General features: G+C 36.4%; 1 protein-coding gene and 2 pseudogenes across 1 annotated transcript; 2 read left to right on the top strand and 1 right to left on the bottom strand.

Annotated features, from left to right (window-relative positions):
• Positions 1-22,197: 22,197 nt before the first annotated feature.
• LOC143609524 (growth-regulating factor 1-like) lies at positions 22,198-24,526 on the top strand. The gene is made up of 4 exons (XM_077084259.1): positions 22,198-22,474; positions 22,795-22,992; positions 23,212-23,527; positions 23,600-24,526. Exons 1-4 carry the CDS (start codon positions 22,198-22,200, stop codon positions 24,180-24,182), a joined length of 1,374 nt encoding a protein of 457 aa, XP_076940374.1. The 3' UTR covers positions 24,183-24,526.
• A 14,000-nt stretch (positions 24,527-38,526) lies between these two features.
• On the top strand, positions 38,527-39,060 carry LOC143609068 (RING-H2 finger protein ATL80 pseudogene; annotated as a pseudogene).
• Positions 39,061-67,582: 28,522 nt separating this feature from the next.
• On the bottom strand, positions 67,583-68,140 carry LOC143609517 (inositol 3-kinase pseudogene; annotated as a pseudogene).
• Positions 68,141-72,089: the final 3,949 nt, after the last annotated feature.

The raw sequence follows: 72,089 nt of genomic DNA, 5'->3' as shown, positions 1-72,089 counted from the left end.
ATATATTATTTAAAAATGTTTTCCTTAAAGTTTAATTATTTATAACACGATTATGTTTTAGTTTTCCTTAATTTCGAGATGAAATTCCCTAAAGTAAGGGAGGCTGTAACATCTCTGACTTCCGTATTTGTATTCATTTGCATTTAACCCGATTCATGAATGTTATTCTAATCTTTATTATTAATAAAATAAAACATTTATAAGCATTCCTTGAAGTATTTTCATTTCCTACCCTTTATGTTATTCAAATTAGTCATTTCTTGCTTAAAAACTCTTAAATATAAAAAATTAACACTTTAAACAAGTTCAAGGACCAAAACTGCCAAAGCACGTAACTCAACCCCCCAGTCATGCCGCGCCGCGCGGCCAAGGAGGGTGAGTTGGTCGCGTGGCACAGCCACATATCTGTACAGATTCTTATTTTGTTTCATAGTTCGTTTTTTTGGTGCTAAATCGATTATTTTTGGGACCGAATCTCATGATTTAAACCACAAGAAAACTAATCTAGACTAAGTATATGTCCGCATTCAGTAACCCCTTCATCAAGATCAAATTTTGATGATTCTATAGTTGATTTAGTCATTAAAACGATATTCGGTTTCTTAATCGAGCTTATTAGCTAAAATTAACTTATGCTTGCATATCCTATATAATCAAGACATAAATCACCTACCAAATACTTCCCTAAACCCTAATAAAAGTTCCCTCATCCATCACCCTCATTATACCCTCAAGTTCTTCTATGTTTTTGCCATATTACTCGAAGATAAAAGCTTTGGTGTTTGACTTTGCTATAATATCAACCTTTGACTTCACTTTTTGATCGATTCATACACATTCTAGGTAAGTTGTTTGCTGCAAATCATCCATTATTATTCATTTGTCAATAAACCTCAATCAATTTCTGAGATTGAGGGGTATTGACGGGTCAAATTGATTCAAACCCGTTTAAGGGCAAATTGGTCAACAACTTTGACCAATCAGTTTCTCATACTTCTGCTTGGAACCGACTTTCAGTTCAGAAGACTTTTATTTTTGTTTCGAGATTTTAAGGCTACTGACCAAAACCCGAATTCCGACAAGCTGTTCGGATTCTGGTCAGTACCAGCTCGCTTAAATGTTAATTTTCTCATAACCGAAGTTCTAAACATTCGTTACTTTTCAAACCCGAAAACCCGACCCGTTTTGAATTTTTGGTTTTTGTTTATAAATATACACACATATTACTTTATATCTCAAGTTCGATTCATGTATCAATCGATTTACGTTTATTGTCGCTCGTTTATTGTTCATTTTATTCAAATAATGAATCTACGGGATTTAAAGTTTCTATTTAAACGAGTTGCAATATTACGTTAAACATCCAAACTATAACTTCTCATTACGCTTATTAACGTATTTCAAAGTTCGGGATTCAACCCATAAATTACCATTTTATTTCTTAGTCTTAAAACAATAACAATGTTTGAGGTTTCAATTGTAAATATAATTTATTTCAGATTTAAATTAAGGTTGAAACAAGAACTAATTTTGTAAATTGATTAAACTATCAAACTAACCCATCAACCCCCTCCCCCTACAGCCCGTTTTTCCGGTATCCTTTCCGGGGGCCGGAAAACGGCTCCGGCCACGTCGATTCATCCCCCAAACTTAGGGTTTTGACCCATTTTATTGTCGTAACGACTTTAGACCACGAAAATAATCTTTAACTAACATTTTAATTACGTTATAACAACCTTAAAACGAGCAATTAAATTCGTAATCATCCGTAAATTCCGCCGGAATTATACAAATTCCTATAAACAACCATAAATCACTAATCGTAACAATTGAGCCTATAAAAAGGACACTAGACTTAATCTAAACGTATCCCTATCAACGATTTAGTTGAGCAAACCCTCTAAATCACGTAGCTGTTCGTCTGAAGTCCGAACACCGGCCACCTTCGTTCGTCATCAAAACACAACGATAACAAGTAAGTATTATATGGATATTTGATTCGTTTTTAACCGTGTAACAAAACCCCTAACCTAATGAAGAGGTAGGTCCCGGCAGAGCCCAGTTGGACCCGCAAGACTCACCTCAAAGAGGGACGTCTACGCAGTTGAAACCGCAAGACTCACCTTCAACAGGGACGTCTGCGCAAAGGCTAAACTCGCAAGACTCACCTTGAAGAGAGACGTCTGCGCAGAAACCAACTGGATCCGCAGGACCCACCATGCTCAGAGACGTGACGTCCTTACGCGTAGTACGCAAGCTGTTCCCGCAGGAAAAGCCTCCCAATGGTCGACGTACTCCGCCTGTTCCCGCAGTAACGGATACTAGCCATCAGGGAAGGCTACCCGCGCAGCAAGGCTACACGCACAAGGCACTTAACTCTTAAATAATTCAGTAATGTCACCTGAAGAAGGAGTGAGCAAGCCGGGAACACTCCCGCCCAAAGCCGGGAATACTCCCGCCCAAATGAGCCAGTCCGTACGCTACTGGAGGACCTTTTGTACTGTACCTGACGAGGTATGGACAAAAGGTCTGACCAAAGCAGCGACAGCTCACTGTGACAAAGGAATAGTACACAGCCGGCCTGGTCACTATCAGCCGCTGCCTACTCACCAACCCCTGTCACTATTAGCCGCTGCCTACTCACCAACCTGTCGTAGCACGTGCATAGCCTGCAGTTGGTGGAAAAGAATAGTACACAGCCGGCCTGGTCACTATCAGCCGCTGCCTACCCACCAACTACCAGCATGGCATGTGCGTAGCCCACAGTTGGCAGAACAGGAATACTATTCAGCCGGTTGTACCTTCTTGGAAATCTACCTTCGGCTATAAATACTCCAACACCTTGGAATGGTATGAACACATTACATTATCTTACATTATCTGATAGTGAATTATCTTATCTTCTCTAGCAATCTCTTAACATACACTTATATTCAAGAGCAATCTAGTCTGATTCTCACGCCGGAGGGTGGTCACAAGGAGGTACCCCCCCCTTCTCAGTGACGAGCTCACGGTGTCTGTTTTGCAGGTCATCAGAAGAACCATCTTTGCCGGACCTAACCCCTCGTGGGAAACATCTATTTAACCCCCAGATTATCCGTAATCTGCCCGGGGTCAATTAGTGTTTCTTCACCTAATTAAAGCATACACGGAATTGAAAATTGCATATAGAACCTAGGGTTTGTTGGGTGATGAAGATGAACTAAAACTGTAATTTATATAAAATTATTTTTGTTATAAAACTTATTAACATACTAGCTCAGGTGGTAAGTCACATAGGTTTGGTCCAAGGGAACCCGGGTCTGGGTAGTCTTAGTTTGGTTATCTTTTTGTATCATCTTCATTATTATAAACCAAATTAATTATTTTAAAAATCAAATAAATCATGTAAAAATCATAATAAATTAAATAAACTTATTTTAAACCAAATAAATTTTTTATAAAATAAGTATAAGTTATATTACACCTTTTCCCATTCAAAATCAACTTCCAAAATTGTTAGCTCGTTAATTATAAGTCGGTCGTTAATGTTAATTCGCAAATCTTAAATTATTTAACTTTTAATTTGTTAAATATTTAAAAATTAGTTTTAACCCGTAAACGTTAATCCGTGCCTAGCAAATATCGTATTCTCATATTTATGTTAAGATATTAATAAACCGTAAGCCCGATAGTATAAACTTGTTCACTTTTCGCCATTACACTTTAAATCATTTGTTTTAATTAGATGACTTATATTTCGTTAACCATAACCCGGTTGTTAATTTATAATTCATTAACCTCATTTTGTTAACTTAAATTCGTTATCTTTTAATTCGTTAAACTATAGTTCGTTTAGGTTCCGTTAAAGTTTAAATATAATATTACAATATAAAATACCATAAGATGCTAATGAACGTTATAGTAAAATAATACATATTAAAATAGTGAAACATATCTAAAACCAAAGTTAATTTAATCCCGTTAGTTATTCTTTAAATTTTTCTATTTATTCTTATTTATAGTTCGAGAAGTTCCATCGTTTTGGATCCTTTAACGCATTTTCGGTTGCTTCGGTTTCCTTATTGTGCCTTCGGCTTATATTTCAATATTTATCTTCGATTTCGAGGTGAGTTTCTCACACCCCTTTTTAAACGTTTTCATATTTTGGGGGTAGTATATGTATCCTATCAAACCTCAAGAATTACAATTTGTGCTTACAAACTACAATTCATATCATGGACTTGTGTGCTTACTTGCTTATTTGTTTTATACGTGGATTTCAAGTGGTTGCCTCAATAAGTATGATCATACGCCCCACTTTGCGCTCAGGTACATTTGTATCGAGTGGAAAAGGGACCTCTTATCCGAGTACGTTGGTAGCCCCAACTGGAAAGGACATTCGTTTGTTCTTTACACTCAGGTCCATTGCATCGAGTGTAAAGAACTCTTATGTGCTCATTTCACAAGTTTCATGGAATTGTATGCTTTTTACGTATTTATACAAACTGTGGGAATTCTCACCAGCTATGTTCATAGCTGACTTTATTTTATACATATGCTACAGGTGTAAAGATACGAGAATGAAGGTTAGAAGACACATAGCATGCTTATAGGATATTCAAAAAATAACTTATCATTTTGTTTATGTATTTGTTTACAATTTGTGTTATTTGATAAACTTGTGTTACATGAAATGAAATAATGTTATTATGGTCACCTAATAGTGTCACGTGTGTTTGAGCAATCTGTACGTCACACTTAGGCGTTTCCGCTTTAGCCGGGGTGTTACAGATTAGCACTAAACTTTTAGTGTTTTTTGTTTAAGAACTTTTTTGAATTTTAAACTTTACTACTTTAGCAACTTTGTATTAATATGATTCCACGTAACGCGCACCTATTTTTATTTTTTTGTATTCAATATATTTGTGATACTCTAATACGCTCTTACAAGCATAAAATCAGCATCTTCGTATTTAATTATTTTTTATTTTGCAATGTCTACACTTAATTGGAAAAAAAACCCCAACTATAACCTACTGAAACCGAAAATAATCGAAAAACCAAAAACCGAACGTTTTGTATATTCAAAAAACCGAAACTTCGGTTTCGGTTTCGCCTAATAACCAAACCAAACCGTGCTCAGCCCTAGCTTGAGTTCATGTAGTAAAGAAGCATAAATACAGGCTCATACTCGTTTAAGCTTGGCTCCTTTCCAGCTTTAAACCTTACACATCCAATTGTTAGGGTTTTAGTTTTTCCCGCGTATACAAAAACTGGAGGAGTTTTAAGGAGCATGGAGGCTTCAACTCCTTTATTTTTATTTGTGTGTTTACTCCCACACTTGTACACGAGAAAGGGGTGCACATGGGCCCAATTGCCCAAGTCTTAAATCTAAAGACATTATTATGCGTCTTTGCATAATGCCAACAATAATGCAACTCTAAAATGTCATGTCCTTACAAGTCATGCTTTGCTTCAACCCACATTTTTTTTCTTCTAATTCTTATTATTATTATTATTATTATTATTATTATTATTATTATTATTATTATTATTATTATTATTATTATTATTATTATTTATGGCATAGTACATAACACATGTCAAGTTACAATTAACGTATTTAAATCGTAAGAGCTAATTAATCTCATTTCATCACACTACAAAATCAAAGCGGTATTCGAAAATAAGAACACCTACAACTTTTGGTGAAGTTTTAGATAATAATCAACCAAGTTTCATTGTTTCTTCAATCACCTTTTATATTGTTGAACCGATGCCAACTTTTTTACGCCAACTTTTTTACGAGAACTACTGTTGATATCCATTCCAGCTTCTTTTTATTATTTTTATAACATTTGCTAGTTCGTCATCTTGGGTATATTTACGCAATCATATGTCTATTTATTCTTCGATAATATGATTCATAGAATACAAGCATATTTTGTACTACGTTACTAGGCCTACTCTTTGAAATTCCCCTTCTGAAGTTACAAGTTTGCATTATTATGCAACATCTTTATTTTTGCAATGTGCATAGATTATATAGATTAGCATAGTTATTATATATTAAACATTTTAGATTATGTCAATATGGTGAACTAAAAAACATACAGTTGGTATGACATTTAGACTCCAATATATCTTAATAGGACATTTTTTGGCTCCAAACTCCAGAGACCCAAACTGTCGTTGGCGGGTAGTTCATTACTTAAAAAAGATTGAAAGCTACTACTCACAAGCAAAATCAGAAAATTTAGCGTAGGATTACAATTATATATATATATATATATATATATATATATATATATATATATATATATATATATTATTAATTCAAGTACTATATTGAATAATACGATAGTCAAATAAATCAATTACTATATATATATATATATTATTAATTCAAGTACTATATTGAATAATACGATAGTCAAATAAATCAATTACAAATCGAGGAAACTGAACCGAGAATATAACATCTGAACTGATGTATACCCTCATTTTTAAATTTTTTATTTTTCGGTTTGAAATTGAGATCGAATGCGAATGGAATTAGAAGTCGGATTTCCCAACCTTAAACTCATTATGTTTTTGGTTTATGTCGAAATAATATTCAAACCCAGGAAATCGAAACCATAACCGATAAACACACTAAGAGCATCCACACAACACAGGGTATGTGGATGCTCGTTTGTTGATGTGGTAGCGAACAAACGAATTGGGGCAAATGACACGCGCTGTGGGGGTCGTTTGTGGGTGGGGTTTGTCTCTGCAAACATGAGGGTGGACGGGGAAGTGGGGTCACCCTCTCTCTCTCTCATAAATCCATACTATATGCATAATTTTAATAATTTTTAATGGGATTTGCATATATTTGACGTGAAAAAAGTTTATGTTTTTAAGAAAAATTTGAAATCTGATGTGTTAATTTGTATAGGTTTCGCATTGTGAAGGACTGAAGGCTCTAAGTCAAATTACAAAAGACAACCAGTATTAATACTCTTTGGTTGGCAAGAGGGTGAAAGAACACTTATGAGTATTCTTTTTTCACTGTTGTTTGAATTTTCACAAGTTATTATGTTATTTCTTGAGGGTTTGATAATGAAATATTGGTTTGGTTTGTTTTGTTGCTCCTGTACGAATACATTGGGACATGGTCTTTTTTTGTTGTACTTGCCTTGTCACTGTTTCCCTCTCTCAAAGATAAGATATCAATCATCCTAGCTATTCAAAAGTTTTATTTTCTGATTCATGTCATGTATTTGATGTATCAAAAAGAAATTCATCCCACCTCTCTTTCCAATCATTGACCTACAACCATTGTCCGAATCTAAGCAACCACATATAAAGCAAAAGTATTTATTAATAAGAGTGTTTATGATCTTATTTGAACCGTTACGCTATATGGAACGCTAACATTCGATTATTCCCATAAATATATCTAGTCAGGTATCAATGAGATTTTTGCATATGTTTCTCAACAATTCATATCTCCAACGCCATCATACACAATCTTTCCACAACAACCCGCTATATCCAAACACAAAATATTTTTTTTATTAGATGGATCCACCATACCCGCATTTAAGACACACTTAATGACTTTGCGTCTTCAATATGCCAAGGTAGCCCCAATGCAATAATTTTGCGGTTGCCCTACAAATGGTTACCACGGTGGACGTGCAAAAGAAAAACCACGTTGCAAACGGCTTATGACGAAATTGTAGAAAAATACCAAATTAATTGGTCAAAACGGTAATGTATGAACCAGCTTTTTTACATATTTTTTTTTATCAACATCCTTAATGGTAATGTTAAATTTTGAAAATGATTTATATATAAGTATTAGACTGAAAAAGTGGATAAACAAACATAGTATAAACATAAAACATTATTAGTTTATATATATCTTCTACATGGTTACGTAAGTCTCAATGCCTATCACAATTCCCACCGCATAATGTTTCACAACGTGGCCTCTTCGATAAGCCACACGGAAGGTATTCACTAGTATTCACCTCTTTCCCGAGTTCCTGTCACTAGTATTCTCTTTGTAGTTTTGAATCTTGATAAATATAGCATCTTTAAAAATATAAAATAATGAAAACTATAATAATAATAATAATAATAATAATAATAATAATAATAATAATAATGAAGTAGAAGAATTGCAAATCAAAATCTTACTAGTTAATATGAAAAACTCTGCTAAGAAAACAATGGTTTAAATTTTGACCAATCTTTACTGGTTTTGATAATGACCAAATTAACTTAATGTGAAATGAAATATTACTGGTCCATCAATGATGCTATATATTATATTCATGTCCCTTAACAGTTGACTAATCATCATTAGTAACCAAACATTTATGTTAAATCAACAACGTGTTTAATGAGGAATCTATATCAAAGGATGAAGATGATTGAAGAACTACAACATAAATATGCTTTGGATCAAGAGTGTATAAAATAAGTGGTATAAAACTTAAAAATAATTTAAAAATAGGAGAATTTTGTAAATCTTCTTAGTGTTATATAAAAACCATTTTATATAACTAAGTTATTTGAAATTGAAATAACTTTTGAAAGAATAAACTACTAAAGGTAAGTTTTTCATTCAAACCAACCTTAAAAACCTAACTTAGATGGACATGGCTAAGTAAAAACACATTGAAGAAGTATCTAGTGTCACGGTTGAACAAACAATAAAGTGTTTATACTATTTAAGTGAAAAATGTGGGTTAATAGTGCAATATCAAAACTAGTGATAAGGAAACTTAATTGCATGTGAATGCATAAAAGAGGAAAATTACTTCAAGCAACGTTCACATTCACAAGATCAAAGTTTATGTGGACTAGACGTCCACGATCGGATGAATCGACCGTCGCATCAACAAATTTGTTACAACATTCTTTCACATGTTAGGCTATATATAAAAGACTTGTGCAACTTTATTTCTCTCCTTTTTGCCCTGCAGCATATACATATGTACTTTGAAAATATCTCTCTTAACGCGTAGCATCATTCAAGCTTAGAATTAAAAAGAAGATCAAACACTAATCAAGAGTAAAAATGAAGAGCTTAGCTGCCAATCTTATTCATTCTCTTGTATTATTGAGGGGTTACCAATAGAGATTATCCTAGTGATTTGACAAGTGAGTTAATCATCATTAGTTGATGATTTGAGAGGAAAACACACTATCTTCATATAGTTATTTTTATTGGGTTGGGAACTATGTTTTGTGTAACATCCCAAAAATTTCTCTACCAATTTTGTCATTTTAGAAAGTTGAGGGGCTGGTTTGTCATTTAGCTAAAGATATATGAAAGCAACATATGTCCTATGACTCATCACCATGAAATGACACATGTCATATGGTGACAACACAAAAAGACACATGTCAACACATAACGAAACGTATCCTCTCAAACTGACATGCGGCTAGTGACTAATCAATATAAAATGCTACATGTCAACACAAAATATCACGACTCATCACAAGATCAACATGTGGCGAATGGTGGTGATAGATGGTCCGACCGAAGATGGCTATAAATAGTGAACATGTGCTTCTCATTGTGGCATCAAAAACACCAAGCCACTTTCACTTTCTTGAAGTTCGTGCCACCGAGTTATAGTCCTGACGCCACTCCGAAGTTTCGGCATTTCAAACCCTGACACCATGTGTATAGTCGAAGCACCCTCATTTGTCCTTAAGCGTTATACCCATTTAAGGTAAGAGTTATTTTTAAGATATTTCAATTCATAGCTTAAATCCTAGTCAATGGTATAGCTTATACCTTGAAAAGTGTATAGATATATTTTAGAAATTTTATATGTAAAGATTTACAAAAATAAATGTTTCTTTATTATTAGAAAAACATAAAGTTTTACATGCAAATGTTATTATTCTTTGAGTTTTTTTTTCTAAAAGAAGAAACATTAATTTGTTTATATATAAAAGATATTTATGAATAATTAAATAGAAAAGCATGACATGCATGTAGTAAATGGAAATGTGACAACACCGGTAGTTGACTCTCTTGTTTAAGGAAAGTAATTCGTATAAATCCCAATCAATAGCGGGACTTGTTTACTTTCCTGGAGAGCTCGATGAGAGTGCTTGAACCTATTAGGCCAAAGCATGCCACACCAAACGTCATACGAACCACAAAGCTTTAAGTAGTCAAAGTAATCGTTTTGAATAAATAATGTTTCTTTTAAAGAAGGAAACATAGAACTTTATAAACACGATTTCTTCTAGAGGAAGACACGTAGAATTTAGATGACTTCTTCTACAAGAAGAAACATCAATACTAAAAAGTATGATTTTATAGATTAAAGGTCTAAAGTAATATTTTAACAATAAAATATTCAATCAAGGTTTAAAGCTATTTAACCTGATTAAAGGTCTGAAGCTAGATCATTTGATCTAGACAAATTATTAAACTATTATTCTTGAACTATAGGTCTGAGGTAATTGTTCGCCAAATCAGAGAAGTTGTTAATTGAGCAACTCATCAAAAGGTAATACGTCCAACTCTTTTAAACTATTTAATTGAGTCATTTACATAAATACAAAGTCTGCATGGGATTACGGGTCCCTAAAACTTTAGTAGTCACTAGCTCTCAGGAGAGAGATACGTATGAATGGACCCATTCATATGTGGCCAGAGGGTAGGCATACCCTGCCACGCTTAGCATCATGTTCCTGCTCATTGAGTCGGTCTATAGGGAAATTAGGGTTTGACTGTGTGATATATTTTGTACACCGGTCTATATGGCCACTAAGTTATTACGAGTGAAGCTAAAGGTTTTTATAAATGATTTAGTGTCAGTGTTTTCACTAGCAATTGTCGATAACATATTTTATAAAACTTTTTTTACGAGTAATCAGTAGAAAGGTGTAATAAAAGATGTTGGATATAGCCGTTAAACGCATATGATGGCTAAATTTGGTTTTACTTATGTGAAAGATGTAAATTAACATTTTATCACTTTTAATATTTTGTAAGACAATACTGGGTGTTTAATTCTCAAATCTTTTATAAATGAATATTTTAATTTAATAAGACTTCCGCTACTCAGCACATACCTTGATATATTTTCAAAACATGTACCAACTATGGTCACACGCCTAGGCCCAAGGAGCTGGGTGTGACAAGTTGGTATACGAGCTATTGATTTTAGCGAATTAGGTATTTGAACAAAGGATCTAGGCTTAAATCAGTTTAAGTTGTGACTTGTAGGGATAAGATAGGTTGATAATCTCTCCTATTATTTCGAAACTAACTAATGCAGATGTTATCTTTATTCGAGTATATAAATAAAATTTTCATTTGTTTGTTAATAAATCCTACTTTACTTTTATGGTAGAATGTCTGGACAAAACCCATTCAACGCTGAAGCTTCAAGCAAACGAAGCAGCTGCAAACATACATTAAAGAATGGACAGGAGATTCCTGAGCAACATGTAAACAAAATGCAAGAAATGATTACTAATGCAATGACTCCAATTCTAAAGGCGTTGGAGAAAAAATCATCTATAAAGAGTGAATCAATTTGCTCTTGCAAATCTATCAAAACCCATATACATCAAAATCCTTTAACACATGAAGAAGATCATCACAGCTTGAAGGCTGACAACGATGTTAATCGTGATTTCAAAAGGAAGTTAAAAATCCAAGGTTGTAGTTTTAGAGACTTCAAAGTCTACGGACCAAAAGAATTCAATGGTGGCAAAGGTGCTATAGCAACTCTTCGTTGTCTAGAAGAAATGGAATCAGTCGATATTATTAGTCAGTGTACTGAAAAGAAAAAAGATTCAATACGCTTCTCAAAAGTTCAAAGGGGAAGCTCTAGAGTGATGAAACACTCTAATCATGCCCAATGGAAAAGAAACCTAATACTATTTAAAATGGAAAGTATTCAAGAAACTTGTATTACATAAGTTTTGTCTCATGCATGAAACTGAGTTAATTTAGACCAAGTTTCTAAACCACAAGGTTGTCGGCACTAATCTCAAAGAATACAATACAAAGTTTCAAGAGTATTGTAGGTTTGTAAGACCCCGAATCCTGGAAATCCTACAGTTAGTAATCACATCCACAATTTCACAAAAATTTAAAACCAAACAATTCTTTGTATTTAAAACCAGTTCAGAGTGAATAACAACGGAAAATGTTTAAGTATTAAAAGTCCCAAACACGGGTACAAGTGTCCAAAATCGAATGTAAATAAAATATCCGTTTTATTTGAAATCCTTGACCAGAAATGCCTTCAACCTTTCGAGTAGTCTCCAGCACGTCCAAGCGGTAACCTCCAATCCTTAACCTGAAAGTTAAACTAACATACACACAAAGTCAGCTAAAGCTGAGTGAGTTCAGGTTTTCATAAACAATATTTCATACTTTATTTCAAAACTTATAATTCTAAACAATAGAGGGGATAATAATAAAATATATAATATATTTCACCAAATAATACATTCACCGTCGAACACACGTACACGGGCCTCTCCACCACAAGTCAAGACTCGAGTAATATATTTGACCCGGACGCGGTAAGACCTAAGCATGTGACACGAGCCTCTCCACCACGGGTCAAACCGAGTAATATATTTGACTCGGTCACAGCTTACACATCCAAGCATGTGATACGGGCCAACCCGAGTAATATATTTGACCCGATCTCGGCTCACACATCCAAGCACGTGATACGGGCCTCTCCACCACGGGTATAACCCGAGTAATATATTTGACCCGATCACGGCTCAACATACAACGGGCCTCTTCACCACGGGATTTTAAAACCCGAGTAATATATTTGACCCGCCAAAATGATGATCATGCCACACGGGCCTCTCCACCACGGGATTTGAAAACCCGAGTAATATATTTGACCCGGCCGTGATCACCATGCACACACACATCAATAAGCCTACTCACATCATTCTTAGTCACGATGAACTAAATATCATCACATAACCGTAGGCTATAAGGTAACACATACTCATACATACATACATACATACCTCCATACATACATACATATATATATATATATATATATATATATCATCCCAAGACATTCCAAATTACAAGTAAGCCTATGGGCCATAAGGTAATATATAATAATCAGTCCAATACATGAACTAAGTAATAGGTCTACTCGTATTCAATTACTACCAAGCCTATTAACATCATCGAGTCTAGACCATAATCAGGTATATAACCTTAAGGAATATATGACCATAACGAGTCTAAAATATCCTAAGACATAGAATATAGTCCAGTCATAGTTTTATAAATGCACAAATACAAGTAAGGCTATGTAATACCATCCAAATAGTTGTAACGAGTAAAATCGTGTAAAATTGTATTACGGTGTGTATGCTAGCCCAAAACGTAAAAAGATTTAAAAGGGGCATCATGAACTCACCTGAAACGAGCCACACAAACACCAAAGAGTTTGAGAACTTCAAAGCCAATCCACAGTTTACAAGCCTGTCAGATTGCACACAAAGATTACTAACTAAACGTACCGACTCGTTTATCCTACGAGACGTTCTAACATGATTTGATTGACCTAAAGCCTTGACATTACCAGATTCAATTACATCAGCCCCCGAGGCCATGTATTTACCAAAACCACCCTTATTTAATCCCAGGGACAAAGGGTTCTCAATTTACCCCCAAAAGTTGTTGACTTTATCGAATACGCGCGTTAACGGGTTGTTTATGCACTTAGATACCGACTCAGCCCTGTGTGGACCAAATTTAGTAAAATCACAGCCAACAAGTCCACAAGACGCTACACGAGTTGGATGGGTCGGTAATTCGCAAGCACGATGCACAAATTACCAATAAACGCGAATTTGCGCCGTATCAACCCGTTTGAGTAACCAACAACCAATTCAGCCCCAATAACATAAAAATATAGTTTTTCACAGCCAACAAATCATACCGAGGATACAACATCCGAATTGGTTGTTAATTCCCTCAAACAACGCGCTAGACGCAATAATTGACAAACTAGACAACCGAAACCTAGTTTTCACTTCATCAACAGTTGACCAATCTAACAAATGCCAAAACTCATGATACTAAAGTATATTACACTAGACATATCTAAGAAGATGACGGAGCACGAACTTCAATTATAACAGCCCCGAAAGATGCGAGAAAGGGCAGCCACCGGTTAAGCCTAAAAACAACTTATCGATCAATAACGATATAACATGCAGATTTTAGCATGCAAAGATGTATTTTATTACATAGGAAAACCATGGAATTAAATTATTAAATTTTACCAGAGTTGCATAAATATCTTAAGTTTATAAAAATATTTTTATTATATTTTTCTAGTGGATACAAAAATCATAAAACTTCCTCCAACACAAAAAGGTATGTGTAGCTATTTCAGTGCGCAATAAAATGGTTTTATTTTTATAAAATTCATTACCTAGCCAAATTAAACGATTCCAATTGGGTTTGGTTCCTAACTCAAAATATTAACTTCCAGAAGTGTAACCAACCAATTTAGACTTGTTGAAAAAGGGTTATGATGTCGGGAAGACAGACCAGAATTCGTCATCCCACATCAACTTTGACACTCGATCTTATAAAATCATAAAAAGTATTCAAATCTCGTGCAAAAATTACGTATTATACCTTTCTGGAAACTAGAATCAAAGTAGGATATCATAGAAATAAGAATCGATCAAAAACAATATATTTTCATCGAGTTACAGACCGAGCAATAAACGAGTACGAATCTGTCAGAAATTGTTATAATCAAAACTCAACCCTAACATGTTTAACAAAGGTTTTAATGGTGAAAAAGAGTTGTATGATGATAGAACCGACCTTGAATTAGACTCTGGAGGCCGGAGAATGGCTAGAACCTGCACGGAAATTGAGGAGGAGACCCTCCCATGGCTGCCGATCGGAAATTAGGAGGATGGAAGCAAGTTAGGGTTTATGTTATAAAAATATTACATCTAGGCCCTTCCACTAATAAATTATGATGTCTTGGATTAAACGTTAACTAAATAGGCTTAAAAGAAAGACAAAGAGGTCCCCAAGGAAGGCCAGATCGAGTCTCAGTATAAATACAAACTCTACAAAACATATATCCTTTTAACGAAAATTTGCGGGCGTTACAAGGTTGGTTTAATAGCTAGTGACACCAGAATCTAACAAAGTAACTCGCTGTATTTGGGGGTTTCCTCGAGACATTAGGGACATGGCAAGGTCTAACTTACCTCAAACAGCCGACTCAGCGATGGAGTTGGCTGGGTATCTTATGAATGGTCTTATACGCAACAGATATGAGTGTAAGAAAGGTGAGACGAGCGTCAAGAAGGAGAAAAAGGGAAGCAATTACAAAAGGATGGAGAAGAAGAAAGGTGAATTCAATCCCACCTACCAAGTGTGTAAAACATGCAAAAGGAGACATCTAGGGAAATGCCAATTTGAAGCACCAACAGTTTTGACCACTGCAAGAAACCAGTAAATGTTTCTCAAGATTGTTGGAAGAAGAATTGCTACAATTGCAAGGAGGTGGGGCATCTTAGTTTTGATTGCCCTGAGAATATAATGGTAGGAGGAGGTGCGAGTGGAAGTGGCACCAAACCAGAGGCAAAGAAGGGCAATGCCATAGCATTTGTCCTCAACACTAAACAAGCCACAGTGATACCATAAAACTCTAGTTTGCACTTGAATCAAACAATACCCTAGCGTTGACATTATTAACTAGAAACGTATGCGTGATGGCATCCATACGTTTCTAGTTAATAATGTCTACGCTAGGGTATTGTTTGATTCAAGTGCAAACTAGAGTTTTATAGATTATAACTTTTGTAGTCTATTAAACAAACCCTTAACAAAATTAGACAAAACTTTAAACGTAGAAACGACTAATTGTGACCTTGTAGGAATTTCTGAAGTATTAGAAAATGGTAAAATCTTATTAGCGGGATATGTCATACCTGTCTAATTTTTAGTTTTGATATAGTCTTAGGTATGTACTGGTTATCAAATAACCAAGCCGGTATCATATGCGACAAAAAAACCATAGAACTTCGAGCAACATAGTCTTAGGTATGTACTGGTTATCCTAGTGATTTGACAAGTGAATTAATAATCATTAGTTGATGATTTGAGAGGGAAACACACTATCTTGATATAGTTATTTTGTATTAGGTTGTGAACTTTTTTTTGTGAAGTTAAAGGTTTATATAAATGATTTAGTGTCAACGTGTTCACCAAAAATTGTTGCTGACATATTTTATAAAACCGTTTCACTGGTAATCAGTAGAATGGTGTAATAAAAGATGAAGGATATAGCCGTTAGACGCATCTGATGGCTCGGTTTGGATTTATTTATGTAAAAGATGTAAATTAACGTTTTATCACTTTTAATGTTTTGTAAGAAAATATTGGGTGCTTAATTCCCGAGTTTTCTATAAATGAATCTTTTAATCAAATAAGACTTCCGCTGCGCGACACATACTTTGATATATTTTTAAAATAAGTACCAACTATGGTTATTCGCCTAGGCCCAAGGAGCCGCGTGTGACATTTTGATATGAGATATTATTGTTAAAGAGTTAACAGTATCTTGACCTAGTGTTAGGAGAGGTTATACTATCTTGACATAATGTAGTTCACTGGTAACCTATCTTCATTGATACGTTTGCTAATGTTAATGTCTCTCAACATATTATTCCACTTCGAAGTCATTTGGTGGATTGTACGAACACTCGTCTCCAAAACCACTCAATCCTTGCTAGCTTCCAGCGTTCCAGTCTTCAGAAACATGTACCTAAGCCTTTGCTATCGACATTTCTTCTTGTTGGTTCCATATTCGTAGCCTTCTCCTACTACTCAACTCGGGAACTGGATTTGCTTGTTCCATACTCTTGAGTAGAGGTGGACAAATAAACCGGTTAACCGAACTGACCCGAAAGCTAAACTGAAACCGAACTGGTTTGAAACCGATTATGTAGAAACCAGTTTGGAACCGATTGAAACCGTAGTTTCGGAACCAGTTTGTAATTTTCTCCACTATAACAAATTAACCGAACCGAAACCGGCCGAAACCGGTCAAAAACCGGTCAAAACCTGAACTAAAACCGATCAAAACTCGAACCGAAACCGATCGTAACATGTAAGAAACCAATTCAAACTGAACCAAAACCGATCATAAACCGGTTTTGACTTTTGTTGACCAAACTGAACCGGTTTTAACCCAAATCGGTTTTGAGTTTTAAACCAGTTTGTGCACCTCTACTCTTGAGTTTGTAAAAAGAAAATGTGTGAATAAATGTAGGACGTGTGTAAAGAAATGTGTCACACCCCGACCAATGAAGACGGAAACATCGAGGCGCGACATGATTGCTCATTGCACAATGACACTATAAAGTTACAATATTTAAACAACTCATTTAAATCCATATCATCATAAATAACACAACAATTGTTCATACAAAATGCCAAATAGATAGATAAACAAATAACTTGTTCTTTTATTTTCTAATATCCTAAAGCCAAGATAATAAGTTTCTTCAAGTAATCCAATCAAGCTAACATCAAACCTGTAACATTGCATAAAATAGAGTTTGTCAACACGAAGGTTGGTGAGCAATTTTCATAGTTTTGGACAATAAGTATATAGTATGAAATCCACAACTAGTATATGAAAACAATAAATAATAGCAACAATTTAGATAATAAAACCGTCAATAAGAATACATTGACGACAATAATGAAATCGTCAATAAGAATACATTGACGACACCTTTCTATATGGGGATACCATGTATACTCGGAATTAACGTATGATCATACTTTGATGAGGCTACCCGCCTTAGCATTCAAGAATTTGCACATAATCATGTAAAGCATATAACACCAAATCGAGCATTTATTTAAGTAAACATATACAATACGTGTTGTGGTTTAAGACTCAAGTATAAATCATTTGAATTTGAATAAGTATGCAATGCCACCCCCAAAATGAAAGATGGAAAACGGGGGATGAAAAAGGTACTCACATTAACAAGTAACTTGAAAGATAGTGTCGTGAATAATCGGAGAGATCGGTTTAACGAGCAAGACCTATATTAAACGGGTCTTGTGTTAGTAGGTAGTCTTGGAAGGGTTTAAAATAAAATACTTGACAAATAAAGTAAATAAATAAAGTTTAAGATTTAAAATGTAAATATTTGAGAAATTAAAGAAACGAGTTTTGTATAATAGTTTACTCGAAACCGGGTCTCGGTATTCTATTCATTAGTTTTTCGGTATTCTATTCATTAGTTTTTTTCTTTTTTTACTCAACCTATGTTAAGTAATAATGTGGGTTAAAATGCGATATTGCAAAACCCTTGGTTATAAGAATACCCAAAACGAGGTTTAAACGAGTGTTTGGGTTTGTCGGTTCGAGACTTGATAATTGACCAAGCTCACAGTTAACTTCCCAAAATAATAAATGTTATGAGATAACTCAATAAAATCAAAATAGACTTAACCACGTATGTAGTTCTATTGTGAAGAACCTTAACGTTCGTTAAGCGAGTATACGACCTTATCGGTTCGAACTTGTTATAAGATCAAGTTGGTTACCGACATGCCAAGTATGTTTAGAAATTAACTAAAATTGATTTAAAATATAATCTTGAAGAAAAAATATGAGTTTTGGTGGCTAAAAACACACTTGTGTGTCTTAAGCGAGTGAACTCGGTTTAGTTCGGTTTTTGGTTCGGTCCTTGACTCGGAATAAGACCGAGGATGGTTACCACATACCCATTTACCATGGAACTTGTAAAATAACTTATAAATAATAATACTCAAGTTTTACATTCAAAAAGTTAACAATAATGCTTTTAAACAAAAGTTCGGTTTTTGGTTCGGTCCTTGACTCGGAATAAGACCGAGGATGGTTACCACATACCCAATTACCATGGAACTTGTAAAATAACTTATAAATAATAATACTCAAGTTTTACATTCAAAAAGTTAACAATAATGCTTTTAAACAAAAGTTTGGTTTTTGATTCGGTTTTCAACTCGGGATGAAACCGAGGCTAGTCACCACATACCCAATACCATGGAACTTGACAAATATGAAAAATAAACTAAAATATGTAGAATTTAAGCAAGTATAACAAGTTATATGGTTAGATTTGTTAAATATATAAACAAGGACTACAAAGTCCTCCATGTAACCTTGCCTTACTAGTCCGACATGCCGAGACCGGAGAAATGAAAGACCGAAGGTAAACAAGGAGTGTATATTATATATATGTTGTAACATCAAGCTTTAAGTGTTGAGAAGTTAGTTAAAATGAAATATTAGCTTATGAAGAACAACCTTAGAATTCAAGAATTTGAGAGAGAAATGAATAAATGAGCAAGCACAAATGAAGTAGATGGGTGTGTATATATAGAGTAAGTTGAATGGGTCTTTCATAAAGGGTGTTTCATGAAAATGGGTTGGTTATAGACCCAAGAAGCACAAACTACAAATGGGTCCTTCAAGTCTCCATTTCGGTAGTTTTAGTCCCTGGAGTTCGTTTTGAGCGTTTTCGGGGAATTTTAAGAACCGAAAAGGGTGTTTTTTTTATCCAACAAATATTTAACATACAATTCATCATTTTGATAATATCGAAAGGTTCGGGATACAAAACGGGTCGGGTTTACATTAAGAATATAAGTATAAAATAACCCGAAATTAACAAATGTCACAAAATGGTTTAAAAGATTGGTGTTTATAATGATTTAATATTTTATTTAAATATTTTTTTATTTGAAAAAATGCTTTTTTAATAGTGTAATAAGCTTTAAAAAGTCACATATGCCTCATTTTTTACCAAAGCCGCTACGGTGGGGCAGTGCTCCACGCCAGGAAATTCCACCTCACATTCCTTCCCTCTTCTGGATTACCATACTCGTCACCTTAGAGGGGACATTTTAAAGTATTAGAAAAGTAGTAAATTTTAAGATCTTTGAGGCTTTGTCGGTAAAGAGACATTTTGATAATTTTTTTCTTTCTAATTTTGACTATGAGTAGTCAAATGTAAGAAATGACCTATACGGATAACTCATCCAGATTTTAAGAGTTTAGAATTCGCCTAGAAATATTCCTTCAAATCACAACTAATGAACTTTTTAGTCTGAGACGTTAAATTTAGACTCTTAGTCCCATTTTCAACCTTTTGACAATTAAGTCCAACTTTCAATGTATAATTATACTTATGTCAATACATATATAATTACATACAATTGAACATTTAGATACTGTATTACTGGTTATAATATTCGAAAGTTAAAAAAAATGTAAATGAGGATGTTACCTAAGGAACACACAACCAATGTATTAGAACTAGCTCATAAGTATAATTATTAAGTTTTATCTTCGAATCTATATATTGTAAAGGTTAGGCTAACTAGTGATTCATGGCGATTCTAGCATTGCGAGATTAGTAAAGGCTTTGTATGAATGAGCATATGGTACTATCGGTATCGAACGGGTATCAAACGTTACCGTATCACGTACTTTCGGTATGTATCTTACTCTTGAGGTTTCGGGATCTATACACTTAAATACGTTCATAGTATCATAAATATTAATAAAATGTATTGTTTTCAAGATATTCGTTTGATAAAAGATATAATGATAAAAATAAATAACAAAATGTTATAATATTACTACAAGATTAGCAATTATTCCTTAAACTTGAAGAGTTGAAGATGACAAAACAAACAAGAACATAAGATATATACATATATATTTCGTAACTCCTTTTGATTGTCTGTATCACTTTTTGTTACAAATATAAGATATATATACACACTTTACATTCACTATTTGGGGGACATAAGCTAATAATTTGATTGAAGACTTTCACTATCCACATTTTTACCCACACGTTAGTTGAAGACTTTCACATGCAAATGTTTCCATCCATTCACATGGATGTTTTACCCACACGTTATAACACAAAAAGTTATTTTAGATAAAATACATAAAAAGGAGGTTGAATTTAATAAATAAGATACAAAGGGGAATAGTAGAATACAAAGTCAAGTTTCCTTGAAATACTTCCCCCAAAAATATGCTTTCAAGACAGATAAGATATATTTAAGGTGGGAGACAAGCAAAGAAACCAATTTTTATTAAAGTTAGTGACAGAAATATTTTTATTCAACCAAAAATGACATAGCCTCCATTTTACATTGAAATGACTTGAAAGCCCTCCTAAAATCAAGAATGTCCCATCGCATCCTAAACAATTCAATCTCTCTTTATGTTTGTGCATTTTAGTAATTTCTTTTTTTTGGGCAATGCTTTATATAATGTCTATATGTAATGTATTAAGGGGGTGTTTGGGTGAGCTTTTAAAACTTGGTTATTTACTATTTTTTTGTTGAAAAACAAAAAATGTTTGGAAAAGCTTCTTCAAAAGCTTTAAATTGAAGTTTTTCAAAAGTGTATTTTGCTTTTCAAAAAGCAAATCAACAATAAAACAACTCTAAAAGCTCACCCAAACACCCTTTAAGTAGAAATTACATTGCTCAGTTTGAAATCGTTTATATCAAAACCGAATCGAATCAAGACTTATCAAAGCGCACCATATTACAAATTTAGTCCTTTTGTTCATTTCTAAACTGAAACCGATATGGTAAGTTGCTTTACAGTTTGGTTTTCGTTATTACAAAAATTGGAGTCGGTCCTAGGGATGAGCCAGGTGCCAAAAATAGCGATACAAAAAATTGTCAAAGATGGGTTCCAATACCAGTACCCAAAAATGCTTGGTACAGTACCGGTACCGAGAACAATAATTTGGTAAAATACTGGTACCGTACACAATTTCGAAACCTCAAAAGGTTGGGACCGGCGGTACCTGATTTGGTAACATGCATATAAACAAAATGTTATTAATACACATAACTTATAACATCCTTAAAACTAGAAGGACTACCTTAATATATCACAAAATGGACTCCAATAAAATCTTTATTAACTTTAATCTCCCTTTCTAGTATTTTCAATTCCATTCCAAACTTCGTCTTCTCCGCATCTTCACCTTTCAAATCTCTGCAACTCTCTCTCTCTCTCTCTCTCTCCACCATAACTATCTTTCTCTCTCTTCCTAATAAACTTATCTTCCATGAAACCCCTCTAGATTTACCACATTCACACCATGGACTTTATGTCTGCCACTTTTGACAATATTAAACTCACCACCAAGCAACAAAGATCTGATTCCGACCAAGATGATCAAACCTTAAAACCTTCAAGAACCCATTACTTTGACCAGCCTAGTAAGTCAATGTCCATGAGATCTGATCCTCTGCTTTCACTTTCAGCTTCAGATGCCAACAATATGCTTTGCTTTTCTTCTTCAGTTAAAGATGCAAACCACACTTCACTCTTTTCTCTCTACCAGCCACCCTCATCTACTTACATTAAAAACACAGGTACATGTTTTGTTTTTTTAGGTCAAATTAGGAATATCTTTTGTTCTTTATTCTTAATTAATTAGGGGAAAAATAGGATCCTAGGGAACAAACCTGATAAATGTTTTATCAGGAAAGAGAGATTAACTCATTTAACATAATGAATAAGTAACTTGTACATCATGCATTAAAAGTTATACATTTGGAAAGAAAATATGATGGTGTCACTACCAATGGTAGGTGTGTGTTTTAAGTTTTTAACTTTTATGCTAGCTGTTGTTGTTTTGACTTACAAGTTACAACCTTCACTGCATAATGTACAAGTTCATGTTTTGTTGCAGGTTTTGGTTATGGTGGATTACCTGTTTCAAGGTATAAAGGACCCTTAACACCTTCTCAATGGATGGAGCTTGAACACCAAGCCTTAATCTACAAACATTTCGTCGCTAATGTCCCCGTTCCGTCGCATTTGCTCAGTCCGCTCACCAAATCGCTCAACACCTTCCTTTTCCCGGGATCATCGCCGTCTCCAAATTCCTGTAAGTATAAGGCGGACCTACCCTTGTGGTACCGTGTCGAAGTACTTTTTTTTTAAGTACTATTATAGTGTAAAAAATAAAAATCCTAGTCGATAGTATATATCGATAGACAACTGAAAAAAAATTTACTGTCACCATTAACTATAATATATTAACATTTAATATTAATTTGTTACAATTAATTTTAGAATATGATTTTGTAATTATGTAACTTTGAAGATGGATGGGGATCTTTCCAGCTCGGGTTTTCGGGTAACACTGACCCGGAACCGGGGCGGTGTCGGAGAACCGATGGGAAGAAATGGAGGTGCTCTCGAGATGCTGTTCCCGATCAGAAATACTGCGAACGACATATTAATAGAGGCCGCCATCGTTCAAGAAAGCCTGTGGAAGGCCAGGATGGCCACGCTGTCACCAATGCCGCCGCGTCTAAGGCGGCCCCGGTTGTTTCCTCCTCCTCCACCACTACCCGGCCAACCACCGTGCATAACCATAACCCTGCGGTTGCTGCGCCCACACAAACCCCCATTAGCAGGTTCAGATTGTAAGTTGCAAATTACTAGCTAACTAACCAACCAACTAACTTAAATGTTGGTTTTGAATGCAGTACACAAGCCTCGGATTCTTTGATGTATGGCACAAGTTATACTTCTTTCATGGACCAGGGTGCGGCTAACCCGAGCCCGAACCCGCTTCCCAACTTTGTGGATGTGTGGTCGAAAGACGAGTTGATAAAACGAGAATGGACCCAACTCTCCATGGCTACATCCGACTTCTCATCGTGCTCAAACTCTCCGGCTCAAGAGAAACTCATGGTCCCATCGCTTGGTCTAACTCCCGAGTTTCAACTTGAGCCAGCCCACAAACCAACATCAAACTGGATCCCCTTTTCGTGGGGAGGTTCGATGGGGGGACCGTTAGGCGAAGTCTTGAATCGGACTTCTGGAACCAGTGAGGTGAAGGTCAAGAATTTGTCATCTGGTTCAGAGATGAACTCTCTGAACCAGATGACTGAAATGTGGGATGCGGTTAATCATCATATGGGATCTTCTCCTACGGGTGTGTTAACGAAAACAACATTTGTTTCACTTTCTAATTGTAGTTCAAGTAGCCCTAAAGGTAACAAAACCAATGAGCATGGTGGTGGCAGCTTGTGTGACGAGATGCTTCTTTCGACACTCGCTAGTTGATAGAGTGTTGTTTTGGTTTTGTGACCGGTTTTCGGGCAAATGTTAACATGTATGAAAATGCATCTTCAATATTCGGTTTCCTTGTAAAATTTCATTGTAAGTGTAGTAGTGTTTGTAGTGAGATGTGTTTTGGATATAGGTGAGGGTGTTGACGAAATAAAGAATGATTTGGTCCATTGAAGAAGCCCATAAACACTAAACCTTAAACCTTCGTGCTCAATGATAGAACTCTACTTTCAAGTAGTTTTTTTGTAGCAAGTATGATAATAGTTTTGTGTAATGACGATATTGTAATCTTTGAAACTATCTAGGTACACATTAAGGGTGTACGTATTTTGTCTAAATCGATATTAGGTGGTTTAAACTGCTTTTATACAAGTTATGTGTAACATGTCAAGATGTATGCTCACTGCTAAGAAAAGAAAATACTACAATAGAGGTTATATATAATTATAAGAAAGGGGAAAACAAGTATAAAGCACATAAATTATGGATAATGATTCATGTTCAATATGTGTGTCACTTGAAACAGACCCCAAGTCTCTCCTTAGCAAACTCGTATGTCTTATAGGATATGGCAACTGAAGTAATGTGTACAATCAACACGTATTTATATCATTTGCATTTATCACCTTTGGTATCCTCGCGTCTAAGCGTGTAGAACTGCTTAGCTAAGTCCAACGAGCCGTAAATAGTAATGATATAACTCACTTTTACTATTCAAGAAGAGCTATCAGCACAACTTGTAACATGTTTTCCATCTATTTTGGTGTAATAGAAATTTTCTATAACAGATATTCCGAATGAGACTGAAATGTTTATGTTTCAACTGCTTGGTGGAAATGAGATCAGTAGAAACAAGCAGTAAGTGGAAATGGGCATTAGTGGTAAATGACACATCGGCGGCAACCAAGCACATCACTATTGGTAACTACTCAGTAGGGAATTCAGGGCCGGCCATAAGGTGTGGCGGGGTGGTCGACGGCCATAGGCCTGACACTCCGCTAGGCCTAAATTGTTTTTTTAAATTATATGTATTTTTATTAAAACAATATGTATATTAGTGTTTAAACTCAATATAACCACTAGCTTGGTCTAGTGGCAAAGGGGTATTACTTCCAATCAAAAGGTCATGGGTTCTAGTCTTTGAGACATGTCTAATCTTAGTTTTATACAAAAGTTTTTTACATAACCTAAATTATAACCAAGTATGCCCATAGACCAATTAAATTATTAAAGCCAACAAAATACTCTTTTTACTTAAGGCTAAAAAAAGTTTCGCCTTCGGCCTAAAATTTTTTTTTTTTGCTTTCTCGGAGCCGGCCCTGGTAGGGATGAGCAAATGGTATCGGGTACCAATATCGAGCAATACCATGTCATTTTCGGTACCAATTCGACACCTGCTTTTTGCATTTTCTGGATCAGTGCCATTCGAATACCCATTTTTAGTGATTTTTGAGATTGATATTACCGCCACCAGTACTGAGCTTGTCCCTACTGATCAATAGTAACTTGCACCCACGCCCTCTCAATGGGAACTGAACCGCAATCCTAATAAATATGAAGGCAACTTTCAAGTGCAAAATCGACGTCAAAACATCATATCGCGCCAAGCCGCTTACCACATTTGCTAGTTAGGGTGTCTCGCACTCTTAGGGGATTCAGCTTTTTATTTGATTAAGGAAACAATATCGTTAGAAAATTGTAACTTACTTTAAATTTCTATCACTCTTACATGGGGCAAGTTCTCGCTCATTACCTACTAATATACCCAACGTTAAAGGCATTAAATATACAACTTTGAGTACAATATCTCATTCATTATAACTTCGTTTTAAACATTGTTTCATTCGTTGTGAAGTTCGCAAACAGAAGAATGTTAACCTAGTAAATAATAACAAACAATTAAAGGATAATTACATTATATGTATTTATGTCTAAGGTTTAACTAAAAACACATTTCTTCTTGGTCAAATGTCATTTTCATTATTCTTTTCAACACTATCACCAAAATAAATGGCAGTACGCCACCCTAATGAAGTTAGCTTGCATGAAGTCATGATTGTTATGAACAACTTTGAAACACAGTTTTCATAAAATACCTATTTTGGTATGCATGCGGTTCCACAAATCTAACATAAACTCGTGTTTGCTCAAGATTCCTTTCTAGAGATGTTGCTCCACTACCACCGGGACAACCATCAATAAGATTCTGTCAATAATAACCCAAACAACCTACAAATAGATAGATGCAATATGGGGTATCACCACATTTTACAATTAGGTATCATAACATTTTTCAAAAAGGATGGGCTAGGTGACATGACCCCTAGATAGGAATCCTAACAATACTTTAGGACTTGATAGACGATTCAGACCATCTCCAATAGAATGTTTTTAAAGATTTTTGAAAGAGAGAGAATGTGAGTTGGATGAGAGAGATGGTGATGTGAAGGAGAGAGGGAGGTGTGAAATTCTTGTGTAAGAATCTAAGAATGTGTTTGTGAGATAGATGTGAAAGAAAGAGAAGAAAGAACATAGGAGAGAGAATGTGTTTGATGAACCATGTGTCATTTGGTATCTAAAAAACATCACTAAAAATCACCCTACTGTCATAATCAACAAAGTATATAATCATGACCAACCGAATAATATTGATCTTAGCATGTATGATAACACATGGGGTAAATAGGAAATACTCCTTTTTTACATTCATACCATAATTTTAATAATTATAATAGTTGCTGGTGAATTCTTAACAAACACTCTTTTGTTTTATAAAATAAACAAACAATTAAAACGACAAATAACCGGAGAACAAATTGACCATACAAAACCTAAATAGTAATATAAGGACATGAGCATGCACACTTCTAGAGATGAGCTTGGTACAGTACCCGTATTCATATTCGTACTTATACCCATTTGTACCCGTATTGAAAATCAATAAAAACATGTACCAATACTCGTACCAAAATTTTTCTGTATGGTACAGGTATTGGTATGGGTATTTCGGTACGGTGCCCGTTGTTGTACCAGTTTTTTTTTTTTTTTTATTTCCAAATCTTTGACGATCTTGAAGCCGGTACCAGTACGAGTAACAAACAACTTTAATTAGTCTAGGCACCAGTACTCCTACAGATACGTGACGGGTACCAATTTTTAGTACAAGTACCAAATTGGTCGCCGATTTAATAAGAAATGATATTGAGAACCCTAATCCGGTCGCCGAATTTAAGTGATTTGTTTGTTTGTTCGAGTCTTAGATGTTATATTATTTAATATTGAAGAAGCGTTTGGTACTTATTTAATAATAACATAGTTGGAGAATTTATTTTATATATTATATAAAAAGAATCCCAATTAAACCCTTACATATTCCAAACTGGTACAAAATACCAAACATATCCGTAACGTGCCCGCACCTATACCCGATTGTACCAGTACCAAAGTTCAACAAAAATGAGTTCCAATACCTGTACTGAATAGGCTAAACCGTTACGGGTATGAATACTCGAGTATGAGTATTTGGGACAAATATGCTCATTCCTAGACAGTCCAGTTGGTAGAGACTTTGGTTTACAATCTAGAGTACCTGGTTCAAACCTTACATGTGACATTCTTTTAAAAATGACTCTATAGTGTAATGAAAAAATCAAAATAATATACACTAATCAGTTTAGACCATTTTAGTTATTTGATTACGGGTTGAAAGTGACACTTTTAATATAAACTTTAGAGTGATATTTAATCAAGGTTGAAAATGGATTCTTTTAAAAAATCACCGGAATAAAAGTAAACCCCATCGTTTAGATTAGTAACTAGTAGGTTGACCCGTTGCGATGTGGCGGGGCTTAGATAACGATTAACAAAAGTAAAATTCAACCAACACAACTAATAATGGAAATAATCAACGAGGTTGTTTTGGTTGTTTCAACAACAAATTCTGCAATTTCATTGCATTGCAGGCAATTAAAAGTATCAAAATACACAATAAAATAAGAGAATGTTTGCCTTCCTCCAGAACCAATGTGATTGCAGTCTCGTTTCTTCATCTTCATTGCCTGTGATTTAACACCACAAATTCAAAAATTTGTAACAAAAATAGATATACCGCATGCCATTTTCAACTTTATTTGTAGTACAGGATAACAAATCATAAAATACATCATCACATTGAAGGGCTGCAACATCGTTAATATGTAATGAATGTTATATTATCATCATGTGGCCAAAACTGTTAATAGAAGAACATGAGTACATGACCTTAACACTCATCGAACTTAGATTGATCTTTATCGGTCATTGAAGAAGGCATTTATAAGTTCTAATACTAACGAAATAAAGCCATAAGCACTTACTAATAAAAATATTAAGAAATCAATACAATTCAACAAAATAAACTTTACCACAAAGACGCTAGTAACAGAATCCACGAATATGTCACAACTCATATACCCTGCACGAATAAGCAAAATTATCAGAAGACATACAGCGTTTTCATGTTGTGGTAACTACTAAACACTAAAATTTAATGAGCATATGATTCTAACATAGCATCCACATCAATAATCACACTATCAGTAACATACAACCTATAAAAGGATGATTATCCCTTCTCCATAATTTAGAAAATTTGGCATAAAAAAATACACTTTCTATCCTAGTTTGTCCATAGCTTTGCTATTGGTGGGATATACTGAGTACGATGATGATGATCCTAGTTTGTCCATCATCATGTATTCATGGATGGCTTGGTGATGCCGTATTATTCAAATTCTATAGACGTTACACGTGATGACAATAGCATTTATCAACCAAACCGACCCAAAGTTGTTGATGTTGGAAGTAATTTCCAACTTGATAGGCCCGTCACGTGTAGGTGATCAGGTTGAACCTATTGGGCCTATGGAATTAGGGTTTTATTATATTTGTAGCTAACAAGTTAGGTTAGTCTATATAAACAAAGATAGGTTAGACATTATAGAATGTGAGGTGTGAGATACAACAAAGTTAGGGTTTATCTAGAGACACACACGAGATGTAACCGAGTTAGGATTTATCTAGATGCAACCAAGTTAGGGTTCATCAAGAGTCAAACCGAGTTAGGTTTGAGATATTGTAATCAGTTTTTTGAGTTACATTTTCTAATTAATATAAACAAGAGTTATTTGTTTATTCGTATTTGATTATCGATCTGGGACTTGAGTTTATAGAGAAACAAAACATGCACCATAGATGTCATGCGGGTCATAATGTATTGTTTTCAAACTTGGTTACTGGTCAAATTGACTCGAGTAAAGAAAAATAGGCAAATTAAAAATGGTTCAAGTAAATAATAGGCAAAACTGAACCTGACCCGACTGGTTAATGCCATATCCAAGAACCAACCCTATTTTCTATATTCGGCCCAGGTCCTAGGTGGGTTTCACGGGCTGGCGCCCTGTTTAGAAACATTGACCCAATTGTGTTTTTGGGCCTTCAACAAAGTTGAACTTAACAAAATTAATTTAAACGAGAAATGATGTTTGAACCATTTGTGCTTTACACAATAGTTGAAACTTTGAAAATATTTTTTTGGTTTTAACATTGTTGAAAACTTAACTGAGTATAATCAAACATAAAATAACTCATACTTACCGTTTTTATATTTCTGATGAAAATGACAACCTTTTGTACAAACAAATTCATAATTGGATTTCTAGCATGCTAAGACAAATAATATAATAACTAACAAAAGTGACCGCGTGTTGCCGCAGGTTCGTGATCCCTTGTATTGGTTTGTAATGTTTGGTGTGATGTGTAATGGGTTATCACTTAAATAATAAACGATATGAACTAAAATTGGTACAAGTTTATGGCTTTATGGACACAAGATTAAACAAAAAATTAATACCAAAACAATAAAAGACGATTGTTCTTGAAAAGCTTGTCATAGTGGCTTTGCGTGACGCCCTCACCCAACTTATCTCCCCTTATTTCCCGCAAGTCAAACACTTGTATAAAACAATAGCCATGCTCAAATGGGTCGTTCTAGTAATAAAGGTTAACATGGGTCGGGCCAGGTTTTGGTTGACCCATCAAAAGGTTTTTTTGCCTATTTGTTGCAGAACTTTAAAGAAAAATTAGTTAATATGGTAAAGATGACTAAAAAAACTGTTTCAAAAATCAAAGTTTATGTAATGTTCCATATGATATAAAAGGTGTTCATACACTGCTCAAGGAGGTAAATGTTGGTAAGTGCACCGGCTTGGTTTCCCCTCCTCTTCTCTACCAAATTGTAACAAATAACAACAATCATAAAAATGTCACTTCTTTGAATAAAAATGATTAAAATGCATACAACATAGACATCTACCAACTGAGAAAAATCAAAATATTACGGGTTTTTTTACCTGCCAGTAACGGATCGCGTTTCAAAGGTGATCTTGAAACTCGCTTAGACTCAAATCTGCCAGTGGCCAATCCTGATTTTGACACTATTATCACCTTCATTTTTAACACCTGCGGCCACAAACATGTCATAGCAGCCACAAATATGTCATAGCAGGCCCAATACAAATTTTGTAAAAATTAGTCACCACCCATTCATTGACCAGAACCAATTTCGTAATTTTTAAAAAATGGCACGTTTTTACCTAACTCTTCTTGCCCACCAACTCGCGAACCGACACGACTGACGGTCGTAAGCCAACTTTCTAAAAGAAGTGTTCAAACGGCACTGCACAAATATGATACAAAAAAGCGTCATTTGAGGTTCTCAACTTGTTACAAACACACTGTTTATAGCATTAAAATCTTTGCACCCGAAAACCTCCATTTCTCCAAAATCTAACCCTTTCAACAACTTTACAGTCGACACCGGCACCACACACTTTTTAGCCAAGTTTTGCCACTGTACTCATCCTATTCTCCATTTTTGATACCTACAATTACCAACATCATTACACGTGTTTATTTTACAAAATAAAAAATAATAAATATCTCACCATACGAAGCTTGCCACCAAGTTCTCCAATGAACGCCACATTGCTCGGGATGGGAAACTCAAGAAAACTGGGCCCATAAACACAATGAATATAAAACACAACATTTTTCATATCGAATTTATAAAATATAAAAATATTCAGCATATACCTGCTACATATTGCTGCTGCAACTGCCAGATCACCAACAGTTTCGGTTAGAGTAGCCCCGGTAACAACATATAAGAAGATTGACTGTAATTTACAACCAATATTTAGCTAATAATAAAAGTGTCCGCGCGTTGCTGCGGGTTCACACAAATTATCCACTCATATTAAGAGGGTTCCTATGTTTTGGCACAAATAACAAGTTTAAAATTGATCCTTTACTCTAATCAGATAATGGGTCTGTTACTTCTTTTATGGTTTAACAATAAAGTCAAGACCTTAGTGGACAAATTTGTAAAGAATATAAAAAAGAGAACACATGCTAACATATACCTTGACAAAAACAGTTATATAAAGTACCAGAGCTAGGACTGCAAAACTGCGCGGGTAAAATTAATACCTTTTTAAAATAGCACGCTACCCCGTGTTACGCAACCGAATTGATACATTTTTAAAACAAATAGTCTGTTTTGACCCAAAGTAAACAAATACATTTTTAAAACAGGTTGTTTTGAACCGAGTCAAATCAATACCTTTTTAAAATTACACGTTGTGACCCGAACCAAATCGATACCTTTTTAACAGTCCCATTTTAAATGAAGCGTTTTTACTGGAACCAAATTGAGACCTTTTCAAAATAAGTTGAACAAAGCTGATAACATTATAAAATGGCCCATTTTGAGCTGAACGAAACCGCGGCTTTCTAAAAATGTGTCTTTTTGACTCAAACCAAACCGATAACTTTTTAAAATACATGGCCTGTTCAGTTGAAAATAACTCAAACAAAGGTGATACCATTATAAAATGGCCCATTTTGAGCAGAGCCAAATCGTTATTTTCTAAAAATGTCTTTTTTTACTCGAACCAAACCGATTACTTTTTAAAATACAAGGCCCATTCAGGGCCGAAACAAAATATACTTTTTAATATGGGCCGTTTTGACTCGAACCAAAGCAATACATTTTTAAAGCAGCAAGTTGTGACCACGAAGCAAATCGATACCTTTTTAAAAAGAACACATTTTAACAAGTTAAACACAACAAATGTTTGCCAAGTAAAATCAAACAAAACTTGATCTTTAATAAACATATAATTATGCATTGATATGAATTTGCATGTATAGAAAGATTACCTGAAACCACAGCACCAGTAGAGGAAGAACCGGAGGAACATCTAACAGTAAATGATCTAACTTGTAGTGACTTTATAGTAGCCAAGCTCGAAAGCAAAGGTCGATTCATCACTGAAAGTCACATTGCAGTAGTTGACATTCTTGTTGTATTGTCTGTTTATGTAAGTGAAAGTAAAATCAGTTAGTAGAATATGAACAAATAAAATCAGAAAAATTAATAAGATTAAGAGCTATGTATAGATAAACCCTAAAACTCCATATTTGCAAAGCATACTAAGAACACAAACAATCATTGTGAGCGTATATCTAGATAATTGAACATGATAAACCAATATGAACCTGTGCATGGACCCTTGTCACTGAAAAGAATTTGGTCCGAGCAATCTAGTGATGCACCACAAGCAATATTATACGCCTGGCATGCTAAATCACATACTCTTAATCTGTTGTTACCATGTTTCTCACATTTTTGTATCGATATTTGTTTCATGCCACAATATTAACACAAGGTATATATTGCAAAGATGAAAAATGTCCTGTTTTTGTATCCATAATTCCATTCAAGAATTAAATAACAAGTCTTCTCTGTAATGTGCTTCCAATTGGAGTAATATCCAGTGAGGAGAATGTCATTAATATTATTATTCAATAAAATAATTTATAAGCAAATTTATTTTACCTTGGGGGGAATGTATGTCGGGCGCTTCAGCCTCCCACTGTTATACAAGGGGTCCCCAGAATAACGTAAACCGATCTTGCAAAACCATAAATGTTGGTTTTCAATATTTCAGGTTCCCATTCTCATCTTTGCACTTTTGTTTTAAGTTGAAACCTACACAAAGTTCATAAGGTAATATCAGGTTGTGGATGATTTTTAAGTTGGAAACCTGTCATCCACAACAACCAAACTTTTGCTATTATATACACAGATAGGAGATGATCAACCTTCATGAAAGAATAGAGTTTAATTTTCCATATGAGTTTGAACTAAATTGGACAAATTAAACATAAGTGTAAGGTTTACCGGTAATTGGCACCAATTGTGCAATTATAGCACTCCAAACTTTTATATAAAAAAACGATGATCTATTACTTGTAATTAGCCAAAAAAAAAACAAAATCAGAGCAATGATTAACCCAAAAATTTGTTGATAACAGCATGAACTGAGTATATTTCCTGCCTCTTTAATTTCACTAACCCCTTGCTTCAGTTCCCTCCGTTTTTGCTGCATTATATGCATCGTGTGTTTCAACTTTGCCTGTGGAAGAAAACATAAGATAATAGCATTAAGTGAAATTCTAAATGACACTATTTAACAATATTCTTGGCAATGATTTAAACATCAACAAAATGTCAACAAAAGTCAAACCTATATCTCCAGCATCTTCAAAAATGGCTAGCTTAATGGCACCCTTCAAATCAAAAGTTGGGTATGGCTCATGTTTATAGTTGCTGTAATTTTAACAATCAGTATGTTTCTGGAGTAACAACTATATCAACCAAAAAAAAAAACAAGAAGAAAAAAACTTTGGAGAACTACAATCATTGATAATCACCGAACAAGTAACAATTTTGGAGAATTGACAGATAATTACTTACCTCCTCTTGCAAAATTATGAGACCTCTTCTTCTTCATGTCATGTCGTTATCAGCAATCAAAAACACTAATTACCCAAAAGAATAGATGAATGAAATAAATAGGAAGTAATAATTGGAAGCGTTCGGTGATTTCAAGTGTGGCGTCCATTGGGTAGTACAAATTGAATGCGGTGCTTGAAAGCAGAGGAAGGGTTACGCACCGGATTACAATGAATGGATATAAATGGAGCAATGAAGTCTGGCCGGAGGAAGAATGCCGAAATGTAAATGACCACGCCGGAAACATTGAACTGCATTCAATTTTTACGGCATCTCCCAGAAAAAGACAAAAAATCCATCAGTTACCATTTTGTCCCCCTAATATGTTTTATATGTAATATAGATATAATAATAATAATAAACTTTTGATTAAGATGCAGTGAAGAACACCCATGAGGTTGTCCACACTTCCTTCAAGCAGTTCAAGTCACAAAAGCAATGCATGCTCGATCTAAAAGAAGTTCTAGCAGTGATCTACTCATATAAAAGAAAAGGCTGATAACTGATTTTGTGATGAAATATTATAAAAAAAATTCAAATATTGTCAATTACTTGCTAAAATGGTTATGTTCAAACAGGCCAATAGTTGGAATCATGCCACAGAGGTCATTGTTTGAAACATCACAAAGAAAAAAAAAACTGATCTTAGTTAGTGCAAGTTCTAGTTCAATCACTTACAAATCCTAAATAGTATATACTGAATCTCACAATTAGGGCAAAACTAATCCAATATTACCAAAACTTCTCAAATATCTTTAATTGAATAAAAAACAGAGATAGGCTCATATGTGGAAAATCTCGTCATCATAGCTCATAGAGTCATCATCATTGGGGTGAGAACAATAGAGAAGAGATATTGAAAGCGCCGCAAGTTGTAGCTCTGACGCCGCCAAAAACGACCATCTACAACTCTCAATTTCTCTCTCTACAAAGACAGAGGAATGGTGAAGAAGTGAGGAGAGAGAAGCCATATGCATTGATGAATTCAAAGGAAGAAGATACGATATGTGTAAGATCAACATTCTACAACACACAAACCCAATACAATGTACAAACCACGAAGCCCACCGACCTCTGAAATTACTATTATATAAATATTCCGATTAATTTCATATAATCCAACCCAATAGTCCAGTTATATCATTGGTAAATTCTAGTAAACATTACAGTATTTTAAATAAATAAATAAATAGTTATGGTTCGGCACTTAAATGTCTTTTAGACGAACCCTTCTTTATTCGTTTCCTTTAAGTCTTCTTCTTGGAGCCCAATTATCACGAAGTTTAAAAGCTGAAGCCCATTAATTATTTAATCCATGATTCAATGGACCAGATCCAGGGACTTTCTGTAATGCAACCCAACAATAACATGTAGTATTGTAGTGTAGTCCTTTCATTTTGAATTCTTTATTTTTAATTATTAATTCTCATGAACTATTTTAATTTAAGTTCATTTGGGTTGTTGATTACAGGGGATTATCAAATGAAATGTTGATTTTACCAAAGGAGGCAAAGAAAGCTTTTTTTTTTTTTTGCTTTTTACTATTAATTAATATTTGAGAGTATAAGTAAAAAAAATTTTAGAAAAAAAAAGAATAAAGAATAAAGTATAGTTTGTGTCCTTATGATTAATGGACGAAATCAACTTACTACAGTCATATTTTTAAAAGAGTAAAGTACCATTTTCATCCTTGTGGTTTGATAAATAATGCAAATTTAGTCTAAAAAGTTTTTTTTTTCATATAGACCATCCATGTTTCTTAAGTTTTGCCAATTACATCCAAATCACTAACCTCGTTAAATTGAATCGTTAAGTCAGAGATAGACATGTCTTTTCACTTTCTTTATTATATGAGTATAGTGCCAAAATTGTCCCTGAAGTTTGGTCACATTTGCGAATTTCTTTCAACAATAGTTTTTTTTTCATAATTAGACCCTCGATGTTTCTCAACCATTGCCAATATCGTCCAAATTGTTAACTCGGTCTAAATTCAACGTTAACTCATGGGCGTTACTGTCCTTTTACTTGTTTCTTTACTTATTATTATTACACTGAGTTAAACCCTCTATATGACTAAAAATAAAGAAGAATAAACAAACGGATACTATATTTGATTCAAGCATAGGAATCGTAAGATGTTATATATATCATCGAACAAACACATAATAATAAAAATAATAATTATTATTATTATAATGTAAACAAACATGTAAAAGGACAATAACACCTGAGTTAACGTTGAATTTAAACCGAGTTAATAATATGGACGAAATTGGCAACGGTTGGGAAAAATCGAGGGTCTAATTGCGAAAAAAAAATATTTTTGGACTAAATTCGCAAATGTGAACAAACTTCAGGGACGATTTTGGCACTTTACTCGTATAATAAAAAAAGAGGGAAAAGACATGTCTACCCCTGACGTAACGATTAAATTTAACGGGGTTAGTGATTTGGATGTAATTGGCAAGAATTGGAAAACGTGGATGGTCCATATGCAAAAAATAAACTTTTTGAATTAAATTCGCATTATTTACAAAACCACAAGAACGAAAATGACACTTTAGTCTTTTTAAAAATTTGACCCCTTTGCTCTCCTTGTCTCCATTTTTGTTACAGTTTGCATCCCAACATCTAACACAGTCATTTATTTACCAATGGATTTATGAAAACACCATAAGACCCTTGTGTATTTTGCGTCCCTGTGCTTACAATTTTTTTTCTTTCCTCCACTTTCAAATGGAGATTATTTAAACCATATCAATGATTTCTTTCCCTCCAAATTCAATTACAGATTATCCATATCAAAGCAAGGATTATTAAAAACCATGATAAACTGATTAAACCAAATCAAGAATTATCACAATTGTTTAAACCAAAGAAATTATTGTCACCATTGCTTAAACCAAGGCTGTGATAATAAGAACTATTAGCTGTTTAATATCAAACACGTCTATTTAAGCATGATCAAATGTTATCGAATTCATACCAAAAGCGTTTGTTTAGGCAAGGATTGTCACATGATCAATTGATCAAACCAAATAAAAGATTGTTGCTACTAAATATTTTGAAACTAATCCATACCTAGATATAATTGAAACTAACAACTGTTTAAGTACGCAGCAGGCAACATCTTCATGAATTTGAGTAGGTTGCAGGCAACATGAGAAGTATGATGATGGTTACAGACTTCATTAAATGGAACCATCTTCATAGATCATTCTTTTGGTCCATATTCAGTTAAGCAAATCAAATTCACAGTTACATCTACATTTCATTTTCTATAGCAACCATTTCTTCTAGCAAATAGAACTTACAGATCATTCTTTTGGTCCACCTTCATGATCTCACCATGGTTAAAAAGAGTTTCTAAAGCCTCTTTGCTTGCTTGAGCTACCTTGCAGCTTTAAGCCTTTTCTTTTCAAACAATCCATCGCCAGCCATATATTTTTATGTTTTAAGCAATAATTTTAAGTTTTAAGTTGTTTGCTTAGTTGTGAGGTGGGTGATGCGTAGGTTTAGTCTCGGTTCTAAAAAGTTATACATAGATAAAATGAAAGGCAACACCTTCTCTTTCGTGGTTATGCCCACACTCCCAAGCAACCCCCAACATCGTAGTGATGCTGGGGCGTTTTCTAAGCTTACGTGACAGGGGGCAACGCCTCATTATGGATGTTGTAAACTTATAACAATCCAGCAATTAATGAATCACCAAGGCTAATTTTCTCTTAGCAGCACAAAAGGTGTGAAACAAATTTTTTTTTTTTTTGTACTTTTATATTACATTTATATTATGTTGATGATAAATATTCACCAACTGAACCCACAAGGTCCGAGTTCACCGCCAAATAAGGATAAGAATGTCATCGCTCACATCTGAATTTAATAAACTTTTTTTCACTAAGGAAATTTCACAATAAATAATATATTAATTTTTCAAAGTTAAGATTAGATAACATTAATTATTTCCATATACTTTGAACATTATTTTTAAGATTATCGTATAGTAGAATATTCAAATAATTAAAATCAATTAAACCAATTCCTAAAGCCATTTGGGTTCGTCTAGTCGAGTGACATAACCAACATAACTGTAGTTAAGTTGCAAACATGGTCACGGATAACTACTCTCAAAACAGAAATATATAGATATGGTGGGGCCCACTCAGTAATTCGAGTTAAATAACTTGTACCATTTTCCGAAACTTTAACCACATCTGTCTTTTAAAGGCATTGACCATATCTGTTATTACAATTCCCATTAAAAAAATATCCTGATTTGATATATTTTAAACTTTATAAAAAGACTATAAACAACCAGTTATTATAGTTGCATTATCCAAACGTATTAATTATAATTTCCTTTATATAGTATATATCAACGTAACTGCCTCCTTATAAAACCCGGCGACTCACTTCCGGTCACAATATTATTCTTTCCCAATGTCTCGTCTACTCGCCGGAACAAATTCAACCACCACGCCACCGCCACCGCCGCTCACCAACTCCGACAACGACTTCGTCGTCATCCTCGCCGCCTTCTTATGCGCCTTAATCTGCGTCCTGGGTCTCATAGCCGTTGCCCGGTGCAACTGGATCCGCCGGATCTCCGGCGAAATAATAATATCCGGCGCCGATCATTCTCTACCCGCCGCCGCCAACAAAGGGCTAAAAAAGAATGTCCTGAAACAGCTGCCGAAGTTCACCTACTCACCGGAATCGATCGCCGATAAGGTCTCCGACTGCGCTATTTGCTTGTCGGAATTCGCCGCCGGCGATGAAATTAGAGTGTTGCCGCGGTGTGGACATGGGTTCCATGTCACGTGCATTGACACGTGGCTTGGAGCTCACTCCACGTGTCCGTCTTGCCGCCAAATTCTAGTTCCGGCGAGTTGTAAGAAATGCGGTGAGTTGACGGGATCTCGGATTCCGGCCGCCGGAGAAGCAAGCGGTTCGGTTAACAGGTTCTTGCCGTAATTGTAATTAGATAGTGGATTTGATTTTTTAGTTTGTAGTTAAGGGTATAAGTGTAAAATTGAAAGGATATTAATAAATTGTGTATGTAGGGGTATGGTACTAAACCCGGTTTTACGACCCTAAATTTATTATGTTTGGCTTATTTTATTATATGGACTAATGCAATGTTATCCGGCTGAGGGGGTTTTGTGGAGGTAACCCTAACTGGGCTAGGCCCATTAGGGTACCATGATGGTGGCCATGAGGCTCTCTATATAAGGAGGTCTCCACCTCCTTATTAGGGGTGGGTCATTCTCAATAAGAGCCACCACCATATTTTTGTGTCTGTAAACAAGAGATCCTTGAGATTTCTTAGCAGTCACCTCCACACCCCCAAAAGGCCATTGCAGATCTCAAGCAACCGGAGAAGAAGAAGGAGACATGGTTCGTTCATCTCGACATCCGTGGAAACATCGTCATGGATCAGGTCAGATTCATTTCATGTTTTGACATTGGCGCCATCCGTGGGACGGCAACGAACTACCCTTCGATTTTCGTCTCGGTTCTCAGATCTCTCCCAAGAAATACCCAGATCTGGAAGTTTACAGAAAGAGGCTTCAAGACTTGTTCTATTAAAGCTCAAAAAGATCCATAGATCTAAAGGAGGCTTCCAGATCTGTGCAAAAATGAAGCTGAAAAGGATTTGTTGATCCAAAAAAGAAACTACCTGATTCGGATGATCAAGCCTCCGGATCTGTGATGGTTTTAAATTCTCTCCGCTCTGAGCTTCAGATCTATCTAGATCTGATTTACAGATCTAGACCTTGATCACAGACCTGGATTTTAGGTTTAAAATTACAGATCACCTGGATTTTAGGTTTAAGATGTCCGCCGCCATGCACGCGCGCCCGCGGATTCTCACTCCGCAGCCATGCATACGCCACCGCGTAAACCACCATATGGGTTTTGCGCAAAAGACCGCCACCATGTGGGTTTTGCGCAGAAGACTGCCACCATGCATGCTCGCCAGCGGGTCACCATTCCGCCGACATGCGTGAGCGCCCATGGAAACCACCGCGGAAACCACCATGTGGGTTTGGCGCAAAAGACTCGCCGCCATGCATGCCCACGCAACTCTCCGCCATGCATGCGCGCCCGCGAGTCACCACTCCGCCGCCGCGCATGCGCACTGCCAAGGATCAAGCTTCGCCACCATGCATGCACGCCCGCGAGTCACGACTCCGCCGCCATGCATGTGCGAGCCTGATTTTGATTTTTGCATACATGTTTCACACTTCCTTTTATTAATTTGAGCAATATGACAACATTATATTGACATCAAACTAAAAATAAAACGAAGTAAAACATACGTGCGCGAGCTTCAAGCTCAGACGCGTTGACGAGTTTTAACTCTAAAACGTCAGGGCCTTAGCCCAATAAGAAGAGCCTCAGCTCAAATTACCCATAGCATCCATCCCACGTATTGCGCAGCTGGACCATAACATGCCTAAACACAACTAAGGCAAAGCACATGCCAAAGCATAGTTGTTGAGGTTTCAGGTCGGGGCCGCGCATGGGATTATAATGGATATACGCAGAGTAACACATACTGACACGTAAAGGCTAAAAAACTCATTCATAATTCCCTATAATAAATGCACGATAACGTCGCGCAAAAGAGGAATAACGAAATGCCAAGACACGTGTCAGCATATTCAAAATATCGCAAAATAGCTTGAAATATGACAACTATTAAGGAGTACTTAATAATTTCCTTACAACCTTGTTCAAATTTCAATGTGTAAGCATACCTTATATTCGACAAGCACACGCGCGCGCCATCGCGCATGCGCCACCATGGTTCGATATACCGCCATCACGCATGTGCCACCGCGATTCAATACATCGCCATCACGCGTGCGCCACCACGATTCAATACATCGCCATGAAGCAGCAGCGCGCCATCACACATGCGCGCTGACGCCGAGCACCGCACCACCGCGATCCAACACCAACCAACCACGTGCATTGACGATTCGTTTTAAGTAAAAGGATGGAATCGCGCGCAACGCGCGTGCAAGAAAAGAAGAAAAAACAAGCCCTATTGAAAAAGCAAACTAGTCTAATATCTATCTTATCTCGCTCGCGCGAGACAAGACACATTAGACTGGGGGGGCTTGAAGGGGGTATGCACCCGCCTTAACATCGAGCGGGGCGGGTCAACCCACAAAATATAGACGAGGCTTAAAATCAGGATGTCATGAAGACACAAAGCCAAAACCTATGCGCGTGGCGCATATCACATGCTCACGCATCACATATGCTCACGCATCACGTACGCTCACGCATGTGCTCACGCATCACGTACGCTCACGCATATCACATCTGCGCATGAAACATCTGCGCGTGGCGCATATCACATACGCGCCAAACTTAAAGGTTGGGAATCCTCATAAACCCATAGGCCACGCGCCAAACTTAAAGGTTGGGAGTCCTCATAAACCCATAGGCCACGCGCGTAACTTAAAGGTTGGGAATCCTCATAAACCCATAGGCCACGCGCCAAACTTAAAGGTTGGGAATCCTCATAAACCCATAGGCCACGCGCCAAGCTTAAAGATTGGGAATCCTCATAAACCTATAGGCCGCGCGCCAAACTAAAAGGTGGGGAATCCTTACAAACCCATACGGCTATAGCGCCAAACTTAAAGGTTGGAAATCCTCATAAACCCAAACGGCCACGCGCCAACGTAGGTTGGGCACACCTCATAATTGCCCGAGGATGGGAACCATGCAATACATCCACTTTTAGTTGATATGTTTTTGCAGGTTCGGCTACGAGTCGCACAAGCACCTATGACATTATTATTATTACCTGGCCGTTTGTGCCTCCATTATTATTTTGAAGATCGAGCCGGGATAGTCATCCTGCGCAGAAGAGGCCCTTGTGGGCCAGTCATTATCATCATATTATGGCTTGTAAGTCGCCTCACGCGCAAGCTTAATTATTCTTATAGCTCGTAAGTCGCCTCACGCGCAAGCTTTATTATTCTTATAGCTCGTAAGTCGCCTCGCGCGCAAGCTTTATTATTTTTAGCTCGTAAGTCGCCTCGCGCGCAAGCTTTATTATTCTCATAGCTCGTAAGTCGCCTCGCGCGCAAGCTTTATTATTCTCATTGCTCGTAAGTCGCCTCGCGCGCAAGCTTAATTATTATTATAGCTCGTAAGTCGCCTCGCGCGCAAGCTTTATTATTTTTAGCTCGTAAGTCGCCTCGCGCGCAAGCTTTATTATTCTCATAGCTCGTAAGTCGCCTCGCGCGCAAGCTTTATTATTCTTATAGCTCGTAAGCTGCCTCGCGCGCAAGTTACATTACATTATTATCGGGACGCGCACTCTATCTTTTATCAGGCCCCGCGCCACTATTGTTATGATGCGTGCTATATCTTATTCATGCTAGTGCACCATCATTATCATAAGGACCACAACATGTCACCATTATGGAGAAAACCTCCCAAAACTCAAAGACAATAAAGACAAGGCCGAAGAAAAGGGAAAAAACCGCCTCATGTCCTAACACACCTCATAAAGTCCAGCGCTCCACCTAAACGCTTGCAAGCCTAGGAGCAACACTGGACTTGGGGGGCTTGTAGGGGTATGGTACTAAACCCGGTTTTACGACCCTAAATTTATTATGTTTGGCTTATTTTATTATATGGACTAATACAATGTTATTGGGCTGAGGGGGTTTTGTGGAGGTAACCCTAACTGGGCTAGGCCCATTAGGGTACCATGATGGTGGCCATGAGGCTCTCTATATAAGGAGGTCTCCACCTCCTTATTAGGGGTGGGTCATTCTCAATAAGAGCCACCACCATATTTTTGTGTCTGTAAACAAGAGATCCTCGAGATTTCTTAGCAGTCACCTCCACACCCCCAAAAGGCCATTGCAGATCTCAAGCAACCGGAGAAGAAGAAGGAGACATGGTTCGTTCATCTCGACATCCGTGGAAACATCGTCATGGATCAGGTCAGATTCATTTCATGTTTTGACAGTGTACATACACTAAATTGGATTATTGTTTTCTGGGTATAATTGAGCTTCAGGCAGAAGCTGGATAATAAAATAAAATTAAAATATTAATATTTATTAATAAACTGGAACTTGGGATCCAATGATTTGTGAATAGTTTGATGTGTGTCTCTTGCTACTAGCAAAGATGATATAATTTAGTTTTTTGTATGATTATAATTTTGTAATATTTAATAAAGTTATTATAAATATTAATTATACGATTCTGTATGGTTATTATATTCAAATTATAATATAATATTATCTCGGAACTAGTTTAGCATTATGAAATCGTCGGTTTCGAAACTCACTTTTATTAATATTAATTAAAAAGTGGTTTGTATTTTTAACAAAATATATTTAAATGATCGATACTACAAATACTTTCTCATTAACTTAAATTGCAATGTTTGAACATTGAATGTATACATTTTAATGTTCTATTGAGTTTATTTAAGAGTAATAATTTTGTAACTCCAAACCGACTACCGAGTCCACTATGGTAATGTTCAAACCGAATAATGGACACTTATAATGCAGTTCTTCTATTAATAATACAATATCATAATCATCTAAAAGTGTTTACAATATATTTTACGTCCAGCATAACATATACACATATATTACCTATTAATTAATGATAATGATATAGAAAAAGTTATCCTGATATAGAAAATATATGATTGTGATATACGGTTTCCACTATGTTAAATGTTTACCACTTTTAGATGTTTCTTGTAACAAAATTAAAACAATTAATATTTGCAGGAAACGTACAATTAATTTCGTGTTAAAGATAAAACCAAATTACAAGTATTAATTGCTCAATAATCGAACGACATCTGATCTGTAAACACCACAAGTTTATTTTTCCACATAATTTATGCATAATGTACAAATCAAGAAATGATACATGGTTTTATTAAAATAAGTGCAGTTGGTGATAAGATTAAGTAGTACTCCATTAGTCCAATTTAGTAATATGAACCGAACTTTCTAATTTCTAAAGAATAATGCTAATGATATTCCACCTTTCAATTTCCATTATCGCCTTTTATATAAAATCTTTAATTTTTTTTAACGCTTTTTAATACAATTGATTGCTAGGAACTCAAAGACTTGTTGTCCATATACAACCTATCTTACTCGGATTCGAATCTTATAACACGATTATCTATTATGCATAATAGATATTATAAAACAGAAAAGGCGAAGTTATTATCTTATTATGTATTTCTTAAAATATTGTGTTATTATATAAAGATGTACAATTAAAACATCAATACGATTCTTATAGTTATTGACTTGAAAATAGCTGTACTCTATATATCTATACTATATATAATGCATGAGACAAGGGTAAATTAAGACACTTGATTTTAAGAGTTTTATAAATTATAATGCATAAAGTACATGTGTTAATAGGGTTAAACTTGTCTTCTAAACATAACATAACTTATCCACATTACAAGTTTACTCCCTCATCTTTAACCATATTATGTTTTTAATTTCAATTTTAAACTAACTTCCAACCCATGATTTTTAAACGACAATAACTTTTTCAACGTTAATATTTTTGTAGAAAAATTACATCATAAAAACGAACATTTTACTCTCTTTAATTTGAATATGATATTGTTATAATTTTTAAATGTTAAACAAATTAATATGTTACGTAAGGGCGTTCAATGCCGATTTTGATGGTTTTTAAGTTAAACTTTTTGTATGTACGCGCGTATGTAAAAATATGTATTTACGTTTGTATAAATATGTACAGCCATATCCTTGTGTGTGCATATGCACACATGTAAGTTTATAATATGAATTCGAAATTTTGGTAAAATCGTGATTGTTTGTTCGTACTACCTGTTTCCAATTTCCGTGTTTAACTAGCCTCTGTGGATCCCCTTCCTCCCACAACGGTTCTGCGTTAACATCAACCACTGTGGTCCCCCTTCCACCCACAATGATTCCACGTAAACTCAAACATTATATAGTTTACACGCAAATAATTAGTATATTCTACACATAGTATTTCCTACGGCTAATCACATAGCATGTAAATAGACACATATACACATATAGTATTTATCACGTATCACCAAATACTGTGGCTCCCCATCCGCCCACAATACGCATAATCACATTGTTTTCTTAGCATTCATGTCATAATCAAGTTAGTTCATTTAATAAGTTGCAGCAGAACTTGGCTCATAGGCCATACTCAACTTTAGTTTATAAGTTGCAGCAGAACTTAGAACTTGGCTCATAGGCCATACTCAACTTTAGTTTATAAGTTGCAGCAGAACTTGGCTCATAGGCCATACTCAACTTTAGTTTATTACTATTGTGGCCCCCCTTCCGCCCACAATAGCCCCATAATCATCACAGACCACGTTATCCCTATGGCCATTACAGACCATGTTGTTTCCCAAATTAGTTATGTTTAAAATTACATAACGTGTTTGTATAAACATGCTGTCACGTGTAATTTCATTATGTTTTGCAATTCGTATTATCTCCACTCAATATATCAATCAACGATAATAATCATCTTTCATCAGCACGTAGTCAATCATTATGTTTGTAGGGACTTTTCATATATAAATGTTCAGATATTTTATATCCTGATCCGTTTTTAGACAGATAACGTGTATAAACATGCTTTCCACCCCAAAAGTTTGTAAAATAGTTTAAAGAGTGGGGTCATGAAACTCACAGTTTTGTAGGCACTCAGTGCGAGGTCAGCTCGGGGTTCGTTTCCCTTGCTATCACTTAGTCCCTATAGTCCATATTATAAAAATATTAATTTTTAAATATAATTATAATCTCAGTACTAAACTGGGCTGTATAACTAATCTGGGTATAGCTGGAACGCCCAGAAAGTGGCAATAGGCTTAGGTTGTGATGTTGTTCAATGTCTAATACTTAAAACCGAACTTGGCTCAAATTCCCGTTTTCCCAGCTGGGCCAAGTTGTTCGTTTACGCGTTCAGAAAACAGTTATGGGAAAATAAGCTTGGGTAAATGTATTGGTTAATAAAATGATTAAGTTATAAAGAAGGATCACATACTGGGGTGCCGGATTAGCCTCGGGGCCCGTTTCCGTTTATTCAGTTTGATTTAAGAAGAAACGCGCACAATCTATCCGGATTGTCCAGGGTTTTCATAGAAAAGTTCGTTTTTACTTAATTAGTCCAAAAATATGATTTTTGATCACTCTTGGTGTTTTGATATTCCCGCAGGTTTGTTAGTCGTGAACTTGCCGGTTTTTATAAAAACTGAATTTGTTTAATCTTTAAATTAGCATAATTAATTAATCGTTAATCATTAATTTATGAAAATTTAGCCACTTATCAATTAAAATATTTAGATTTTTATAAAAATATTTATGGAATTATTTACTAATTTATTAATTTATAAAAATTCATTTTATCAGCTATATTTCGCCTGAAAATCGTCCGTTTATCCCAAACAATTTCCAAAAATTCCACAAAAATTTCTAAATACTCAAATCATGTCCCAAAACAACCTGTATCAATTCCAGAATGTAAAAAGCTTGTTCAATATTCTTTTCGGCCCAAATTCGGCTATAAAAATTCGCATGAACGCATATGTACAAAACACCCTTAGACTTCTCCAAATGATCTCAAAATTCATATGTGATCAAAATAAATTAAATCTGAGTTTCAAGAAAAATTTCATAATTTTTGAAGTATTTTAGCTATTTTTCACAAATAAACCTCCCAATTCGGTAATAAACTCTCCAAATATTCTCGGATGGTCGGAAAATTACAAAATTTGAACAGGGACTTATTGCATGGTCCCTGATGTTCCTGCAAAATTTTAAGGCCTAAAAATATGCACATCACAATCTTAACCTAAACAGCCCGTAAGCGAGTGTTTCAGCATTACCTTAGCGGTTTTGGTTCGTTTCCGTCTTTCTAATCAACTTTTCAAGATATTGTGCTCCTATGTAGGCTAGGTACAGGTCCTATATCACAAACCAAGCAGGTTTCATCAATAAAACAGCCCTTTAACTTAGGGTTTCGGCTAGTGCACAAAAACGAACTTTTGAACCGTAAAAATGTCGTTTCAACCCATTAATCCGTGTTTATGGCCAAAAAAAAAACTATCAAACCAGGTTCCTCACCATGTGTATGATCAAAACATGTTTATGGACCATTTTTAGGGTTTTTACATGGTTAGGAATGATTTTTGGCAATCAAGCTATGTTTATACGGTATTAATCGAGTTTAAACGAGTTAAACTTAGCCAAAAAATGAAGCTTTTTACCTTGTTCTTACTGGGTTTTGAGAGGACCAGGTTGTTCTACAGATTTCTCCACAAGAAAATGGATTCAAAACTATCTTGGACTTGTTTAAATATGAAAAGGGTTTAAGGGGGGAAAAGTCTTCTTTGGCGGGCTGGGCTTGTTGGCCCCCCTTTTGGGCCCATTTGGCCCACTTTTCTCGATATAAGTGCCCGAACGTGAAATACCGAGTCTAAATTTATTTCGGGTTTGGTTTTTGGCGCGAAAAATATAACGGGTACGACAAACAGTGCGAAAACGAGTGTTTTTCGGCTATTTTTGTGTAAATTTATAAAAACATACCATACGTTTGTAAAAATCGAAATATTTTCACGGATCGCTTAAAACATTTCAAATAAGTGTTTGGTAAGTCTTTTTCGGCTTAACGGATGATACAATGCTTGGTTTGTAACTATCTTTCGCGTTTAAGTCCATAGCGGGTAGTTAAACGAGCATGTTTTCGTTTAACTAGTTTGCTATCATACTAAGGCCTTAATATCAGTATGTTGGCTTATAATAGACATATATCTTGTATAAATGGCCCCTCGGGATATCTGGGTCATAACCAGACCCGTTCGGTCAATCATTTGTTCGTTACGCAATAAGCGGTTAATCGCTTATTCGCTATATGAATACTAAGGTGTACTGGGTTTTGTCACGGATGTCACACAACCAAAAACCAGTTCTGTTTTTGCTCCGGTGGTCAGCACGCTTCAAGTTTCAACCCTGGACCTACACTAGTCCAGAAGAAGAACACTCAGCCTAGAGGAGAACTTCCAGCATACGCGGGATCCTCTACACGGGTAGATCCGGTTATCTCTAACAATGACATTTTTGCTTTGATGAAACAGGTTAAAACTCACATGGAGCAGCAAGAGAAGACCAACTCAAGGCTATTCAAGGAAATTGAAATGATCAAAAAGAAGCCAGGGCAGGAGACTACTCCAATCATGCCCAGGGTGCTTGATTTTAATTCTCCAGGATCATCTATCCTTCAGAATCCCGGATCCTTGGGGGCACAACCAACAAGGACTCCGTCTCAGAAGCAGTCAGGATACTGGGGACCTTATCCTCCGGTATCCTCGGAGTTACCCAGACCAACGAGGCCAGAATCCATCAACATGCAGCCCGCTCAACCATGCAAGCCGGCATATTCTCGTCAGGATCTCCCATGGTGTCCTCTGAAGTGCATGTCGGGGATGATATCCCTATGCAGACGTCACCTTATCCTGAGGATACCCTCAATGGAGGAACTAGTCGTCAAGGCTCAGGATACTCGAGGCCTAACCACGATCTCAATAACAATTTACTTAATGCTAATTTATACACTAACCGTGGATCTGTGCAGGATAAGGGGATATCCCCTGAGATAGCCAGGGAATTGCTGAAAATAAAGGATATGATTTCCAATATCTCGGGGATAATACGTCCCATAGCGGAAGTTCCAGTAGGCAGTCACAGGTTGTCCAGTTTCACCTGGCCTATATGCGACGTGGAGATCCCCAAGAAGTTCCAGACGCCCATCATGAAGCTGTACAATGGCACAACGGATCCTGAGGAACACGTAGCTCAGTATAGAGAAAGGATAGAGGTCAACCCCATCCCCATTGAAATCAAAGAAGCTTGTCTATGTAAGGGATTTGGTTCAACACTAATGGGATCAGCCCTCAAATGGTTATTAAGTATTCCTCCCAATACTGTCACTTCATTTGCTCATTTGATTAATTTATTCAATCACCAATTTTCTTGTAGTAGATCTTTTGAAAAAATGACAGGTGACTTATATAGAATAATTCAACACAATAATGAATCCTTAAGGGATTACATAACTAGATGTAGCAGAGAAGCTTTGGATATCCCCTACCTTGACATAGCACATGCTACTGAAGCTCTCAAGATGGGATTGAAGAAGGACTCTCCTTTCTATGACGATCTAATCATGACTCCATGCAGGAATCTTGATGAAGTCAGAAACAGGGCATTAAGATACATTCAGCTAAAGGATGACAAAAAGGCTCATGGAAATCTGGTTATCCCGAAGTATGAGTCTACCAACAGAAAGTCAGATTCTACATAGAAGTTCTCCAGGCCAAAGCCTTATACCAAACAAGATAATCCCAGGATAGACGCCATGGAAGAAGACGAAGATGATGAGGAGTATCCTAAAATCTCTGAATATTGTTTTAACATTGATATTGGTGGTGTAATATGTGCCATGCAGGATTTAGGTGACAAGGCTAGATGGCCAAAGAAAAATGAAAAGTCCGGATCCAGCAAAGAAAAGTCCAAATGGTGTGCATTCCATGAAGACTTTGGCCATCGCACTAATGATTGTATAACACTTCGGAAGGAAATAGGATACCTTCTCAGCAAAGGATACCTGAAGGAACTGTTTGGAAGAAACAAGAACAAGAGCCAGGATCCTGTCAAGATACCTGAAAGGGCACCTTCTCCACCATCCGGAGCTAAGGTTGTTTCCTTTATCTCGGGAGGATCGGATATTTGTGGAACCTCATACTCAGCGGCCAAGAAGCGTTCCAAAGTAACAAAGATGGAAAACGGAGAAAGCCCTCTCCGTACTTCCACGTTGATAACTCAAAGAATCATTTCCTTCAATGAGGAAGATCGATGTGATCTTGTGGATCCCAATCATGACAGTTTAGTAATTACTTTATGTATGGCTAACTGTTTTGTGCGCATGATACTCGTAGATGGAGGCAGCTCCGTGAACATCATCCAACTGGATGCATTGAAGAAATTGGATATTCCTGAAACTGAGATTATCCCAAAATTCTCAGTCCTCGTAGGGTTCTATGGCAAGACTAAAGACACGTTAGGAAAAATCAAACTTCCAGTGTACATTGAGGGAATAAATTCCCTACAAAACTTTTGTGTGATTGACTCATTATCTTGATGTAATGTGATATTAGGCAAGCCCTGGATCCACAGAATGAAGGTAGTACCCTCAACTTATCATCAATGTGTGAAACTTCCAAGTCCATGGGGGGTTATCAAGATTGAAAGCGATCAGCAAGACGCAAGAGAATGTTACGCATCATCAATGAAGTGGACTACAAAGCCCACTCAGGCATAGCAATTACAGAAGCAACCAGGGAAGGTCCTGCAAGCCAGGGGCCAAGAAGTGAAGGAAGTATTCTAGGATCCTCAGGATATCGAGATCAAAGTTTTGATAGGATCGGGTATGTCTGAGGATATCGAACAAGGATTGGTATCCTTCTTAAAGAAAAGAGCTTCTACCTTCACCTGGAAACATGAAGATATGACAGGTATCTCTAAATCTATAATTACTCATAAACTTGGTATAGATAAATCTTTCAGGCCGGTGCATCAAAAGCAAAGGAAGTTTTCTCCGGAAAGAAACATTATCATACAAGAGGAAGTGTAGAAGCTACTCAAAACAAAGAAGATCAGAGAGGTACACTATCCTAGATGGTTAGCCAATCTAGTTGTAGTCTAGAAGAAGAATGGAAAATGAAGGGTGTGTGTGGACTTCATAGACCTGAATAAGGCCTGTCCAAAAGACCCATTTCCACTTCTACACATTGATTCAATGGTGGATGTAACTACTGGCCACGAACTACTAACCTTCATGGATGCATCCTCGGGATTTCAACAAATTCAAATGGAGCCTTCAGATCAAAAAGACACAACCTTCATGACTCCCACAGGTATATACTGCTATATTGCAATGCCTTTTGGACTAAAAAATGCAGGTGCAACGTACCAAAGGCCAGTCAACATGATGTTCAAAGACCAACTGGGGGACACGATGGAAGTCTACATAGACGACACGTCGGTAAAGTCGAAAAGAGCTGAAGAATATCTCAAAGACTTGGCAACAGCATTTGATATCCTGGACGAGTATAACATGAAGTTGAATCCAGCCAAGTGTCATTTTGGGGTAAAGCGGGAAAATTTCTAGGATACATGGTCACCAAAAGAGGAATAGAAGCAAGCCCTGAGCAGATCAAAGCTATCCTGGATATCAAATCACCAAGAAACGTCAAAGATGTCCAAAGGTTGATAGGAAGAATAGCAGCTAACAAAAGATTCATCTCAAGATCTTCAGAGAAGTGTAAAGACTTCAGGAAGAATAGGGCTCGGATTTTCGGTATCCTAAGAAAACGAGAATTCGCACTTGCTGTTATTAGAACGTGACCAATAAGGAAACGTGCTGATAAGAAGAATTAACGGCTAATTGGAATCATTCCAAAGTTTCCTAAATTATAGGCCATATTGTTAGCTTTTTATTTTTGTATAAATAGAGCTCAAAACCGGATCATAACACACACTCTAGACACACGAGACTTACTAGTACTCGCATTCTCTGTAATCACGATCAAGTTTGAGCTCCACTATTGTAATCACCTTTGTTATTAATAAATCGGTGGTGATAGTTTTCACCACCCGGGGTTTTTTGCTTGTTATCCTAAGGATAACGGGTTTTTTTCTCGCAATAAATCTTTGTGTTCAAGCACTTTTACTTTCATTTTATACAAGCACCTAGTCCCGATTACTAATTTGGTTACGAAATTACCATTGTCAATTTTTGACCAAAACAATTTGGCCCCCACCGTGGGGCTATCGGTGCTTCAATCCATTAATTCCATTTATTTCATTCACCTTCATTCTCTTTACAATGGCCTCACAACCAAAAACCAGTTCAGTCTTTGCTCCGGTGGTTACTACAGCTACAAGTGTCAACCCGGGACCTCCGCCACTGCCAAAAAAAACTACTCAGCCCAGAGGAGAAATTCCACCATTCGCGGGGTCCTCCACACGGATAGACCCGGTTATTTCTAACAATAATATTTTTGCTTTGATGAAACAGGTCAAAACGCACATGGAGCAGCAAGAGAAGACCAACTCAAGGCTATTCAAGGAGATTGAAGGAATCAAGAAGAAACCAGGGCATGAGACCACCCCAATCATGCCCAGGGTCCTTGATTTTGATTCTCCAGGATCTTCTATCCTTTAGAATCCTGGATCCTTGGGGACACAATCAGCAAGAATTCCACCGCAGCAGCAATCAGGATACTGGGGAGCTTTTCCTTCGGTATCCTCGGAGTTACCTGGGCCAACGAGGCCAGGGTCTGTCAGCATGCAGCCTCGCTCAACCATGCCAGCCGCCATATTTTCATCAGAATCCCCTATGATGTCCTCAGAAGTGCATGTTGGAGATGACATCCCTATGTAGGCACCACCTTATCCTGAGGATACTATCAATAGAGAAATTAACAATTCTGGCTCAGGATACCAGAGACCTCACCAGAATCTTGGTAACAGTTTACTTAATCCTAATTTATACACTAACCATGGATCTGTGCAGGATAAGGGGATATCTCCTAATATAGCCAGGGAGTTACAAAAAATGAAGGACATGATCTCTAGTATCCCCGAAATCCGTCCCATAGCTGAAGTCCCGGCGGGCAATCACAAACTTTCCAGGTTCACTTGGCCCATATGCGACGTGGAGATCCCCAGGAAATTCCAGACGCCCAACTTGAAACTTTATGGCGGCACTACGGATCCTGAGGAGCATGTGGCTCAATATAGGGAAAGGATGGAGGTTAACCCTATCCCCACAGAAATCAAAGAAGCCTGTCTATGTAAATGGTTGGTTCAACACTAACAGGGCCGACCCTCAAATGGTTATTAAGTATTTCTTCCAATACTATCACTTCCTTTGCTTATTTAATTAACTTGTCTAATAATCAATTTTCTAGTAGTAGATCTTTTGAGAAAATGACAGGTGATTTATATAGAATTGTTCAGCATAACAATGAATCCTAAGGGATTACATAATCAGATTTAGCAGGGAAGCTTTGGAAATCCCCAACCTCGACATGGCAGCTGCTGTTGAAGCCTTCAAGATGGGACTTAGGAAGGATTCTCCTTTCTATGACGACCTCGTCATGACTCCATGCAGGAATCTTGATGAAGTCAGAAACAGGGCACTAAGATACATTCGGTTGGAGGATGACAAGAAGGCTCATGGAAACTTGGCTATCCCGAAATAGGAGTCTACCAACAGGATGTCCGACTCTCCACAAAAGTTCTTCAGACCGAAGCCTTAGAACACCTTGGGAGAAATCAAACTTCCAATATATATTGAGGGAACTAACTCCCTACAAAAGTTTTGCGTTATTGACTCTTTATCTTGTTGTAATGTGATTTTAGGCAGGCCCTAGATCCACAGCATGAAGGCAGTACCCTCGACCTACCATCAGTGTGTGAAACTCCCAATAGGGAGTCATCAAAATTGAAAATGATCAGCAAGATGCCAAGGAATGTTATGCTTCATCAATGAAATGGACTACGAAGCCTACTCAGGCATAGCAATTACAGAAACAGCCAAGGAAGGTCTTGCAAGCAAGAGAGCAGGATGTAAAGGAAGTATCTTTGGATCCTCAGGATACTGAGATCAAGGTATTCATAGGATCAAGTATTCCTAAGGATATCGAGATGGAATTAATATCCTTTATAAAGAAAAGAGCTTCTACCTTCGCCTGGAAACATGAAGATATGACAGGTATATCTAAATCTATAATCACTCATAAACTTGGTATAGACAAATATTTCAGCCAGTACATCAAAAGCGACGAAAGTTTGCTCCTGAGAGAAACACTATCATACAAGAAGAGGTGCAGAAGCTGCTCAAAACCAAGATGATAAGAGAAGTCCAATATCCTAAATGGTTTGCCAATCTAGTTGTTGTCCAGAAGAAAAATGGAAAATGGAGAGTATGTGTAGACTTCACGGACCTAAATAAGGCCTGCCCAAAAGATCCATTTCCACTCCCACACATTGACTCAATGGTGGATGCAACTGCTGGCCACGAACTGCTAACTTTCATGGACGCATCCTCAGGATTTTAGCAAATTCAAATAGAACCATCAGATCAAGAAGACACGGCCTTCATGACTCCCACAGGTATATACTGTTATACTACAATGCTTTTTGGACTTAAAAAATGCAGGTGCAACATACCAGAGGCTAGTCAACATGATGTTCAAAGACCTGGGGGACACGATGGAAGTATACATAGATGACATGGTGGTAAAGTCAAAGAAGGCCGAGGATCATCTGAGAGACTTGGCAACAGCATTTGATATCCTGGATGAATACAACATGAAGTTGAATCCAGCCAAGTGTCACTTTGGGGTCAAAGCAGGAAAATTCCTGGGATACATGGTCACCAAAAGAGGGATAGAAGCAAGCCCAGAGCAGATTAAGGCTATCCTAGATATCAAATCACCAAGAAATGTCAAAGATGTCCAAAGATTAACCAGAAGAATAGCTGCTCTCAACAGATTCATCTCAAGATCTTTAGAAAAGTGTAAAGACTTCTATGATATCCTGAGGAAGAATCAAAAGTTCGAATAGGGAGAGAAGCAAGAAAGGGCATTGGTATCTCTAAAGGAATACTTATCCTCAGCACCACTCCTGATGAAGCCAATTGATGGTGAGCCATTATCCCTGTACCTAGCCATTACCAAGAATGCAATCAGTGTTGTCTTGGTCAAGGATCATGAAGGTCAACAACATCCGATATATTATGTAAGTAAAAGTCTACTAGATGCTGAATCCAGGTATTCTTATCTTGAAAAATTAATTTTAGCACTTATAATGGCTTCCACTAAACTTAGACATTACTTTGAAACTCATGCTATACATGTAAAGACTAACTATCCTATTAAGGCCGTTTTGAGAAAACCAGAGATGTCAGGTAGGATGGCAAAGTGGGCTGTGAAACTCAGCGCATATGATATCTTGTATGAGCTGAGAACGGCTATCAAGTCTCAAGCACTTGCCGACTTTGTGGCTGATTTTAGCCAGGATATAATCGAAGAAGTGGGAAAAGAAGTTCAGCAATTGAAGGTCAAGGAAAGTTGGACCCTACATACTGACGGTGCCTCCAACATAAGAGGAACAGGTCTAGGTATCCTGCTAAAATCGCCACAAGGGGATATAATACCTCTATCTATATCTTGTGAATTTCAGGCTACTAATAATGAGGCTGAATATGAGGCCTTAATAGCTGGTTTGCAATTAGCTAAGGATATGAAGGTCAGGTATCTTCAAGTTTATGTTGATTCTTTGTTATTAGCTAACCATTTCAATGGCTCTTATGCAGCGAATGCAAAAAACTTAGCGAAATATTTAGAAATAGTTAAGAAATTAGCTATGTGTTTAGAAACATTTGATATAATACAGGTACCAAGGGAAGAGAACACTGAAGCAGATGCCTTAGCAAATTTTGCATCGGCTCTCAAGATACCGAATGATATCAAGATATCCATCATTCATATCTTGACTCCAGCAATAAAAGAAAACTATGAAATCATGGAGACTTCAGAAACTGAAAATGATCCAGTATCCTGGACCCGTCCCATAATACGGTATCTTCAGGATAACGAGATCCCAAAAGAAGAAAATCCCAGAGCGTTCCGAATGAAGGTAACCTAGTATATTATCCTAAATAATGTTTTGTACAGAAAATCACTTGCAGGTCCATACTTGAGATGCTTGGAATATCAAGAAGCACAAGAAGTTCTCAAGGATATACATGAAGGTGATTGTGGAAACCACACTAGGGGCAGGGCCTTAGCATCTAAGATACTAAGGACAGGATACTTCTGGCCAACAATGAAAAGAGACGCAATGGATTTCTCCAAGAAGTGTGATACTTGCCAAAGACATAGCAACATATTACATCAACCAGCTGAACCATTATATCCTATCATCTCCTTATGGCCATTTATGAAGTGGGGAATGGATATTGTGGGAAAGCTGCCCAAGGCTCCTGGTGGAAAAGTCTTTATGCTAGCCATGACGGAATACTTCTCCAAGTGGATCGAAATAGAGGCATTCGTTCAAATCAAAGAAAAGGATGTGATCTCATTCATCAAACGCAACATCTTAACAAGATTCAGTATCCCGGCAGAGATTGTTTGTGACAATGGATCACAATTCATCGGAAAAAGAACAACCAACTTCTGTGAAAGTTGGGGAATCAAGATGGTGACCTCAACTCCAGTACATCCTCAAGCTAATGGTCAAGCAGAATCCAGTAACAAGATCATCATCAACAATCTGAAGAAGAAATTGGGATCCAAGAAAGGGAAATGGGCTGAAGAACTACCGTTTGTTCTTTGGGCTGATAGGACCATCTCGAAAAATGCAACGGGACAAACACCTTTCTCTCTGGTTTTTGGGGCCGAAGCCGTTATTCCTACAGAAATGGTTATTCCCCCAGCAAGAACTAGCATCCAAGATACTGAGACCAATAACCAAAGCCTCACTGAAGACTTGGATACCATTGATGAACTCAGAGATCTCGCCAAGTTCAGGATGGCGGCATACCAGCAAAGAATAGCCAAGTCCTACAACAAAAATATCATAATTCGAAGATTCCAAGTAGGAGATATGGTACTAAGAAAAGCGTTTCAGAATACCACTAACCCAACAGAGGGAAAGCTAGCTCCTAAATGGGAAGGCCCTTACTTGATCGAAGCCGAAGCCGGAAAAGGGGCCTACAGGCTAATAACTATGGAAGGTATTCCTATACCAAGAGCTTGGAATGCTATCCACCTCAAGGCGTATTTCTGTTAGTATACTTAAATGGTATGTTGATATCCTCAGGATAAAGGTATGTTCCCTCATCTATTTTTACCTTCCTTGAACTTTATAATCTCCAAATCAAGTTTACTGACTTAAGCATCGGAGGGGTGTTAGCCAGGCTAACACCCATCCCTCATCAAGAGCTTAGTGTTTTGCAGTTATCCTAAGGATATGTTATCTCGAAAATAGTCAGAGGCTGATCACCTCCCAAACGAATATGATACCCCTGATATCCCTCAAGGTTTAAAGGTCTTCACCTTTCCAACGAACCCCAGGGGCGCAGGAATATGATATCCCAGATATCTCAAATGGTTTAAAGGTCTTCACCTTTCTAACGACGCCTGGAGCGCACGATGATTCGGGTATAGTTCAAGGCAGGCTGACCAGACCAGCTGACAATCCGTCTGTTGTTGGCCATATACCGAATCCTTAAGATAAGTGGCAGACGTGTCACACAAATGGTTTATAACATTTTCATGTTATCTAAGGTTTATAACACTTTCGTTTTATCTAAAGTTTTGGCATATTCATGCCCATACGTTTGGGACCTTCCCTAGTTTTATCTCAAGCTTAAACATTTTCATGTCTCTTAAGTAAAGGCCTAATCGCCAGTAAAAATGCTTTATCACCAGTTAATGGGTCTTGTCGCCAGAATTGTCTAACTTTGTTTCGACAGATTGCTAAGAAGGTTACTAAATTGTTTTTAACCTAACAAAATTCCAGAAGCTTGATACTTAAAAAGATTAACGATTGGGGACATCACATGTAAGCCCATTAGATTTATGAATGATCTCCACAAAGGTACACTTTACATTTAGTTTTATCACTTCATTTATACTTCAAAATATAATCTTTTTGTTTGATTATGATAACTCACACAAGGCGTAAGGATACATTGTCCTTAAGATATTTTTTATCAGTTCCTGATAATCCTTTTTATGTTTTCTAAAAACTTATAATCATTAAAACATTTCTTGATCAGGATTCATTATTCTCAAAATGGTAAAAATATTTTGGAACCATGTTTTCAAAATATATTATCCTCGACTTAAGTTATTTCAGAAAATTAAAAGACATCTAATATTCCAACTAAAAATTACAAGTTATTGAACACAATACTTAAAGCCAAAAGATTATATCATTACTAATCATAAAGTGCAGGAAACTAGAAAGGAAACACCTGGGTTTCGTCTTGAAAAGCCAAGATCCCTCCACCCAAGTACTGCCAGATGTTCAAAAGTTAAGATTACATGGGCTTCGTCTTAGAAAGTCAAGATCCCTCCACCCATGTATCCTAATATCCTAAGCATACTATTGTTCAAGACAGAAAAAAGAAAATTGTTCAACAACCATTACAACCCCACATCCAAACCGACACAGAAAAAATTGGGCTCAAGCCTTTTCTTTACCGCTATCATCGCCCAATTGCACCTCGTCACCAATCGCCTTCACTGCACCCTTGATAGCCACCTCCGCAGCCTCTTCTGCAACCTTCTCCGCTCCACTTGGACCAGCATCCTCCACCTTCTCCACCAAGCTCAGCCAGTATCTTGTCCCAACCAGCTACATCCCAGAAAGGAGTGTCCAGACCAGCATCCTTCGCCTCTTTAGCCATCTTAAGCCGGGATTGGAATACGGAAACAGCAGCAGACTTCTTCGCCCCCTCCATAGCATCATAAACTTTTATCATACATTCCGCCTCTTGATGAACCAACTCCTTCTTGACCAGTGACAACTCCAGTTTCAGGTCATCTACCTCTTTGGTCTTCTTATCAAGAAGACTGGTCTTTGTCACCCCCATCTTCATCAGTTCAGAGATACGAGTATGGGCCTCATGGTTTTCAAGGCTCATGGCGGCAAACCGGGAGGAAAGATATTCGAGGCCCTACAAGGATAAAGAATTCCCAATATAAGTTATTCTCAGGATATGAGAAATCATGACAAATGAAGAAGATACCTGCTGAGTCTTATTCATGGCATCGTGGAAATCAACATCGTGTACGGGAACGGATTCGCTGGTCTCCTGGCTCTTCCGTTTCTTAGAGCCTTTCGCTCGGCTGCCTTCTGGACGTGGGATAGAGCTGGATATGGGTTCTTTCTTGATAGCGCTTCGAGTGGATACCATGCTTTCTATATCTTCAAGGACAAAAGCAGAAGCAGACTTGCCTACAATTTCACAGGTTAGTATCCCTAATCCTTAAAATGTTGATACTAACATCTCAAATGTTTCTTACCAGACATAACGGAACTCGAGGATGGAGATGGCTCTTGAAAGCATGACTGAAGATGAAACGTCCTTTCCTCCTCGTCAATAAGAAAGAAGGATGCAAGCCTGTCCTTAATTTCTCCGGTGGGAGGAGCGATCTCAAAGAACTTCAAAGCTGCAAAAATAAAGAAAAACACATCAGTCACAAAAGATATCAGTATATATTCAAGATACAGTATCCTACTTTTGGAAACCCAGAGATAAGGAAGAGTATTGGGCTGTGGAAGAGAATCTCTCGGAACAAAGAAAAATTGTCTCTTCCACTGGTCATTGTTCTGGGTATTTTTCAAGACCAATGGAGATTGACCAGATTTGATCTTAAGGAGATATCTTGAAGACCCATGGCTACGAATGTCGTATACAGAAGCAAGCTCCGAGAGAGTAAAGTCAAGAGCGTGGTCGGCAATCAGTCTCTCCAAAACAAGCAAAGTCCTCCAAACCATGGGCATGGTTTGGGCATAGCTAAGACCAGTTCTTGAAAAGAACTCGGTGGTAAAGGCAGGAAATGGATAGGAAAAACCAATTTTGAATGGTAAAAAAGGAAAACAGATCCAGGTTTTTGAAACATGGTCAGAAGATAAGATGGCGTCAAAAGGCCTAAAAACTGTTCGTGGAGGAAAACATCCTCGAGACCTCAAGTTAGCGATGTCTGCATCACCAAAAATGCATATTTCACTTGCAGGACTAGCAAGGAGATTCTGTGATACAAAATCCTCAATGCCGGAGGGGTGAAGGTTCGGACTCATGATTTAAGAAGAATGAATAGAGAGAATTTACCTAAGCAATAGAAGAATATGGATGGAGATGTTATTTATCCAGATAGTTATAAAGCAAACCTAGGGTTTACCCAAAGGACGAATAAGTGACACGTGTATCAACAATCCACCGCACATGCAAAAATTTAAAATTCAAAATTCAAAAATTTTACAGTTGTAATCCTTATCTACAGCTGTTAAAATTTGGGGACAATTGTTAAGGCACGGATTTCCGGTATCCTCAGGAAGCATTATTCAGAGCAAATTCAGGATGCGGTATCGTCAAAGGTAGCAAGTATCTTAATTACATTATATAACTAACACGATCTTTGCTACTTTCCATATTTACCATGTCAAAGACGGTTGCTTGATCACCCGAGAACTCGCACTTTCTGTTATTAGGACGTGACCAATAAGGAAACGTGCTGACAAGAAGAATTAACGGCTAATTGATTTAGTCTAGGAGTTTCCTTAAATATAGGATTTCTTGTTAGACTTAATTTGTTATAAGTATAGCTCAAAACAAATGATCAAACACACACTCTAGACACACAAGACTTACTAGTACTCGCATTCTCTGTAATCACGATCAAGTTTGAGCTCCACCATTGTAATCACCTTTGTTATTAATAAACCGGTGGTGATAGTTTTCACCGCCCGGGGTTTTTTGCTTGTTATCCTAAGGATAATGGGTTTTTTTCTCGCAACAAATCTTTGTGTTTAAGCACTTTTACTTTCATTTTATACAAGCACCTAGTCCCGAATACTAATTTGGTTACGAAATTACCATTGTCAATTTTTGACTAAAACATTAGTTAGCTGAATTTCAGTATAAATATAGAGCTATCTCTGGATCATATTTCACACACTTTACACTCTAGCTGTAGCAACACTCTATAACACGATCCAAAAAGAAAAGCTCCACCACTTGTAACCGATTTTACTTATTAATAAACTGCTGGTGATAGTTTTCACCATCCGGGGTTTTTTTCTTGTTATTCTCAGGATAACGGGTTTTTTTCTCGCAACAAATCCTCGTGTTCTAGCAATTTTGCATTCATTTTAACCAAGCACTACGCCTCACTCACTAATTTGGTTACGAAATTGCCTTTGTTAATTTTTAACCAAAACAAGAAGAATGACTGGATCTCAAAGAATTACAATGAGCACACAATCATGATGATGAGTAATTGTACGGGGAATCAACTTGATGAGATACGCACCTCCAAAATAACGAAAACACATGACATACACAAATCATTAAATGTCAAAGGTGTATTTGTATTTGACATTATTTGTGGTTTGATTTACATCTCTCTCACCGTGTTTCTTTTCGTGTGAGAGGCATTCAAGGATCCGTATGAAACGATGAGAAGAAGGTGGGTAGTAACTCAACCTTAGAACGTGAAATATCAAGATATAAATAATATTTTAATAAGATTCATTGTTAGAAAATGCATGTATATAGTCGAGATTTTCAAATTTGTCACGCTATACTGGTTTCAAATTATCTTGTAAGTTATAAAAATATCATTATTAAACTATATATGTAACTAATTATGTAAACGTGAAACTTAATTCAAACTCCCACATAATTTCATATATACTTATTTAATTTACGTGTTAATACATGGAGTGTTGTGATTTGTACAGGGGCGGCTCGTGGGACAGCGAAAGTAAATTAGGGCTTTAAGCCCACACTTAATTAAAGCCCCCAAGTTCAAAAAAACATTATATATAGATATATAATAATGGGTAAAGTAAACTCAAGATAATATATAGGTGTTGTGATAGGCTTGATTGTTACTAAAGTATAGTTTATGAGTTCAAAATTTTTAATAAGCAAATTTTTTTTCTTAACAACTGTTATGAAAAGGCCTCAAAATCGTATTTCAATTTAGGCCTTCACATTCGTTGAGCCGGCCCTGGATTTGTGGCGTTTGTTTTTTTTATAAGTTTATTTATTGTACTTTCAAAAAGTAAATTGCGGACCTTCGTTAAACACTATTCAATAAATTAGGGGTTTCCTTTTCTTTTGGCTTGTATTCATTCACTAAAGATGCTGGGGTATTTTGACCAGATCGAGCTCTGGTTCAGGCACCCAATCCTTTGGATACCTTTTGCTTTAGAGTTGAATATATGTACACTACATACAAAACTCTTGATTCCAAAGGGTGATGGATATAACCTCAAACCACTCATGTGCACACCCTCAACCACTTCTGTGTGTCGGTAGATGTCTCTCACCTTTTACATCCCCCTCTACAAAACCCTGAGTTTTTTAGTTAAACAATCTTTATGATTATTTAACAATATTAAAGAAATCAGTTTTGAAGAGGTTAATGAATTAAAACAAAATAACGATAACAATTTTTTTTGAAATGCCGAACTTTTTATAAACCAAGAAAAAAAAAGACAACTCTCGCAAGCTGCAAGAAGCTTGAAAGTAAAAGAAACAAAACAAAGATACATTACAAGACGAACTACAAAGAGAATTAACAACTTTAAATTTGCACTACTTCTCTCACTCCAAGCTTGATTTCTTACTTTTATTGTTCGTCCAAAGAAACGAAGTCGTTTTAACATCATTCACCACATTATTCACTGCTAGGTTTTTAGAGTTGAAGATTTTGTAGTTTATAGCTTTCCAAATTAGCAACAAAGTTGCTAGCGATATAGCTTGTATAGCTGTACACTCCTTGTTTTTTTTGTGTTTGCATGAAAATTTCAAAACATCATTCACAGATTCGAAGTGCTGTTAGATTGGTAATATTACCCAATCAGGAGAATAGACCAAACCCATTTAGTAACTCGATAATAAATCTTGAGATGCACCGACGTTTCCATGAGAGGCACTGAGGTTTCCTTCACGGTTAATGATACATAGTACCACGAATTTTTCATTATTATTCTATAACTTAATAATATTTGAATGTAAATACGTTACTTATTTAATATTGAAATGGAAACTCCATGGCATGAATGATTATTAGATTATCTGTTTCTACAAGTTTCTTGATCAATAATAAGTTAATAACAATAATAAAAAAGTTTAATAATTTAAATGATAATGGGCCTACAAACAAGTGATGATTGTCTTTTTCTTTTACAATAAGTTGGAAATTAGGGGTTTACTTGACACATGAAAGCAGGTGGTTGGATTGAAATTTTTTTGCTTTTGAAGAGGATGTCGGCAGTTTGAAATTTGAATCTTTTTATTTCAGGTTATTCTTAAATTTTATAGAATAGCCTTCAGAAACTACTTTTCAAGCCTATCCCAATAGCGATGACAGCATGTGATTACTATGTAGGTTTAGAAAATTTTGATCAGTTAAAGTATATAATGATGAGATGTTACACTATAGAATAAACTACTATAAGAAAATTCTCAAAGTAGGTATGTATGAGAATAAATTTCTAATTTTAGATATTATTTATAAGAAATTTCAGAAATATGTATTATAAGCTAGTATTGACGAGCAGTTTGTAGAAACTAATTAAAACTTGTCACGTGTCCTTAAACTAACCGTAACGAGCACGTTGTCACGACTAAATAAGTTTATGCATCGTAATCAACGTTCACGAGTAATTCATAAGTCATTTAGTCGTGACGACTAATTTACCAGGTTTACATTTCCTACACGAGTAGTTTATTAGTACTTAACTCGTCGCGATTAGTTTAACCTTATAATCTACTCCTCGCGACTAAATGACTTATAAATTACTCGTTGGCGTTGATTACAAAGTATGAAACCTATTTAGTCGTGACGAGTAAAATGATTAGTGAACGTGCTCGTTACGGTTAGTTTAAGGGCACGTGGCAAGTTCTAATTGGTTTCTATAAACTACTCGTCACGACTAGTTTATAATACCTATTTCTAGATTTTTTTGCAATTGGTACCTAAAACTAAAAATTTGTTTTCATATATAAATGCTTATTTTGAGAATTTTCATAATTATTATTATATTATATTCTTGTTTGAACTTGAAAACATCCACCGGTTAGCTGGTGTTCACTAGACGCATTTTTGGACAACTTTAACATGACTATAAAACATAGTCTTTGTGTTGCTATAGAAATTGGAAGCTAAGCTTAGCTTATAATCAGTGAAACTATTGGGAAGAGAAAAGAGCTCTTCTGTCTCTTTCCTTGCCCCCCCGGTCCTGGCATAGTGCCTTGCTTCAGATTCTTCAAAAGAATCAAGTTGATCCTCTTTACGCGGGATGCTCTTTTGCGCTACGATGTACTTTTATTGTTTTAGGGCGTCGCTCTTGATTTTCTTTCTTAGCAAAATTCCATCACAAATACTTGTTTTTAGTAGTGTCTCTCGATGAAAATGTGTTAAAAGTAAGAACTCGTCATATAATTCCTTTTTCGTGTCCAAACTTAGGCAAATAGGTTAATTAACCGTCGATAAACAAATAAACTTTCTAGCTAATGAATTCTTTTTTCTATCCTTTCATATTCAACCGCATTTTTAATTTTTTTTTTTTAAGTAATAAGACCACTTACAAATCTTATTTACTATACAGAATAGTTGTTACAAAGTTTTCAAATATTTAAAGTAGGGTTAAATTTGCATGTGTTATATATATGTGAGTAAATTAAATAAATAGCCTTGTGGTTTAATTGTGTTTGCATTACATTTTTCCATCATTAGCTTTTTAAAAGTATATAATTTGGTAAATATTTATTAAGCAACCCAACATATATAGGTGTTTAAGATGCTTGTCTCTGTCACCGGACCAACATATGACAAACTTACAAGCTGTCTAAGTTGATAAAAATAGCCATGGTTTCACACCCATATGCCGATTGAATCCAACAGAGTATACACCACGAGAAAATTTAAATGATTTTTATTCTAAACTAGTTTGCAATCATATGCCGATTGAATCCAAACTATTAAACCACCACAAAATTTAAATATATTTATTCTAAACTAATTTGCAATGGTTTGCTACATCGTGGGGCTTACCGAAAGCACCTTCTTTCAATAATTACATAAAAGGTAGAGAAAAAAAAACTAAAACCATTTGCATTCTTTTTTCTTTATATAATATATTACAAAGAGAGAGATAAGCTAGATGGATATGGAGAGAATGATCGATCATCCTTGTAACTATAATTTGGTTGAATATTTAGATCATTATAATGTGACCAACGGAGGCGGGTTCTGATCGTTAATTACGTTATTATTGCATGGCCATGCAGACGTTATTAGATGATTTAAACAGTTTAATTCCTGTTGAAGCATCACTGACTCCAAAAGGAGTCTTTGGTTTTCTTGTTCGACGATTTGCCCGTTGTGGTTTAAACATTGTAGCCGGTTCATAAGTTGGAAGTTAACCTTTTTATACAGAGTTTTCTGGTTCTTTATATCCTCCAAATGCTTTTGTTTCCTCATTCGGGACCGTCTAGCTGACTCGCGGTTTGATATCATTCGTAATTTCTTCTTGCTTTCATCATTGTCTGAGCTTGAGCTCGAGCTGTTCCGGATGCGGTTGTCCGAACCGGAGGAGAACAAGACCGGGTTTTGGGATGGGTAGTTAAGAAGAATGTTGTCGAGGAAATTGGTTGAAGAGGACATGGTATGGATTATGGAATGTGTTGTTAATAAGAAGGAAGTAGGAGGAAAGGGGAGAAACTATGGATAGAGTCGGGGGTATTTATGGAGAGAAGTGGGGCCTAGTGGAGAGCATTTTAGCCATGAAAGTCGGTTAGAGGTGGACCGTTTTAAAAGTGATATACCTGAGAGTAATAAGAATAGTTCAGGTGACAAGAATATTATGTGAATACTTGGTTTCAACTTTCAAGTCTATACGTGCTTGGGTAACTTTCTAGTCAAATATATTGTGTGAACATGATTTTTTTTCTTTTTTCTTTTTTTATGTAGGGTGGTTTTTATTGTGTGTTAGGTCACCGTAAATTTTAATTTGAAGAGTTCCGTTGTTTTACTCTGGTCGGATTATGTTGTTTAAACCGGGATTATACTGGCTTCAGAGTTTGGCTTTAACGATTCCTTAGGAAACCATACAGTTGACTTCTGCTTGACAGTCATTGTGCGATCATAAGAGCATAACTCTTTGATGTAAAACACAGTGGGACGAAAACCCGGGTGAGCTCGAGATTCGAACTGATAACCTCGCAAGGCCTAACTCAAATCCTTCATTGTCATAATTCACCCAAAGTGATACAAGCGAGGATCAAACTTAGGTCTCCACCGAAGAACCTGTCTTCTACAATTAGGCCACTAGTGAGGTATTGTGAGCATACATGCTTAGTTTTTTTTTTTTTTTTTGGGAACGACGACTTCTTTGTGTTTAGGCTAACGCACTCTCCAAATTGGAGACCCCGTTGCCCAATCTGGCCAGACTATGTTGTCTTAACCGGGTCCACGCTGGCTTCAGAGTTTGCCTTAGGCGTTCCTTTGGGAAACCATATTGCCGGCTGACACTTAACAGTCGTTGTGCCACCACAAGAGTAGAACTCTCTAACGTAGCACACGGTGAGACGAAAACCCGGGTGGATTCGGGATTCGAACTGACAACCTTACACAAGGCGTAGCTCAAATCATTCATTAATTATATCAACCAGAAGTGGCATGAGTGAAGATCAAACTTGGGTCTCCATTAAAAATTCCAAGTCTCCTACCACTAGTCTACAAGTGATGAATTGTAAATATGTTTAGTTAAACAGGTATAATTCATTACAGAGATTAATGCAAAAAATAATATGGATTTAGATTTTGGGCAATTAGTAATATAAGTAAAAACATAAAATGCATTACCAATAATATAATTGTTAGCATGGGTTAAGTTTATTTGCCAAGTAAAATCCATCTTTTCTTAGCAAACCAAAGACATCCTTTTGGTGTGCGAAACTTTGATGTGGTACAATATTGTTCGCTTGTGACGGTATCAAAGACCTAAACGAAATAATAATAAAATAGTGTGTTGTAAATTTGTACCAACCACAGAAGCTCCAATTTCATTATCTGTTCATGCAAGTGTGTTATTAATTTATTTAGATTTTTGTCACTTGATTATGGGAAAATTCTTAAAATAGTCTTTTTTAGAAAGAGTTTCCAAAATAGCCCTTTTTTTCTTAAAATCTTTTATAATTTGGACTAGCAAGACGCTTTGAGAAAAGATAAAAATAAATAGGGAGCATGCTAAATTTTGAAAGAAAGTCAGGTAGGAGACGAGATTTGGGGAAATAATGAAGGTAAAGTTTAAATTTTTTGTAATCTTTGAACAAAAGTTTAGATTTTTTCAAAAAACCGTCTTGAGAAACTGTTTTTTTATGTTTCCTATCTTTCCTGTTCATATTTTCAAATTCTTGAAAAAATATATTTTTGACAGTTATACCCCTGAACCACCACCCCACCACCACCATCACAGATGCCATCGAGACAGAGATTCCACTCAACCTACAGCAGAGGCACCTCTTTCATGAACAAAATCAAAACCCATTAATGGCTACCTCCTTCTGCTCAATCTAACCTCACAGTTTTCACATATGCACAAACCCACTCTTTCAAATTCACAAGCTTCACAGCCCCATCAATTGCATCAAACTCTCGAACCAAAGCTTGAATATCGACCAACACGACGTCGCATATGTCCAGCCACTTCTCTAACGTTTCTGGCAATATCTCACCCACGATTCCAACGGCCATACCGAAACTGAAATGGGTTTCGTTGGGGAGATCCGACGGGGTAATCGGGTCGCAAGATTCGACCCGTTTGAGGATCCGATCTTCCCGACGGATCTCCGACGGGTCGGAGATAAAATAAGCATGGAAGACAGTGGTTTTATGCGCCGGCGATGAAATAGGTGGGTGGTTTACGGTGTTGGTGGTGTAGATGAAATCGTTGCCGGTTTTGGAGATGTAATCGGAATGGATTTTGAGGCCGTCGAGTATGACGGAGATGAACGTGACGGCGGCGCCGAGGGATTGGGCAAGAACGACGCCGTCTTTGATTAAGACGTCGTGGCCGTAATTACGGACAATTAGCCCACGAGGATTTGGGTTTGGATTTGCACCCATTGATGATTAGGGTTTGTGGGGTCGACGACGTCAGTGATGGTGGTGATGTGGTGAGGCTGACGGCGTCGGTGATGGTGGTGGTTCAAGGTGGTGGAGGCGGCTATGGTGGTGGTGATGGGGTGGGGCCGACGACGTCTGATGGTGGTGGTTCAAGGTGGTGGTGGTGGTTCAGGGGTATAATTGTAAAAAATATATTTTTCCAAGAATTTGAAAATATGGACGGAAAAGGTAGGAAACATAAAAAAACAGTATCTCAATACGGTTTTTTGAATAAAAAAGATTTGGAAAAATCTAAACTTTTTGCTCCAAGATTACAAAATAATTTGGACTTTACCTTCATTATTTCACGAAATCTCGTCTCATACCCGACTTTCTTTCGAAATTTGGCATGCTCCCTCTTTAATTTTATCTTTTCCCAAAGCGTCTTGTCAGTCTAAATTATAAAAGATTTTAAGGAAAAATAGCTATTTTGGGGACTCTCTCTCAAAAAAGGATTATTTTGGGAATTCCAGTTGTCTCATGCAAATGTAAGTTGTACAAAAACTCAAATGTCTCACCAACGAGCTTCCTGGTATTAAGCACATAGGTTAAATACAATTTAGTATATCTAGATTGGTATAACCCAATAATCTTAACGATAATCATGAGATTAGAAACTTTACACGCTAGCACAATGTGTTACCTTGTTCAGGCAAAGCTCTTGGATTCGTGTACAAAAGCTTCTTTCGATCGAAGAGGGTATCGTTACGACTACGCAAGGGTATTATACCAATGCTCTTAATAAAGCAGAAAGTGAGAGAGATGTATGAAATTTAGACGAGAAGTGAAGCACTGGTTTCTCCCTATTTATAGTTGAAGTTGGGTTCCTTCGCGTAGCGCAAAGAAACACACACAAGCAGCTTTGCGTAGCGCAAAGAAATTATAGGGTTGCTAAGTCAGCCCTAACTAGCCCGCGTGGTGTTACACATGGCAGGCCACGTCTCAAGTGTGCGTAACTATCACTTCGCGTAGCGTGAAGGGTTAATTAAACGATCTTCGTGCAATGTGTGCCATCAAAGCGTCACATTACGCCCATCGCAGTTCGCCCGAGATGGAGCCCGTGCCTGTGCTCGTCGGGTGCTTCGCACCCTCCGCTAGGACCACTGAGTGTGTCTTGTCATATAAGAATATTATTATATGAGCTCTATTTCTTATAAAGAGCTTACAAGTTTTATAATTTAGCGATGTGGGACGAGAAATCACTTTCTTATGTTTATCAAGGTGGAAGCATTCCAATTTTTTTCCTCCACCAATATGGGATGAAACTCATTTCTTTTATTTTCTCTATTTTTTTCTTTTGCTTATTTTATGGTTTTTTATACTCTGGTTTTGATTTGAATATGCCTCCATTTATAAATAATTAATTTATTTAACTAGTCTAAAATAAAAAATATTCCAAGAATAGTTAAAACTAGTATGCATGATTGCATGATACAAAAGCATTATAGAATATCTAATCACTTTTTAGGAAACCCTATTATTAGTAGTTATTAAGATAACATAACTATGATTTTAGTTAAATGAAATGACATATTATTCTAAGACCATCTCCAATGATGGTTTTTGCTTGGTTCAAACCAACCCAAAAACCAACTAGACTATTGAAGTGCTTGGTTTAAACCAACACTAAGGGTTGAGGTTTGGTTTTTCAAACCACCAAAAACCATCAATGTGGGCCCCAAGCATCAAATCTTTCACCCCTTCCCCCATATATATATATACACACACACACACACGCCCATATTTATATTTATAAAAATATATTAAAAATATTATACATATATACATGTTTTTTATATTTATTTCAATTTTTTTTTATTTTTTTTGTTTGTCTATTTTTTACGTAACAGCTAGTTTAACGGTTAAATTTTTTACTACATTTTTATTATATTGCTATTTATATAAATAAAAATTATAAAAATTAAGTATTTTATAGTATTGTGAAATTCTTATTTAAAATAAATGTAAAAGCAATTAATGATGTGGAAATATAAAGATGGTTTGAGAAGGTGTACTGTTGGAGTAAAAAAAATGTTTTTAAGAAAGCTGATGTGACGGTGACGTGGCAGGTTTGAACAAAAAACTGTTGGAGATGGTCTAAGTGGGTAATACAAGTCTTTCTAATGGCATGACAAGAATCAAAAATGTCTAGTAATTTGATTGCTTTCTTGTACCATGAATTTGTGTACGTATGATATGAAAAGAATTCATTAGCAGTTCATGATATGTTATTTCTCATAAATATATGAATTTTTACCTTCTGAATTATAATTGCTTTTTAATAACTATAAAATTGCGTACCCGCTAACTATGCTTTCAACTTTACATACCATTCTAATATAGAAGTAGAACTTTCAATCACTAGAGAAGAAACACAGTTTCTATATACTCCTTGATATCACTAAAATACGTAGACAAATTGCATATCTAACTTTTCTTGCTTGAACATAAACATTAAAGCAATCTATACACTATCCTCTTTTAACCCTTTTAATTTGTTACAGTCACTAGCTTGGTTTAATAGAAAAAATGCATGTCTTACAACCAAATGATTGTGTGTTCTATTCTCACTTGAGACATTTGGAAATAGTTGGAAAAAAATTAGCTGTAAAAGAAAAATCCGCTTAACTCATCTATATAACTTGACATAGGTGTGTACTTGCTTGTAGGCATATAAGCATTAATTGCTTAGAAATACTATAGTATTTTGTTTAGTCTAAATCCGCAGGAAACTGTGATTTCTAACACATTTGCAACAAAAATGTTTTTGGCAAAATTTATTTGTTGGAAGATTTTTCCTATTAATGAAATTTGTTACTTCTCTCGACACTCAAAACTAAAGACATATATGTAATTAAATTATTTTGTCTTTGCTACTAGGAAACCATCCCCAGAACTAAAGCAACTATATCTAACTATTGCACAAATTTACAGGATCTAATTTTAACTATAAAACCTTTTTAAAAGATAATAGAAAAAGGTGTGACATTGACAAAACTAAACCTGAAATTATACACTTAATTATTGTTCATGCTTGGTCACTAAGAAAGAAAACAGGTGGGCAGGGTGTTGTACACATGTCACAACCTAACATGGAAGCCTGGAAGGGAGTTAAAGAAACACTAAGGGACCCCGGGCAGATTACGGATAATCTGGGGGTTAGATAGATGTTTCCCACGAGGGGTTAGACCCGGCAAAGATGGTTCTTCTGATAACCTGCAAAACAGACACCGTGAGCTCGTCACTGAGAAGGGGGGGTTCCTCCTTGTGACCACCCTCCGGCGTGAGAATCAGACTAGATTGCTCTTGAATATAAATGTATATTAAGAGATTGCTAGAGCAGATATCAGGTATATGATGTAAGATATAAGATAAGATGAGATGATCATACCATTTGGGGTATTTATAGCCGAAGGTAGGTTTCCAAGAAGGTGTAGCCGGCTGAATAGTATTCCTGTTCTACCAACTGTGTCCTACGCACGTGCCATGCTGGTAGTTGGTGGGTAGGCAGCGGCTGACAGTGACCAGGCCTGCTGTGTACTATTCATTTTCCACCAACTGCCGGCTATGCACGTGGTATGACAGGAGTTGGTGAGTAGGCAGCGGCTAATAGTGACATACAGTACAAGAGCATGCTGCTCGCCATACTGTTGTCAATGAGCTGTCGTATCTTTGGTCAGATCTTTTGCCCATACCTCGTCAGGTACAGTACAAAAGATCTTCCCGTATCGTACGGACTGGCTTATTTGGGCGGGAGTATTCCCCCTCCCGCCTTTGTGCGGGATTGTTCCCGGCTTTGCTCATTCCTTCAGGTGACAACTGAATTATTGAGAGCTAAGTGCCTTGTGCGTGTAGCCTTGCTGCGCGGGTGGCCTTCCCTGATGGCTTATATCCGCAGCTGCGGGAACAG

The sequence above is a fragment of the Bidens hawaiensis genome, unplaced genomic scaffold (assembly GCF_021521415.1).
Source record: "Bidens hawaiensis isolate Kalapana, Puna unplaced genomic scaffold, B.hawaiensis_p1.1 tig00002181_1, whole genome shotgun sequence".
NCBI lineage: Eukaryota > Viridiplantae > Streptophyta > Magnoliopsida > Asterales > Asteraceae > Bidens > Bidens hawaiensis.
This window is presented reverse-complemented; position numbering and strand designations above follow the sequence as displayed.

Coding starts and splice junctions, on each gene's coding strand:
- LOC143609524 (XM_077084259.1), top strand. CDS start 22,198: ATGGACTTTATGTCTGCCACTTTTGACAATATTAAACTCACCACCAAG. Junction 22,993..23,211: donor ATCGCCGTCTCCAAATTCCT/GTAAGTATAAGG, acceptor GTAACTTTGAAG/ATGGATGGGGATCTTTCCAG. Junction 23,528..23,599: donor ACACAAACCCCCATTAGCAG/GTTCAGATTGTA, acceptor TTTTGAATGCAG/TACACAAGCCTCGGATTCTT.